The sequence below is a fragment of the Triticum urartu genome, chromosome 2A, assembly GCF_056163025.1.
Source record: "Triticum urartu cultivar PI428250 chromosome 2A, HENAU_Tu73, whole genome shotgun sequence".
Taxonomy (NCBI): domain Eukaryota; kingdom Viridiplantae; phylum Streptophyta; class Magnoliopsida; order Poales; family Poaceae; genus Triticum; species Triticum urartu.
In genome coordinates this window covers 501,361,952-501,433,486 of record NC_141874.1, presented here as the reverse complement: position 1 = coordinate 501,433,486, position 71,535 = coordinate 501,361,952, and the positions used below count along the sequence as shown (strand labels likewise).

The window sequence follows — 71,535 nt, the reverse complement described above, 5'->3', positions numbered from 1 at the left end:
GATGAATCCTGTATTTACAAGAAAGTGAGCGGGAGCACTACAGCATTTCTGATAAGTATATGTGAATGACATATTGTTGATCGGAAATAATGTAGAATTATTCTGCAAAGCATAAAGGAGTGTTTGAAAGGAGTTTTTCAAGGAAAGACCTCGGTGAAGCTGCTTACATATTGAGCATCAAGATCTATAGAGATAGATCAAGACGCTTGATAAGTTTTTTCAATGAGTACATACCTTGACAAGATTTTGAAGTAGTTCAAAATGGAACAGTCAAAGAAAGAGTTCTTGCCTGTGTTACAAGGTGTGAAATTGAGTAAGACTCAAAGCCCGACCACGGGAGAATATAGAAAGAGAATGAAAGTCATTCCCTATGCCTTGGCCATAGGTTCTATAAAGTATGCCATGCTGTGTACCAGATCTATTGTATACCCTACACTGGTTTTGGCAAGGGAGTACAATAGTGATCTAGGAGTAGATCACTGGACAGCGTCCTAAATTATCCTTAGTGGAATAAGGATATGTTTCTCGATTATGGAGGTGACAAAAAGGTTCGTCGTAAAGGGTTACGTCGATGCAAATTTTGACACTGACCCAGATGACTCTAAGTCTCAATCTGGATACATATTGAAAGTGGGAGCAATTAGCTAGAGTAGCTCCGTGCAGAGCATTGTTGACATAGAAATTTGCAAAATACATACGGATCTGAATGTGGCAGACCCGTTGACTAAACTTCTGTCATAAGCAAAACATGATCACACATTAGTACTCTTTGGGTGTTAATCACGTAGCGATGTGAACTATATTATTGACTCTAGTAAACCCTTTGGGTGTTGGTCACATGACGATGTGAACTATGGGTGTTAATCACATGGTGATGTGAACTATTGGTATTAAATCACATGGTGATGTGAACTAGATTATTGACTCTAGTGCAAGTGGGAGACTGAAGGAAATATGCCCTAGAGGCATGATACGTCTCCGTCGTATCTACTTTTCCAAACACTTTTGCCCTTGTTTTGGACTCTAACTTGTATGATTTGAATGGAACTAACCAGGACTGACGCTGTTTTCAGCAGAACTGCCATGATGTTGTTTTATGTGCAGAAAGCAAAAGTTCTCGGAATGACCTGAAACTCCACGGAATATCTTACAATAAATAATAAAAAATCCTCGCCAAATATGAAGACCAGGGGGCCCACACCCTGTCCACGAGGGTGGGGGCACGCCCTCGTGGGCCCCCTGGAGACCTCCCGACTCCAACTCCAACTCTATATATTTGCTTTCAGGGAGAAAAAATAGAAGAGAAGAATTCATCGCGTTTTACGATACAGAGCCGCCGCCAAGCCCTAAAACCTCTCGGGAGGGATGATCTGGAGTCCGTTTGGGGCTCCAGAGAGGGGGATTCGTCGCTGTTGTCATCATCAACCATCCTCCATCACCAATTTCATGATGCTCACCGCCGTGCGTGAGTAATTCCATCGTAGGCTTGCTGGATGGTGATGGGTTGGATGAGATTATCATGTAATCAAGTTAGTTTTGTTAGGGTTTGATCCCTAGTATCCACTATGTTCTGAGATTGATGTTGCTATGACTTTGCTATGCTTAATGCTTGTCACTAGGGCCCGAGTGCCATGATTACAGATCTGAACCTATTATGTTTTCATCAATATATGAGAGTTATTGATCCTATCTTGCAAGTCTATAGTCACCTATTATGTGTTATGATCCGTTAACCCCGAAGTGACAATAATCGGGATACTTACCGATGATGACCGTAGTTTGAGGAGTTCATGTATTCACTATGTGCTAATGCTTTGTTCCGGTTCTCTATTAAAAGGAGGCCTTAATATCCCTTAGTTTCCATTAGGACCCCGCTGCCACGGGAGGGTAGGACAAAAGATGCCATGCAAGTTCTTTTCCATAAGCACGTATGACTATATTTGGAATACATGCCTACATTACATTGATGAATTGGAGCTAGTTCTGTGTCACCCTATGTTATGACTATTACATGATGAAACCACATCCGGCATAATTATCCATCACTGATCCGATGCCTATGAGCTTTCCATATATTGGTTTACGCTTATTTACTTTCCCGTTGCTATTGTTACAATCACTACAAAATACCAAAAACATTGCTTTGCTTTCGTTACTCTTTTGTTACCGTTACCATCACTATCATATTACTTTGCTACTAAACACTTTGCTGCAGATACTAAGTTTCCAGGTGTGGTTGAATTGACAACTTAGCTGCTAATACTTGAGAATATTCTTTGGCTCCCCTTGTGTCGAATCAATAAATTTGGGTTGAATACTCTACCCTCGAAAGTTGTTGCGATCCCCTATACTTGTGGGTTATCAAGACTAATTTCTGGCGCCATTGCCGGGGACCATAGCTCTATTCTTTGAGTCACTTGGGATTTATATTTGCTGGACACTATGAAGAACATGAAAGACGCTAAGACAACAATTTATCTCTAAACTACGAGGGAAGGTAAGTAACTGCCATCTAGCTCTGCACTTGATTCACCTTCTGTTATGAGTAAGCTTGCAACACCTAAACCTGCTTCTGCTATTCGTTCTGATATGTCGGATGTTATTGATGATGCTACTTCTACTATACATGATACTTATGATGAAACTACTTCTATGCTTGATACTACTGTGCCACTTGGTGATTTTCTCGAGGAACGACTTGCTAGGGCTAGAGAGATTGAAAATATTGAATCTGATTATGATGATGAAAGTGATGATGAAGAATCACTTGTTATTCCTGAGGGTTATTTATTTGATCAAGAAGCTTCTTTAGCTATTTTAGCTTGCAAAGATAGATATGAACTCAAAAGGTTATTAGCTAAATGGAATAAGCAATCTCTAAATGCTAGGATGAAACCTGACCCTGCTTTTGCTACTTCACCTATCTGTGTTACTGATAAGGATTATGAATTCTCTGTTGATCCTGATATAATTACTTTAGTTGAATCTGATCCTTTTCATGGCTATGAATCTGAAACTGTTGTGGCACATCTTACTAAATTAAATGATACAACCACCCTGTTCACTAATGATGAGAGATCTCGCTACTTTTATATCCTTAAAATATTTCCGTTCTCATTAAAGGGTGATGCTAAGATATGGTTTAATTCTCTTGATCCTTGTTGTGTGCGTAGCCCCCAGGATATGATTTACTACTTCTCTGCTAAATATTTCTCTTCTCATAAGAAACAAGCTGCTTTAAAGGAAATATACAACTTTGTGCAAATTAAAGAAGAGAGTCTCCCACAAGCTTGGGGGAGGCTTCTCAAGTTACTTAATGCTTTGCCTGATCATCCTCTTAAGAAAAATGAAATAATTGATATCTATACCTACTAATAAAAGGACTAACGCTTCTTCCTTCCACTTTTTGGTCCGTTAGTGAAAATTTTCGTTCGTCCATTGTTGTAAATTTTCTAGTACGTGAGATCAGCCAGCAGCATGGGTCCCAGCCCAATCACGTGGTGGCCCAAGCAAAAAAAGTGGGCTTTTGGAGTCGAACCCACGACCTCCAGTTCAATTCTAGAGAACGTGACTACCTGACCAAGCCGACAGTAGTAATAAATGATTGTTCTTTTATTTTACATTATCCCATATCGCCCCCTTACACAAAATTTTATCGATTTATATACATCTACCAGTTAATATCAATAAGCCACCTGGAGAATTGGAAGGAGTGGATCCGTGAGAGAGAGATAGAGAGAGAGAAAGTCAATTAATAAATCGACGCATGCAGGCGGGATTAGCAGGAGGGATTAATGGGGAAGATTAAGGCGGGTGAGTTAATGCGAAGGAGATGATTAAGAAATCCGCGCATGCATGAAGGATTAACGGGGGAGATTAAAGGAAGGTCAAATTAGAGAGACACACGCACACACAATTAAGAAATCCGTGCATGCATGCAAAGAAAATATGTGTCGGCTTTTTTTTGGTGTTGGACGTTTTTAGTCGAATCGAAGTTGGATTCAGTACTTTGGTCTTTGATGGGCTAGTTCGGACTATCATAGTACCAAAACATTTCATAGCTCAATTAAGATTAGATAGAACTGATATACGGAGTACCATATACACAGGTTAGCACGCACGTCAAGCACATATCCTGGACATAATATGCATTGCATAATAAACCACCAGCATCAAACCACATACATTTAGAAGTCATGGTCATAGAGTCCGAAATCAATGAAGTTGTTGTTCTAGACCAGGAATAAGACGCCATGCTTTGTACGTACCTAGATAGGTGTGCATGTTAATTTTTTCCCGTTGTAACGCACGTGCATGTTTCCTAGTCTTTTATAATGGAATAACTGATGCTTCCAGAGATTACCTGGATAGTTGTGTTGGTTCTCTTTTCAGGGAAAGAACACCGGATGAAGCTGAAATCTTATTGAATAATATGTTGACAAATGAAAATAATTGGGCACCTCCTGAGCCAGCTCCTGCTCCAATTAATGATCCTATTCCTAAACCAACTCCGAAGAAGAGAGGTGTTCTATTTCTCAGTCCCGAAGATATGCAAGAGGCAAAGAAATCTATGAAAGAAAAAGGTATTAAAGCTGAAGATGTTAAGAATTTACCTCCTATTGAAGAAATACATGGTCTTAATTTACCGCCTGCCGAAGAAACATATGATCTTGATCCTTTACTTATTGAAGAACCTCTAGACCTCGATAACCCAACACAGGTAGTAAAGGTAAATTCTCTTTATAGATATGATAGAGTTGAAATCCCTCCTACTAAAATTGCTAGTCAATGCTTGGATGAGTTTGATAATTTTATGTTTAAGCAAGAAGACTTCAATGCTTATTTTGGTAGACAATTAAAACAAGATGCTGATATGATTAAATATTTGGGTGATTATATGGCTAATATTAGAGGTGAACTTAAACTTGTTAGCAAACATGCTTCTATGGTTACCACTCAAGTAGAACAAGTACTTAAAGCTCAAAAGGAATTGCTCAATGAGATGAATAGTAAGAAAAATAATTATGCTGTTAAACTGGCTACTAGAACTGGTAGAATGACTCAGGAACCTTTGTATCCTGAAGGCCACCCTAAGAGAATTGAGCAAGATTCTTAGAGAAATAATATTGATGCACCTAGTTCTTATAAAAGGAAGAAAAAGAAAAATGATAGAACTGTGCAAACTTCTAGTGAACCTATTGCTGAACCACATGATAATCTAAATGGTATATCTATGTCTGATGCCGAAACACAATCTGGCAATGAACATGAACCTAATGAAAATGTTAATGATGATGTTCATAATGATGCTCAACCTAGTAATGATAATGATGTAGAAATTGAACCTGCTGTTGATCTTGATAACCCACAATCAAAGAATCAACGTTATGATAAGAAAGACTTTGTTGCTAGGAAGAGCCTTGGGTTCAGAAACCCATGCCTTTTCCTCCCAAACCATCCAAGAAAAAGGATGATGGGGATTTTGAGCGCTTTGCTGAAATGATTAGACCTATCTTTTTGCGTATGCGATTGACTGATATGCTCAAAATGAATCCTTATGCTAAGTACATGAAAGATATTGTTACAAATAAAAGAAAGATACCAGAAGCTGAATTTCCACCATGCTTGCTAATTATACTTTTAAGGGTGGAATACCAAAGAAACTTGGAGATCCGGGAGTACCTACTATACCATGCTCCATTAAAAGAAACTATGTTAAAACTGCTTTATGTGATCTTGGAGCCGGTGTTAGTGTTATGCCTCTCTCTTTATATCGTAGACTTGACTTGAATAAGTTGACACCTACTGAAATATCTTTGCAAATGGCTGATAAATCAACTGCTATACCTGTCGGTATTTGTGAGGATGTGCCTGTTGTGGTTGCAAACGTTACTATTTTAACGGACTTTGTTATTCTTGATATTCCCGAGGACGATAGTATGTCTATTATTCTTGGAAGACCTTTTCTTAATACTGCAGGGCCAGTTATTGATTGCAACAAAGGCAATGTCACTTTTCATGTTAATGGTAATGAGCATACATTACACTTCCCGAGGAAACAACCTCAAGTTCATAGTATCAATTCTATCAGAAAAATTCCATCGATTATATTTGGAGGTTTTGAATTTCCTCTTCCTACTGTCAAGAAGAAATATGATATACTTATTATTGGGGATGTGCATATCCCCGTTGAGGTAACCTAGTGTTATTCGAAATTTCTCCGGTTTCATGTTAATCGGAATGAGTTTGTTAACAAGACCTGATCAACCTTGTTAGTGGATTTCTTTTGACGAGCATAAGATGCATGAAACTAGAAGAACAACCTTCTGTACCCTCTCTATATACTTTCTGTTATTTAGTTGAAATAAAGTAAAAATAGTATTTTTCTGTCTGTTTCCTGATTTATTCATGCAATATAAAAATGTCCCGAAAATAAAAGTCCTCAGAATGACATGCCAATTTAATATGATTTTTTCGGGAATATTTGAGGATTTATGGTGCAAAAATTACCGCGGGGGGAGCTGCCACCTGGTCACGAGGGTGAAGGGCGCGCCCTACCCCCCTGGGCATGCCCCCCAGCCTCGTGGGCCCATGGTGGCCCTCCTCCACTTATTCCTGCACCAATCCTCTTCTTCCTCCCACAAACACGAAAAACCAACTCAAGCACGAGTTCCAGCCCTCTTTGCTGCCATTTTCGATCTCCTTGCTCAAAGCACCTCTCACAAAACTGCTTGGGGAGATTGTTCCTTGGTATGTGACTCCTCCATTGGTCCAATTAGTTTTTGTTCTAGTGCTTTATTCATTGCAAATTTTTGCTGCTTAGGTGACCCTGTTCTTGAGCTTGCATGTCAAATTTATATGGTCAAAAGTATTTTTGATGCATGATATAGGCCCTAGGCACTTGTAGGAGTGGTTGCTATCAATATTATTGAGTTTGGTTTACTTTTATTTTGAAGTTACTAAAAATTTCAGAATTTTTCAGAAAATGATGAGGATACTTTTGAGGGGCTCATCGAGCCAAAGCTCGAAGGAGAAGGCACCGAAGCCTAAGTATAATTTACCTCGCACCGCGGAGGTTCGGGCGTGTGAATGGCCTTCCGAGGATTTCTTAAGAGCGCCCGGGATTTATGAAGGTTTTCATGAGTTGGCTCAGACTGCAGGCCTTACCGCTTTCCTCCACGACCAATGCGATCAGTATCTCTTGCTCACAAATACCTTTGTGCAAAAGTTTCATTTTCATTCTAGGAACTCACCACCTAAAGTGGAATTTCATTTATATGATGAGCATAAGGAGATGTCACTTTATGATTTCTGTCGGATTTGTTTAGTCCCTTTTGGGGGCAAGACAGAAGAACCACATTGTGATGATGTGGAGGGATTTATTGACACTATCACTGTAGGGGAAACAAGGAAGGTTTCTGATGCACGAATCACTAGCATACACTTTCCTGTTTTACGTTATTTTGCATTATTTGCTAGTTGTTGCTTAATTGGTCGCGGAAACTGTGGAAACCTGAGTATCCCTAATATTATCATTTTGCACCATGGCTTATACGGTGATAACTCTTTTAGTATGGGCGGCATTATTGCTAGACGGTTAAGTATGAACCGTACTAAGGGTCCCATCTTTGGAGGCATCTATGCTACACGCCTAGCTGCACATTTTAACATACCTATTAGGCATGCTGAGAAGGAAGAAAAAGTGTTGCCCCGTGTTTATCTAGATTATAAAAGTATGGTGGCACATGATTTTATTGTTAAGAATAGGGAAGGAGAGCTTAAATATCAATTTTTCTTTAATAAACATCATCCTGAGACTATTACCTTGCCTGCTCCTTCTTTGTTTGATTTGACTGTAGGCATGTACCTTGTTCCGTTGGCGGCTATTCACGCCTACCGGAACCCTACACCAGCCTCGGAACTAGAACCACAAGAGGAGCCTCCACGACAGTCTGTTTATTCTTGGGATCCGGAGATGGCTGTCAGCCAATGGCAGTCAGAGTCTTCTTCATCACAGTACGACCCCAACAACTATTATTATGGATATCAGCCAGGCCAGCCGTGGCCATAGACCAACTTAGGCCAAAAGCCTAAGCTTGGGGGAGTACATATTTCTCACCGACATTACATTTATGTTCACACACACTCATTGCTAGATGTCGGTGTTCATACTTTTTCATTGTATCATCCATGCTAGTTTATTTCCTTTTATGCTTTCTTCTTGTGTGTTTGATAAACCTTAAGAAAAACCAAAAAAATTAGTAGTAGTTTACTTTTCTTGCTGTAGTAATAATTAAAAAGAAAACCCAAAAATATTTCCCGTTCTTCTTTTGCTTGTTGGGAGCTTTCTGGTGTAAATAGTTTTATTTCTTTTCTTTTCTTTGGGGGGCAGTAGGAGAAGACCATGATTAAATTGTTGAAGTGGCTCTTATATGCTTTATTGTTGATTTAACCAAGAGCCCATATTGCTTTGTCTTCTCCTGTTTATTGAATGCTCGCAGATTCCAGCTTAGTCCAATGCACGTGCACTCTTATTATTATTCACATCGTTCGGTCGTGCAAGTGAAAGGCAATTATGATGATATATGATGGACTGACTGAGATGAGAAAAGCTGGTATGAACTCGACCTCTTTTGTTTTTGTAAATATGATGAGTTCATCGTTCTTGATTCAGCTTGTTATGAATAAACATGTTTGCAATGACAACTAGAGATCATAGTTGCTTGTGCCATGCTTGATTAGCTATGAGTTATAATGGTTTACCTTGCGTGCCAACATGCTATTGAGATGGTTATGATGTGGTATGATGGGGTGGTATCCTCCTTTGAATGATTTAAGTGACTTGACTTGGCACATGTTCACGCATGTAGTTGAAACAAATCAACATAGCCTTCACGATATTTATGTTCATGGTGGATTATATCCTACTCATGCTTGCATCCAATGTTTATTAATTTTAATGCATGCACATGGCTGTTGTCGCTCTCTGGTTGGTCGCTTCCCAGTCTTTTGCTAGCCTTCACTTGTACTAAGCGAGAATACTGCTTGTGCATCCAATCCCTTAAACCCCAAAGTTATTCCAGATGAGTCCACTATACCTTCCAATATGCGGTATCTACCTGCCGTTCCAAGTAAATTTGTATATGCCAAACTCTAAACCTTCAAATAATCATCCTGTTTTGTATGCTCGAATAGCTCATGTATCAACTAGGGTTGTCTGTATCTTCCACGCTAGGCGGGTTATTCTCAAGAGGAGTGGACTCCGCTCCTCACTCACGAGAAAATGGCTGGTCACCGTGATGCCCAGTCCCATGCTTTATGCAAACTAAATCAAAATAATTGCAAAACAAAACTCCCCCTGGGACAGTTGTTAGTTGGAGGCACTCGTTGTTTCGAGCAAGCCATGTATTGATGTTTGTTGGTGGAGGGGGAGTATAAACTTTACCATTCTGTTTGGGAACCGCTCATGTATTCGAAACCTACAGTATCTTGAAGTGGTGGTTTGTTTTCTTTTGCTAACGGAGCTCACAAAGATTTTCTTTTAAGTTTTGTGTTGTGAAGTTTTCAAGATTTGGGTAAAGATTTGATGGATTATGGAACAAGAATTGTCAAGAGCCTAAGCTTGGGGATGCCCATGGCACCCCAAGGTAAAATACAAGGACACCAAAAAGCCTAAGCTTGGAGATGCCCCGGAAGGCATCCCCTCTTTCGTCTTCGTCCATCGGTAACTTTACTTGGAGCTATATTTTTAGTCGCCACATGATATGTGTTTTGCTTGGAGCGTCTTGTATGATTTGAGTCTTTGCTTTTTAGTTTACCACAATCATCCTTGCTGCACACACCTTTTGAGAGAGACACACATGTATTGGAATTTATTAGAATACTTTATGTGCTTCACTTATATCTTTTGAGCTATATAGTTTTTGCTCTAGTGCTTCACTTATATATTTTAGAGCACGGTGGTGGTTTTATTTTATAGAAATAATTGATCTCTCATGCTTCACTTGTATTATTTTGAGAGTCCTATAGAACAACATGGCAATTTTCTTTTAGGCATAATAAAAACTTTCATATAAGTGTATTGAATACTAAGAGAAGTTTGATACGTGATGATTGTTTTGAGATATGGAGATAGTGATATCAAAGTTGTGCTAGTTAAGTAGTTGTGAATTTGAGGAATACTTGTGTTGAAGTTTGCAAGTCCCGTAGCATGCACGTATGGTAAACGTTGTGTAACAAATTTGAAACATGAGGTGTTATTTGATTATCTTCCTTATGATTGGCGGTCGGGGACGAGCGATGGTCTTTTCCTACCAATCTATCCCCCTAGGAGCATGCACGTAATACTTGGTTATTGATGACTTGTAGATTTTTGTAATAAGTATGTGAGTTCTTTATGACTAATGTTGAGTCCATGGATTATACACACTCTCACCCTTCCATCATTGCTAGCCTCTTCGGTACTGTGCATTGCCCTTTCTCACCTTGAGAGTTGGTGCAAACTTCGCCTGTGCATCCAAACCCCGTGATACGATACGCTCTATCACACATAAACCTCCTTATATCTTCCTCAAAACAGCCACCATACCAACCTATTATGGCATTTCCATAGCCATTCCGAGATATATTGCCATGCAACTTTCCACCGTTCCGTTTATTATGACACGCATCATCATTTTCATATTGCTTTGCATGATCATGTAGTTGACATCGTATTTGTGGCAAAGCCACCGTTCATAATTATTTCATACATATCACTCTTGATTCATCGCAATCCCGGTACACCGCCGGAGGCATTCATATAGAGTCATATCTTGTTCTAGTATCGAGTTGTAATCATTGAGTTGTAAATAAATAGAAGTGTGATGATCATCATTAATAGAGCATTGTCCCAAATAAAAAAAGAAAAAGGCCAAAGAAAAAAAAGGCCCAAAAAAGAAGAAAAGGGGGCAATGCTACTATCCTTTTTCCATATTTGTGCTTCAAAGTAGCACCATGATCTTAATGACAGAGAGTCTCTTGTTTTGTCATTTTCATATACTAGTGCGAATTTTTCATTATAGAACTTGGCTTGTATATTCCAAGAATGGGCCTCCTCAAGTGCCCTAGGTCTTCGTGAGCAAGCAAGTTGGATGCACACCCACTTAGTTTTTTTTGTTGAGCTTTCATACATTTATAGCTCTAGTGCATCCGCTGCATGGCAATCCCTACTCCTTGCATTGACATCAATTGATGGGCATCTCCCTAGCCCATTGATTAGCCGCGTCGATGTGAGACTTTCTCCTTTTTGTCTTCTCCACATAACCCCCTCTGAGGGAGTCCTGGATTAGGGGGTCTCCGGACAGCCAGATTATATCCTTTGGCCGGACTGTTGGACTATGAAGATACAAGATTGAAGACTTCGTCCCGTGTCTGGATGGGACTCTACTTGGCGTGGAAGGCAAGCTAGGCGATACGGATATGTATATCTCCTCCTTTGCAACCGACCTTGTGTAACCCTAGCCCCCTCCGGTGTCTATATAAACCGGAGGGTTTTAGTCCGTAGGACAACACACAATCATACCATAGGCTAGCTTTTAGGGTTTAGCCTCTCCGATCTCGTGGTAGATCAACTCTTGTACTACTCATATTATCAAGAATAATCAAGCAGGACGTAGGGTTTTACCTCCTTCAAGAGGGTCTGAACCTGGGTAAAACATCGTGTCCCCTGCCTACTGTTACCATCCGCCTTAGACGCACAGTTCGGGACCCCCTACCCGAGATCCGCCGGTTTTGACACCGACATTGGTGCTTTCATTGAGAGTTCCTCTGTGTCGTCGCCATTAGGCTTGATGGCTCCTTCGATCATTGATAGCGATGCAGTCCAAGGTGAGACTTTTCTCCCCGGACAGATCTTTGTGTTCGGCGGTTTCGCACTGTGGGCCAACTCGCTTCGCCATCTAGAGCAGATCAAGAGTTACGCCCCTGGCCACCAAGTCGGGTTTGGAAGCTTAAACTACACGGCCGATATCCGCGGAGACTTGATCTTCGACGGATTCGAGCCCCTGCCTTGTGCGCCACACGGTCACGATGAGTATGATTTAGCTCTACCATCAGACAGTGTTCAGGAGATCGCACCGGCAACCGCTCCGACCCTCAATTCGGAACCAGCTGCGCCATACATGGAAGGGTGGATAGACCCCGCCATGGAGGCCGCACTCTCATCGGCGATCGAGCTGAGTATCGACCTTACCCTTCACGAGAGCCGTGACGCCGAACTACCGGATTCCTCCCCGGTCATGGACTCCCAACCGCCCGCGCCCGTGCCTATCGAATCCGATTGGGCGCCGATCATGGAGTTTACCTCCGCGGATATCTTTCAGCACTCGCCCTTCGGTGACATACTGAACTCATTGAGGTCTCTCTCCTTGTCAGGAGAGTCCTGGCCGAACTATGTTCGGCAGGATTGGGATGCGGATGACGAAGAAATTCACCGTCCACCCACCACCCACTTAGTAGCCACTGTCGACGACTTAACCGACATGCTCGACTTCGACTCCGAAGACATCGACGGTATGGAAGACGATGCGGGAGGCGAAGAGGAACCACTTCCCACAAGGCACTGGACGCCCACTTCATCATACGATGTATACATGGTGGACACACCCAAAGAAAACGATGACGAGGAACGGAGGGACGCAGCGAAGGGTTGTTCCCTTGAGAAGCAGTCAAAGCGGCAGCGTAAGCGCTGCTCCAAATCCCACCTCGGCAGAAACAGCGGTCATATAGACCCAGCGATAAAGCATGGTGAACCACCACCCGACCAGGGCAACACGAAGAATCAAACCGAACAACCCGACTCCGTCGAAGATAACAGTCCGGACGACATCACACCGGACAGGCGCCCGGAGCAACATAATGCCCATCAAAGGCTCGCTGCCACTGCGAGGAGTCTGAAAAAGCAGAAGCAAAGGCTTAGGGCTGCGCAAGACACACTCAGAATTAGATGGAGTGAAGTACTCAACACGGAAGCGAAGTACGGCGGTAATCGCCACACCAAGAGCTACCCGAAGCGAAAATTGCTACCTGAATTCGACGAGGAGGCCTTAGATCCCCCGCAATTAGAAAACAAAACGGCCATCCGGTCGGATAGACGACCTCGTGGCCAATATAGAGCGGCAAACGACGCCGCACATAAGCCAGTATACGATCCACGCGAGGGCTCGCATCAAAAGGACGGCGCAACTAGATCCATATATGGGCCACGCAAGCGCGCTCCAGTATGCAATATAACACAACAAACATCCGAACACCACGGTACACCCAAATACAGGGGTGCCGCACACCCCCTATGTTTCACCGATGAGGTGTTGGACCATGAATTTCCAGAGGGATTCAAACCCGTAAACATAGAGGCGTACGACGGAACAACAGACCCTGGGGTCTGGATTGAGGACTATATCCTCCATATCCACATGGCTCGAGGAGACGATCTCCACGCCATCAAGTACTTACCCCTCAAGCTCAAAGGGCCAGCCCGGCACTGGCTTAAAAGCCTCCCCGAAAACTCCATTGGAAGCTGGGAAGAGGGCAAAGACGCCTTTCGGGCAAATTTTCAAGGGACCTATGTCCGACCACCGGATGCAGACGATTTAAGTCATATAACTCAACAGCCCGGAGAGTCAGCCCGAAAGCTTTGGAACGGGTTCCTCACTAAGAAAAACCAAATAGTCAACTGTCCGGATGCCGAAGCCTTAGCAGCTTTCAAGCATAGCGTTCGAGACGAATGGCTCGCTAGACACCTCGGCCAAGAAAAACCGAGAACAATGGCAGCATTAACAAGCCTCATGACCCGCTTTTGCGCGGGCGAGGACAGGTGGTTAGCCCGATGTAGCACCAGCGACCCAAGTAAATCCAAAGTCAGGGACGGAAACGGGAAATCACGACGCAGTAAAAACAAGCGCCGGAATAAAGAAGACAGCCCGAAGAGCGTGGCGGTAAACGTCGGATTCAGAAGCTCTCGTCCAGGTCAGCAAAAGCCGCCCTCCAAAGGCAACAGAGATGAACTGTCCAGCCTAAACAAGATTCTGGACCAAATATGTCAGATCCATAGTACTCCCGATAAACCTGCAAATCATACCCATAGAGAATGTTGGGTCTTCAAGCAGTCCGGCAAGCTCAACACCGAACATAAGGGGCAGGATACACCAAGCGAAGACGAGGACGAGCCTCGCAAGCAAAGCACTGGGGAACAGAAGAAATTCCCACCAGAAGTCAAAACAGTCAACGTGTTATATGTGATAAAGGGGAGAAACAAAGCGGCACTCCCAGAGACACATGCCCCAGGGCCTATCACCATGGAGTTCTGTCACTGTTTGTCCCAACCAATCACTTTTGACCATCGGGATTACTCAGCAAGTGTCCGGCGTGCAGGATGGGCTGCCTTGGTATTAGACCCAATAATTGACGGATACCACTTCACACGAGTCCTGATGGACGGCGGCAGCAGTCTAAACCTGATATATCAGGACACAGTCCGCAACATGGGGATAGACCCAACAAAAATTAGCCATAGCAATACTAACTTTAAAGGAGTAACGCCAGGCCCAGAAGCCCATTGCACGGGCTCCTTGCGACTAGAGGTTATATTCGGCTTTTCGGATAACTTCCGCAGCGAAAAGTTAACCTTCCACATCGCTCCGTTCCAAAGTGGCTATCAAGCTCTACTCGGACGCGAAGCTTTCACTCGCTTTAACGCAATACCGCATTATGCTTCTCTTATGCTTAAGATGCCCGGTCCACGCGGCATCATTACGGTAAATGGAAATATTGAGCACTCCTTGCGCGTGGAAGACCGCGCGGCTGCCTTGGCGCTAAACGGCCTCACCAACTGAAGCATCTGACAGGTCATTAAGACCACGGACGCGGTTAGACGAGTCCGGCGCAATTATATGTAATTGATACAAGTTTGATGGCTATACCCCTATTACAATACAAGGGGCTCAACGCGCATAAACAAGTGGCAATTAGGCTCAACTTTACTCATCTTGAATTGTACATATTTTCTTTAGTACAACCTACCTTTTTGCACGAAATTTTTTCAACTAAGTTCCTCTCTTTTACAGATGACCATCGTGCTACACTCGTCCAGGATACGGCACAACGGAGACACAGGCGCAGATGTGCAGCGGGGACCCGTTCCAAGGATTCTTTTTAGATTAAGACCCTGCGTAAACCTTTTTTACTGTCTCTTGTTGATACACATCCCCTGGATTCTCGATACAATTGAGAAGGATGCTGACGTATTGGTATGTGGCCACGTCAGAATATTGCACGTACCTGGACACCAGGGGCTTATTACAAAGGGCACTGTTTAGGCCCGGTTTACACCATAAAGACCGAATACCTTAGGGAGTGTTTGGCGTCGCGAGTTTGGCCTTATATGCATCAGCTCTGAATCATGTCTTTGGTCAAATGTTGGGTTTGTCCGGCTCCTGTGTTTTGCTGCCTTACGTTCCGCTCTATCGGCTAAGGCGGCGCCAGGAGAACTACTGCGATTGTACCCTGGTTCATCCGGACAAGCACCTCAGTAGAGAAAGCCGAAAACTGACTATCATGATATAGCGTGAGACTGGTCAACCACTTGATGACCTACCGGAATCTTCGGGATTCCTCCGCCTTAACGAAGGGCCGTTTCCCGGCCAGGCATGTACGCACCCCGAATTCGGAGGAGTGCGGAGCCACCAGGGGCTATATAGTAGCCCCACTGTCAAACTCCTCTAGCTAAGTGAAAGTGTTAAAGCATTATAGTCCGGTTGCCTAGTTCGCTGCGCTATCACCTCCTTAATGGACCAAGACGTTGGATCAAGTGTGAACATGCATCTTCTGCGAACACCCCCGCATTATATGCGTGGGGGCTGAAGCCGACGACTGCAATCTTTCAGGTTATATACATATATATATATATATATATAAACGGCCGCACAGGAGGCATCATAATACTTTCGGGCAAAAGTATAAATACATCCTTGATAAACTTAATAAAACATTGTTTTTACAATGGGAATACATGTCATTCAAACATAATATTCTTTGAGCACTGGGCCTCTATCGAACGAGCGCCTTCAAGAACTTCTTCAAAATAGTGCTCGACAGCCACTCGGCCTATGGCCGAACCCTACGCCGCGACAGTGGTGGCATCCATCTCCGCCCAGTATGTTTTGACACGGGCAAGGGCCATCCGCGAGCCTTCTATGCACGCCGACCTCTTCATCGCATTAATGCGGGGCACCGCACCAAGGAACTGCTGCATCAAACTAAAATAGTTGTTCGGCTTTGGCCTTTCCGGCCACAGATGATCCACAACAGACCTCATGGCGAGTCCGGACAATCTATTCAGCTTGGCCCATTCGGCAAGACGATCAGTCAATGGAAGCGGACGCTCTAGAACATTAAATTGTGACCAGAATAGCTTGTCCACTTCACGATCTGTTTGATCTCGGGAGTATTCGGCCGCATCGACAGCACTCGCCGCCAAGTCCAGATATGCGTCCGCCGAACTCCACAGCCAGTCCAGAGGGGCATACTAAGGATCTCCAAACTTCCTCCACAGCATGAAGGGTTTCCCAGCCACAATATCCCCGGCTTGACGCAGCTCCTCCTTCTTCGCTCTCATTGCAGAACGGGTGTCTTTGGTCGCCATCGTGGCCTTTTCCAGGTCCGTCACCTTCGCCCGGTTTTCTTCTTCAACAAGCTGGCAACGGTCGGGAGTGTCTTTTAACTTTACAGCCATCTTGGCCATTTTCTCTTTGCTCTCGCAATGCGCGGCCTTTTCGGCTCTTAACTCTTCGGTCACCTTTAAAGCGAACGCATTACTACTCCTTGCTTGCTCCTTGGCTCGGGCAAGCTCCACCCGAAGGGTCTCCATGGTGGCAGCTCCATCTGCAGTCACAACATGTTAAAGATACTGGCATCATGCTGCTCTTATTATGTGACGATCACCAGAAAAATCACTCACCCTGTGCCTCGTCAAGTCGCTTGTTGACAAGCACAATGTCGGCATCTGCCGCATCCAGTTGCTGCTTTAGTCCGGCAAACCCATCAGTCCGGCTATCCACCGGAGCTTCAACCACCTGCACATAAAGGCGGTCCGGTTATTACCTGGGACTATGATCCTCTGTTTTCCGCCATTCTCGACGACAACCAGAGTCTCAGGGGCTACTATGTACACAGGGCACACCTTAAAATGTGTGGTACTGTCAAAAATGTACATCATTTCACGTACCTCAAAACCCGTCAGTAGACTCATAAAGGCTTCATGCAACCCGCTTTCGGTAGACGAAATCCTTTCAATCACCATACCCATCAACGTACGGTGCTCTTCTGAGATAGTCGCTCGCTCTAGCAGATCCCTCGGTATGTCCGACCGCATACCAGACGGTGCCGGACTCTTTCGGTTGCTCTCTTCAAGAGCCGGATACTGGGGACTTCGGGTGGCCATAGGATTATCTTCTGGCCTCGCCGGATCCGGAGAGACCCTCCGCGACAACACTTCATGGTCGCCCGCTTCTTGAGCTGGGGAGTCCGGGGGAGGCGTTTCGCTCTCCATCATCTCCGGAAGAAGATCCCCTAAAGACGAGCTCTGCTGAGAAGGGCTAAGATCCGAACTGTAAGATAAATACTTCAGTTATTTTCCTCAGAAGTAAGGTAGGATATCTTCACTATTAAGTACTTTTTGATTACTTACAGCTCGTTAGAGGGTTGATCCCTGCGCGGACATTGTGCGGCAAGAGCACCCTCCGAGGCAGGACCCTGTGCTGGAGATTTCTTCTCCCGTTTGGAAACCTTGGTTTCCGGGCCTTCAGAGGTAGTCCTCTTCCTTCCCCGGGGCGAGAGAATGTCAGATTCTTCCCCTGGGTTGTCCTCCCTCACGGAGGCACTCATTCCCTCGGTTGGAATAGGTAGCGGTGGAGGCCCTCTTTCGCCCTCTTTATTCCCCCCTTCATCTTCCTTTGAGGGCACCAGGAAAGGTACTGGCTCGAGCATCTTTTCCAGCACCGGATCGTCCAAGCCTTCAGGAAGGGGGGCCGAACATCGGATCATCTTCGCATTTGTTATCCAGTCCTGGTCAAAGAGCGATTCTTCAGAATGATGTCATGATAAAAAAGGACAGTGTGTTCGGCAATGGGATTACTTACTTGGGCCGCGGTGCGGTTGCTGCTCAGGCCCACATCCTCGGTAGTGTCCGGACACTCTATTTGGGGTCTGAAGAACGATTTGTACATCTCCTCGTGCGTCAGGCCGAGGAAATTCTGAATAGTGCGTGGTCCTTCCGGGTTGAATTCCCACATGTGGAGGGGCCTGCGTTTGCAAGGCTGGACTCAACGAACCAGCATGACTTGCATTACCATAACCAGACTGAAATCTCCCTCGAAGAGATCTCGGATGCAGCTCTGCAGTATGGGCACGTCCTTGGCTGGGCCCCAGCTCAACCCCCTGCTGATCCATGACATCAGTTGTGGTGGAGGGCCCGAGCAGAAGGTGGGGGCGGCTACTCACTTGGCACTTCGGGGAGCTGTGACGTAAAACCACTCCCGTTGCCACAATCCGGACACTTCTGGAAAGGAGCCCTTCGGCCATGGAGCGCTAGCAATTTTGCTTATTAGAGCACCTCCGCACGCTGCGTATTGCCCCTCGACCATCTTCGGCTTCACATCAAAGGTCTTGAGCCACAGGCCGAAGTGAGGGGTAATGCGGAGGAAGGCCTCACAAACGACAATAAATGACGAGATGTTAAGGAGGGAATCCGGGGCTAGGTCGTGAAAATCCAGCCCGTAATAGAACATAAGACCCCTAACAAAGGGATCCAGAGCGAGGCCTAGTCCTCGGAGGAAGTGGGAGACGAACACAACGCTCTTGTTGGGTTCAGGAGTAGGGATGACTTGCCCTCGGGCGGGCAGCCTATGCGAAATTTCGGTGGTCAGGTATCTGGCCTCCCTCAACATCTTGATATCCTCCTCCGTGACGGAGGAAGGCATCAACCGGCCTTGAAGGCTGGATCCGGACATGATTGAAGGTCCGAAGCACCTGACCTGGGCTTTGGGTGTTAGAACTCGAGGCGGGGGAAGGATTCGATTGAGCACGGGAGGGAAGAAGTAAAAGCCTTGTCCCTTTATAAAGAGGGTGAACATCAAGCATCCTCCTCATGGCCGTTTGGAACTTGCCTAAAATCTAGGAGTCCTAGGCACGGTTGGGTTACCCACGTCCGTATTGATGAGAATCCCGTAATAAGGGGAACACGATCTCTGCTTTGACAAGACGTGTCAAGAAACCGCCTCGCGTTATGTGTGGGGCTGGTTAAGGAAAAAACGGTTCGAATAATTACTGGGCCATGGCATGATGTCATGCTGCCAAAACGTGTCAGCAGACTGGATTTATGGAAATATTATTCTCTCTACGGTGGTATGTGGGACTTATTTTGCAGGGTCGGACACTATCCTTGTATTCAAACTCTTCTGTGGTGTGTTCGAAGGAGGAACCCGCCTTGCAATGCCGAAGACAACACTGCGCGCCGGACTCATCGTCATTGAAGCCTGGTTCAGGGGCTACTGAGGGAGTCCTGGATTAGGGGGTCTCCGGACAGCCGGATTATATCCTTTGGTCGGACTGTTGGACTATGAAGATACAAGATTGAAGACTTCGTCCCGTGTCCGGATGGGACTCTACTTGGCGTGGAAGGCAAGCTAGGCGATGCGGATATGTATATCTCCTCCTTTGTAACTGACATTGTGTAACCCTAGCCCCCTCCAGTGTCTATATAAACCGGAGGGTTTTAGTCCGTAGGACAACCGACAATCATACCATAGGCTAGCTTTTAGGGTTTAGCCTCTCCGATCTCGTGGTAGATCAACTCTTGTACTACTCATATTATCAAGAAAAATCAAGCAGGACGTAGGGTTTTACCTCCTTCAAGAGGGCCCGAACCTGGGTAAAACATCGTGTCCCCTGCCTCCTGTTACCATCCGCCTTAGACGCACAGTTCGAGACCCCCTACCCGAGATCCGCCGATTTTGACACCGACACCCTCCATTATATTCTATTCCACCCATAGTGCTATATCCATGGCTCACGCTCATGTATTGCATGAAAGTTGAAAAAAGTTTGAGATTACTAAAGTATGAAACAATTGCTTGGCTTGTCATCGGGGTTGTGCATGATGAGAGCATTCTTGTATGACGAAAATGGAGCATGACCAAACTATATGATTTTTTCGGGATGAACTTTCTTTGGCCATGTTATTTTGAGAAGACATGATTGCTTAGTTAGTATGCTTGAAGTATTATTATTTTTATGTTATTATTAAAATTTTATTTTGAATCTTTCGGATCTGAACATTCATGCCACAATAAAGAAAATTACATTGAGAAATATGTTAGGAAGCATTCCACATCAAAAATTCTGTTTTTATCATTTACCTACTCGAGGACGAGCACAGATTAAGCTTGGGGATGCTTGATACGTCTCCAATGTATCTATAATTTTTTATTGTTCCATGCTATTATATTATCTGTTTTGGATGATAACGGGCTTTATTTTACACTTTTATATTATTTTTGGGACTGACCTATTAACCGGAGGCCCAGCCCAAATTGTTGTTTTTTGCCTATTTCAGTGTTTCATAGAAAAGGAATATCAAACGGAGTCCAAACGGAATAAAACCTTCGGGAATGTGATTTTTGGAACAAACGTGATCCATAGGACTTGGAGTGGACGTCAAGCGACCAACGAGGAGGCCACGATGCAGGGGGCGCGCCTACCCCCTGGGCGCGCCCTCCACCCTCGTGGGCCCCTCGTTGCTCCACCGACCTACTTCTTCCTCCTATATATATCCACGTACCCCGCAAACATCCAAGAGCACCACGAAACCCTATTTCCACCGCCGCAACCTTCTGTACCCAAGAGATCCCATCTTGGGGCCTTTTCGGGAGTTCCGCCGGAGGGGGCATTGATCACGGAGGGCCTCTACATCAACTCCATGGCCCCTCCGATGATGTGTGAGTAGTTTACTTCAGACCTTCGGGTCTATAGCTAGTAGCTAGATGGCTTCTTCTCTCTCTTTGGATCTCAATACAAAGTTCTCCTTGATTCTCTTGTAGATCTATTCGATGTAACTCTTCTTTTTGCGGTGTGTTTGTCGAGATCCTATGAATTGTGGGTTTATGATCAATTTTATCTATGAACAATATTTGAATCTTCTCTGAATTCTTTTATGTATGATTGGTTTATCTTTGCAAGTCTCTTCGAATTATTAGTTTGGTTTGGCCTACTAGATTGATCTTTCTTGCAATGGGATAAGTGCTTAGCTTTGGGTTCAATCTTGCGGTGCTCGACCCCAGTGACAGAAAGGGAAACGACACGTATTGTATTGTTTCCATCAAGGATACAAAGATGGGGTTTACATCATATTGCATGAGTTTATCCCTCTACATCATGTCATCTTGCTTAAGGCGTTACTCTGTTCTTATGAACTTAATACTCTAGATGCATGCTGGATAGCGGTCAATGTGTGGAGTAATAGTAGTAGATGCAGGCAGGAGTCGGTCTACTTGTCTCGGACGTGATGCCTATATACATGATCATGGCTAGATATTCTCATAATTATTCGCTTTTCTATCAATTTCTCGACAGTAATTTGTTCACCCACCGTAATACTTATGCTATCTTGAGAGAAGCCACTAGTGAAACCTATGGCCCCAGGTCTATTTTCCATCATACAAGTTCCAATCTATTTTATTTTGCAATCTTTTACTTTCAATCTATATCATAAAAATACCAAAAATATTTATCTTATTGTTATCATCTCTATTAGATCTCACTCTTGCAAGTGCCCGTGAAGGGATTGACAACCCCTTTATCGCGTTGGTTGCGAGGTTCTTATTTGTGTGTGTAGGTACGAGGTGACTCGCGCGTGGTCTCCTACTGGATTGATACCTTGGTTCTCAAAAACTGAGGGAAATACTTACGCTGCTTTACTGCACCACCCTTTCCTCTTCAAGGGAAAACCAACGCAATGCTCAAGAGGTAGCAATGGCGCACCGAACGCTTCCCCTTCTAAAGCACAGGATAGTGCGGTGGGTTAGGAGGAACGAGAAAACTCTTTTGGATAAGGTGTCTTCGGATTACTTACACATGAAGCAGGAAGGAGGCCGGGGTAATTGGCGATAATGGGTACATATGTACCGTCGTAGCTCATTGATAGAATATTCCCTCCTCAAGCTTCACAAATATGTCCGGATCTTCCTCATATCCGGGGTCGAGATCCCGGTTGCGATTCTCCGGCTGAGGGGCAGGGTCATAGATCCCCTCGATAGACTTTCGACATTCCTGTTATGAGCAAGATAAGATGCTGCTTGTCAAGAATGATTCAGGGACAAGAATAAAATAGTGGAGCTGAGCCTTACCCAGTTGGGAGGATTATACATGGAAAACCTATCTCAAATTTGGAGACGGGTGAACTCCTCCTTCTCCCCTTTATACAGCTTGGCCAGTATTTTGGCTAGGGCGTCAGGAGTCTTTGGGCCCTTTCGGCCATAGCGTGAGGTGTCGTCTTCCCCGTTATAATGCCACATGGGCAGCCCTCTGTATTGAAGTGGCTGGACCCCCTGTGTTATCGAAATCGCCATCACCTCGGCTATTGACAATCCGGACTGGGCAAGCATCTTAATCTTGCCCAGCAGCAGGCTGATCTCTGCACTATCCTCTTCCCCGAGGCTCTGAGGATGCTAGCTATGGCGTTTCTTCAGCGGAGCATTTGAAAACTCGGGGAGGCCCATGCGGACGGGGTCGGGTAGAGCGATGTCGTCGATGTAGAACCATTCGAAAGGCCACTCTTCGGGAGCTTTCTTCGGCATGCCGGACAAGTATCCGGCCCGGCGATGCGCCACACTTCGGCTCCTCCCACTTCAAAAATTGACCCACCTTGATTGCGAGGGACGAGGCAGAACAGTCTTCTCCACAAATCGAAATGGGCCTCACAACCCAGGAATAGTTCGCATAAAGCGACATAACCCGCGATGTGCAGGACGGAGGCCGGGGTAAAATTATGCAGCTGGAGGCCGTAGTACTCCAGAAGCCCTCGGAGGAATGGGTGAATTGGAAATCCCACGCCCCTCAGCAGATAGGGGACAAAGCACACTCGTTCTCCCGCAGACTAATTGGGGAAATCCTCCGCCTGGGTTTTGCCATTGAAGGAGGTCAGTCCTGCTCGAACAGGGACCAGATCTGCAGGAGGAAGAAATCCCTGCGTTTGTAGCTTCACCAATTGGCTGTGGGGCATGGAGCACCTCTTCCACTTGCCTCTCTCTAGGTTGGAACGGGAAGAGGAGATGGGAGTGTTGGCCATGTTGGAATGGTTTCGCCTGGCAGTATCTGAGGATTTTCTTCGCGTGATGCTGAAAGGATCTGAGATCCAATCCCTTTAAATAGACATTCTTTCTTGCAGGGCTAAGGTGTTATTTGCAAAAAATACCCTGACCACCCACATTCGCCCAACACGTGGAGGATGAAGTCATAAATGCACAGAAGCCGAGGGGTGCGACATTGAATTGAAAGTTGAACACATTACTTGGAAGACGTTGGAGGAGGAACCCACCTTGCAATGCCGAAGACAGTCTGCACGCCGAACACCTCGTCACTAAAGCCTGGTTCGGGGGCTACTGAGGGAGTCCTGGACAAAGGGGTCCTCGGGCGTCCGTCCTGTTAGCCATGGGCCAGACTGATGGGCTGTGAAGATACGAAGACCGAACACTGCACCAGTGTCCAGATGGGACTCTCCTTGGCGTGGAAGGCAAGCTTGGCGACCGGATATGTAGATTCCCTTCTTTGTAACCGACCTTGTGTAACCCTAGATCCTCCCGGTGCCTATATAAACCGGAGGACTTAGTCTGGATAGGAGACTCATTATCATAGCTATACAAGCTAGACCTCTAGGGTTTAGTCATTACGATCTTGAGGTAGATCAACTCTTGTAATACTCATATTCATCAATATCAATCAAGCAGGACATAGGGTATTACCTCCATAGAGAGGGCCCGAACCTGGGTAAACACCGTGTCCCTTGTCTCCTGTTGCCATCGACCTTAGACGCACAGTTCAGGACCCCCTACCCGAGATCCGCCAGTTGTGACACTGACAGGAGCCTCCCAATTCGGCCTCCCCCCTTCCATATTCATCTGGAGGGGGAAGTAAGGAGGAGGGATGAGGGAAGGAAGGGGGAGGCCGAATCCCTCTCCTTCCTTTCTCCCTTCTCCTCTTTCCTCCCCCCTTATTTCAGCCTACATGGAGCGCACCAGGGGCTGGTCTGTCCCCCTCTTGGCCCATTAAGGCCCATGTAGTTGGCGGGGGGATGCCCGGAACCCCTTCCGGTGACCCGATATGCACCCGGTACCCCCGGAACACTTTCGGTGTCCGAATACCATCGCCCAATATATGAATCTTTACCTCTTGAACATTTTGAGACTCCTTGTCATGTCCATGATCTCATCCGGGACTCTTAACAATATTCGGTCACCAAATCACATAACTCATATAATACAAAATCGTCATCAAACGTTAAGCGTGCGGACTCTACGGGTTCGAGAACTATGTAGACATGAGCGAGACACCTCTCCAGTCAATAACCAACAGCAGAACCTGGATACTTACATTGGTTCCCACATATTCTACGAAGATCTTTATTAGTCGTACCATAATGACAACATACGTTATTCCCTTTGTCATCGGTATGTTACTTGCCCGAGATTCGATCGTCGGTATCTTCATACCTAGTTCAATCTCGTTACCGGCAAGTCTCTTTACTCGTTTCGTAATACATCATCCCGCAACTAACTCATTAGTCACATTGCTTGCAAGGCTTATTATGGTGTGCATTACCGAGAGGGCCCAAAGATACCTCTCTGATACTCGGAGTGACAAATCCTAATCTCGATCTATGCCAACCCAACAAACACCTTTGGAGATACATGTAGAGCATCTTTATAATCACCCAGTTACGTTGTGACATTTGGTAGCACACAAGGTATTCCTCCGGTATCTGGGAGTTGCATAATCTCATAGTCGAAGGAATATGTATATGACATGAAGAAAGCTATAGCAATAAAACTGAACGATCAACATGCTAAGCTAACGGATGGGTCTTGTCCATCACATCATTCTCCTAATGATGTGATCCCGTTTATCAAATGACAACACATGTCTATGGTTAGGAAACTTTACCATCTTTGATTAACGAGCTAGTCTAGTAGAGGCTTACTAGGGACACAGTGTTTTGTCTATGTATCCACACATGTATCAAGTTTCCGGTTAATACAATTCTAGCATGAATAATAAACATTTATCATGATATAAGGAAATATAAATAACAACTTTATTATTGCCTCTAGGGCATATTTACTTCAAGGGGTTCTTCATCATCCTTGTTGCCCCTCCAATGATGCATGAGTAGTTTACCATAGACCTATGGGTCTGTAGTTAGTAGCTAGATGGCTTCTTCTCTCTTTTTGATCTTCAATACAATGTTCTCCTCGATGTTCTTGGGGATCTATTTGATGTAACTCTTTTTTGTGGTGTGTTTGTTAGGATCTGATGAATTGTGATTTTATGCTCAGTTCTATCCATGAATATTATTTGAGTCTTTGTTGAACTCTTTTATGCATGATTTTTATAGCCTCGTATTTATTCTCCGAAACTTTGGTTTGGTTTTGCCAACTAGATGGTTTATCTTGCCATGAGAAGAGGTGCTTTGTGATGGGTTCGATCTTGCGGTGCTCAATCTCAGTGACAGAAAGAGACATGCCACACATGTTGATACGTCTCCGTCGTATATATAATTTTTTATTGTTCCATGCCAATATTCTAAAACTTCCAGATACTTTTTGGAAACTTTTTATACTATTTTTGGGACTAACATATTGATCCAATGCCCACTGCTAGTTCCTGTCTGTTGCATGTTTTTGGTTTCGCAGAATATCCATATCAAACGGAATCCAAATGGGATAAAAACGGACGGAGAATTATTTTGGAATATTTGTGATTTTTGGGAAGAAAATTAACGCGAGATGGTGCCCGAGGTGGCCACGAGGGTGGGGCCCACGACCACTACAGGCAGGCGCGCCCCCACCCTCGTGGGCCCCTCGTAAGGCGGTTGATGCTCTACTTTGGCCGCAAGAAAGCTAATTTTTGGAAAAAGATCTAGGCGAAGGTTTCAACCCAATCGGATTTACGGATCCCCGGATATAAAAGAAACGGTGAAAGGGCGGCAGAACAGAACACAGAAACAGAGAGAGACAAAGAGACAGATTCAATCTCGGAGGGGCTCTCGCCCTTCCCATGCCATGGAGGCCAAGGACTAGAGGGGAAACCCTTCTCCCATCTAGGGAGGAGGTCAAGTAAGAAGAAGACGAAGGGTCCCCCTCTCCCCTTCTCTTCCGGTGGCGCCGGAACGCTGTTGTGGCCATCATCATGATCACCGCGATCTACACCAACACCTCCGCCATCTTCACCAACATCTCCATCACCTTCCCCCCTCTATCTACAACGGTCCACTCTCCCGCAACCCGTTGTACCCTCTACTTGAACATGGTGCTTTATGCTTCATATTATTATCCAATGATGTGTTGCCATCCTATGATGTCTGAGTAGATTTTCGTTGTCCTATTGGTGGTTGATGAATTGCTATGATTGATTTAATTTGCTTGTGGTTATGTTGCTGTACTTTGGTGCCCATCATATGAGCGCGCGCGTGGATCACACCATAGGGTTAGTTGTATGTTGATAGGACTATGTATTGGAGGGCAAGAGTGACAGAAACTTCAGCCTAGCATAGAAATTGATGCATACGGGATTGAAGGGGGACCAATTTATCTTAATGCTATGGTTGGGTTTTACCTTAATGAACATTAGTAGTTGCGGATGCTTGCTAATAGTTCCAATCATAAGTGCATAGAATTCCAAGTCAGGGATGTCATGCTAGCAGTGGCCTCTCCCACATAATACTTGCTATCGGTCTAGTAAAGTAGTCAATTGCCTTGGGGCAATTTCACAACTCCTACCACCACTTTTCCACACTCGCTATATTTACTTTATTGCTTCTTTACTTACAATAGCCCCTACTTTTTATTTACTTGCTCTTTATTATCTTGCAAACCTATCCAACAACACCTACAAGGTACTTCTAGTTTCATACTTGTTCTAGGTAAAGCGAACATCAAGCGTGCGTAGAGTTGTATCGGTGGTCGATAGAACTTGAGGGAATATTTGTTCTGCCTTTAGCTCCTCGTTGGGTTCGACACTCTTACTTATCGAAAACTGTTGCGATCCCCTATACTTGTGGGTTATCACATGTATCATTGCTATTAAGGGTAACAATATGGGGTTTATTCATACGTGAGTTTATATTGTCTACATCATGTTATCGTTCTTATTGCATTACTCCATTTTTCCATGAACTTAATACACTAGATGCATGCTGGATAGCGATCGATGTGTGGAGTAATAGTTGTAGATGCAAGCAGGAGTCAGTCTACTAATCTTGGACGTGATGCCTATATACATGATCATTGCCTTGGATATCGTCATGATTATTTGCTTTTCTATCAGTTGCCCAGCAGTAATTCGTTTACTCACCGTATGCTATTTTCTCGAGAGAAGCCTCTAGTGAAAACTATGGCCCCTGGGTCTATTTCCTATCATATTACTTTGCTGCAATTTTTATTTATTTATTTATTTTTGTATTTTTGTTAGATCTATTTATCAAAACCTATACAATTTAATCTATCTCAATACCGTTGAGGGATTGACAACCCCTCTTACGCGTTGGGTTGCAAGTATTTGTTGTTTGTGTGCAGGTGCTATTTACATAGTGTTGCTTGGTTCTCCTACTGGATTGATAACCTTGCTTTCATAACTGAGGGAAATACTTACCTCTGTTGTGCTGCATCATCCTCTCCTCTTCGGAGAAATACCAACACAGAATACAAGCATAAGTGGGTTGCATGTGACCTCCTATAGATGAGCCACGTTCGAACTGGTCATGGGGCAATGATGATGAGGCGTCTGGAGGGGGATGGCCGATGCAGAGCTCCTCACACGCGAAGGGGAGCTTTGCAGTTGACACGATAGGGGGATGCAAACATGAAATGTGGTGGGTGTCGCGTCATGGGTGACTGTAGCCGATCCGCCATTGTTGAAGCAAGCAATAAATGATCGATTCTTGGAAGCCATTAATGCATTAATGGCAGCTGAATGCTGTGAACAAATGGAGGTATGTTACTCTTCGCTGCCTACACATTCACACGCCTATATATGATTTGTGGGTCCACATAATGGACTTCTGATGTCACTGCTGCTACTATCTCGGTCTCCTCTTCCCCGGGTAAGTATGATTCTCCGCCACACGCTATTCTTGGTCACCTTCTCTTCACCACGCCTCGCTGGTGTCGCCCTTGTCTACCACCAACCGCCTTCCATGTCACTGCTTTTTGCCGTGGGAATGGTAGCAGTGGTGGCAATTGGCTCGAGGTTAAGTCCACCTTCCGTCCCGCACGAACACAGACCGTGGGAGCGCACGAGTCTTTACTTGGCGGTGCCATGTATCCCCTCTCAGGCAAGCGTCAGAGTCATTCCACCGCGAGCATCACCATGAGGAACATGCGATGTTGTCGTTGCTTTCACTCTCTATCCACGAAAATGTCGAGCAACCACCTTCTCCCCTAATTACGCATAGTTATTACATGTTGAGCGTCACATCTGTAAGGAGCGGAGAGGATGAGCTACGTGCTTTCATGCATATCATGTTTAGATATTGCTTTTCATGTCATCTATCTTAACTTTGATTGAAAGTAGACATGCTCTAACGTGGATGACTCATTTTCATGACGTTTATACATACTTCAACCTTTTTATATGGCATGTTAGATATCGCCTCACTAATTCCCAAATACCTCTTGTCCTATTATATGCATGTACTCAATATGGCTGAGTAGTGCAATGGTTTTCAAATTTGTACAATCTTTTTTTTTTCTGCGGTAGAAATTGTACAATCTAAAGTTTAGCAAAAAAGATATACTATGTTTCGACTCTTTATTTACATACATTACTTATGAAAGAAATCTACTATACTCGTAAAAATGAACGGACAGGGCAATGTGTGGCATCAACGGTTTAGCTCTTCACTATCACTTACCATGAACTCATGTATATCAAGCAAAATTCTCCCAATTTTAGTTGAATTCCATAAACATGCTTGGTAACTTCAACAAATGTGGGACCCTCTAGTTGCAATTATAGCTCAAAACGCTTTAATTTTCTGACAGAAGCGTGTGGCGGCGAGACATGACAACTCACTATACTACAGACTACATCGAATAAAGTTGGCTCAGGGCACCCCCAGAGCCTTAAAGGTGTGGGTCGGTGTCTCCTTGTGTCATGTGGGTGAGAATTCTCCAGTGACCATGAGCATGTGTTTTTTGAGTCGATCGAGAATGCCCAAAGCAAAAAACAATAAGGTAGAGAGACATATGGCAAGGGAAAAAGATAATAGGAATAACATGAAACAAATTGAGTATTGTTCATGCAAGCATGTTACTTAGAATATCAACATTTCTGTGATACCAGTCACATATGCTAATATCTATATGTTTGAGCCAACGTCACATAGTAATAGTGCGCACTACTAGGGGGGATGGAGTGGGCGCGGGGCTGCAGCCTGCAGCAGGGATGCACGTAGCTCAGCCAGTGATGCTTATATACCTGGTAAGTGTCAAACCAATATCTAATGCAACTTTGCTTCAACAAAATTTCTCTCGTCTTAGCACATTTTTGCATCTCAACTCGTAGTTTGCACTATGGGGTGCTAGAACTATTATAGTACAAATCATATTATTACAAGCGACCCACTAATAATTTGTTGAAAACATATTAATTCTAAAAGTATGAACATCGGCGAACCAACATGTGGTTAGATGGTTAGAGAGATAGTGATATCTCTAGCCAACCAATGTCCAAGTCCTGATGCTCGCATTTATTTCTGAATTTCCGGCGATGCGTTTTCAGTAAGAGGAGATTTTCCCATCGACGACGAGGCGCATACGGTGACTTTGTAAATCTCAAGATGATATGCCGGCTCAATCTCTCAGAAATGTTTATAGGGGTAGGATGTGTGTATCTGAGTGTATGAGCGCTTACGTCTGTTGTTCAAAGAAAAAAAATATAAACATAGAAAACCTGAAATGGAACTCGTGAAACTTGGTCGTAAGAAGCACAAGAATGTGTCTATTTCAAAATAAAAAGAACAACAATTAAATGTTGTGGGATACATAGAATTCCGTGAGATTATCAAGAAAATTCTTCCATCGGAGGGCCGAAAGAGAGCTGCTACACAGCCGACGGGTTCTGAACGATCTTGAGACGATGCAGCACATCTCGCCATCGATGCGTAAAGCAAAAATGAACAGGACCATTCAATTCTTCAATCGTCCGGAGTTCGGCCAGCAACTGTCGTGTGTACAGTAATTCCGGGGCCGAAAACGCATTCAACTTGAGCGTAGACCAATGATGAAGGCGGATCTCAGGCCGCACTGTCCAAACTCCAAAGCAGGGGAAGCCAAAGCTACCGTACCGTCCAACCAGTCACCAGGAGTCATCTGCCACTAGTCCATGACAACTGGGCCACGATGTACCTCGGGCCCACAAGTCATTGACTGTTCATCCAAACCACGCTCCCGAGCCGCGGGTGTGCAGCGCACCGAACAGCCACCGGGAGAACACTTCCGTTTCTGACACACCCCCACCACCCCCCGTCGCATCGCCGTCGCGACGGCGCTCCTACAAATTCACCGACCATGTCGGCCTCCTGACCCGCCGCCATCCCGGATCCCGATGCCCCAGGCCCGAATTCCAACAACCACCGCCCGCTCCACTTCGTCCCTAGCTCGAAGCCTACGACCGGGGGCGCAGGGCCAAACCCTGTCCTAGGGTTTGGGTTTCGAGCCGGATCGATCCGGCCAGGGTTCGGCGGAGCGGCTTTCAATGGGGGATCGGGACGAGGAGGAGGAGCTCCAGATGGCGCTCCGCATGAGCCTCCACGGCTCGCCGCCGGCGCAGCCCGAGCCCAAGCGCAGCAAGCCCCCATCGCCCGCCGGGGAGTCGCCTGAGGCGGAGGCGCGCCGCAAGCAGCGCGAGCTCATGGCGGCCGCCGCCGAGAAGCGCCTCCGCGCCGTGGCCCCGCCTGCCGCCGTCGCCCCGCCCGTCGCCGTCGCCCCGCTTTCCGCCGTCGTGGTGCCGCCGCCGTCCCAGCCGATGGCCGTGGTGGCGGAGCAAACTTCCGCCCCGGAGGACGTGAAGGTGGAGTCGGAATCAACCGTGGTACCTATGGAGGATGTGAAGGAGGCGGAGGTGGAGTTGGAGGTTGATGTGGGAGAGGAGGAGAAAGGGGAGGAGTTGCATCCGGAGCTCGCCGAGAAGCTCTGGCTCATGGTGTTTGGGAGCGGGGTTTCAAAGGCAGTGCTGGCGCAGTGGAGCAATCAGGGTATCAGGTGAGCTTTTGTTTGGTACTTCAGTCTCATTAATATATGTACATGGGTGAAAAACAGATGCATACTTTGATTTCTGGAGCACTTACCGATTCACCGAAATAGAAATCTGGCATTAACGTGTGATTCCTGAATAGGATATGGGATGTGTGATATAGGATGAGTGATATCCGGTTTTGTAACTCAACTATTCGGATAATATAATCTATGATATCCGGGACAAACTAACTTGCTCAGCCTATAGATCTTAGCCCACCGCTCATATCCCGCCTTTTTGAAGGCCTGACCCATTGCTTGTGTGGCTATCAACCTTGCTGATGCTGTACTTTACCTATTTTTCTTGGAAAGGCGCCTTTGGTAGGTTAATTTCACATTGTCTTGCACGGTACATGTCATCCAGTGTCATTGTACAACAAGTGGAAACCATATATTTACGAGTTAATTTGCCTTGTTGAATTATTGATGCAGTTGCATTTTGGAAATGGTATGGTTGATTGATCTTTATATTGCCATATAAATGGTTTATGTTTTATACAGTTCTTATTTGATTAACTTTCGTGCCCGGCAATATTTGCATTTGTACTCATATCGGGCACGACACGTGTCCAACTCTGACTCCCACGGAAAAATGTGGTTTAGGGTACGAAATGAGCGATATCTGTCCATATCCGCTCTGGTTTCACCTCCCATATCTGTAAGATGATGGCCTTTCGTGACTTCGTTGCTTTCATTGTCTAAGTAGACACGTGTTGCTTTCATTGTCTAAGTTTCTGTTCTGATGGGCATGGTGATGGGCACCTAGAAATTAGCGTTAGACACGTGTTTATGAGATTAGGGTTTAGTGTCCCACTGTCCCTGAATACTGGAGGATTGGGTGTCAATCAATGGTTCAATGTTCCATGAAGACAGACTGATGTGGACATACATTGTGTATTTTAGTTGTTTCTGCGAGCGTATGATAGTCATGATTCAAAGTGATCGTACATGGTTATGTGTATCTTTGAGGATCGAATCATGGTAGGAGACTAAGAGAACAAGAGGTTGTCCTTGAGGTTACTCAGGTTGGCATCTGGGCATGCTTAACTGTACTCATTTATACTACCTCCATCCGGGTTTAAAGGGCCGGCCGACCGATTCTCCAGGACCAAGGCAGCACAGCGGTACACAAAGCAACGCGCCATAATTTGCTCCAATTATTAATGCGTTATCGTTAGCCTTCCTCCAAATTCGCCAATCAGCAAGTCTCGCGCGCAGCCGCACGGCCAGCCAACCAGCGCGCTCGCATTCCTGCTCTTTCACCCGTTCCCACGTATCCCAGAACTAATGCTTGTTAATCCACGTGAATTAGCACAGCGCAATAAACACCCGGCCTAAAAATCCGGACTGTGCGCCGTGCCCCTCCGGCACTTTAAACCCGGACGGAGGTAGTAGTATACATATGAAACATTGGCATAGAATATATGGAGAACACAAATTTGGTAGTTAATAAATACTCCATGCATGGCAAAATGTAAGTTCCATAATTTTTTCTTTTCTCGTGGCAGAATAGATGTGCATGGAGATGTGTTCTCTGACTTACATTTACGTTTTGTTTCTTGTCGGTATTGTTAAGTTAAACATTGGTAGTACCTCTCCATTTTCCAACCCAATTATGAGAAACGTTCTATATATCGTGGCAGTTTCAATCGCAGAAACCAGAAATTAAAGATGACACTGGTTGTGCTCTATAATTTAATATTCATGCCATACATGATACATGAGCTTCCAGTACAGTGATCTGGTGGAAGCATATTCAAGTTGGACGCGAGAAATATTGGGTTAGAGCCGGCACCGCAGCGCTGGCTGCTTGCTGGCCAGAGGGTTGGGATGTTTCACTGATTCCCTGAGGACCTTGTTTTTCTGCCTTTTTAACTTGCCTCTGCCCGCCTGGTTGTGTGATTAGCTTTATTCCACCATTTAAATACAACGAGATGTCGCGTTTTCTTGAAAAATGGTTCACTTTCCTGTGCTCTTCCTGCTTCCTGCCAGGGTCTGGAATCCAGTTTTTACCGGTTACCAGCGGGGTTTGGTCAAATTCTGATGATTTTGGATTTCAGAATTTGAAATAAACAAAACAAAAGGTCTCATCAACCTCAATTTTTAAGTAGTTATGTTAATTCATCCTTCTTCGTATATATTATAGCTTCTTGCCGTATCCATTCTGGATGTGATCATATCAGCTACAAAATACTGCATACTTTTAATAAAGGAATTTAAATTCAAAATAAACCATCCGATTTATATTACCTTGGCACTGTCCCATTCCTGGCAGTAACTGGCCAGTACTGCCAGGAAATGGAACCCACCCTGGATAAGAACTTGTGTCAGGTTGGCATTACAAAAGATGGGCGTTTGTCATGGGTAGCTAATACCATGTCTGATGTCATCAAAGGTAACTTTGTTAGGGGTATTTGTGAAAATAAGTGCTGCTGGAGTTGCAAATATCTTCATAATTATGCGTTGGTAGTTGAGAAAAATAGTTTTGTAGTGATCAAAGGGCCTACGTGCAACAATTATAAGCCACTGCTATTTTTTTTTTGCCTGGGAACAGTATGGGAGAACCGTACAGCACAGAGCATCAAGCATTTCAGGTGAAACGCTGTCCTTCATGAGCTACAGTTCTGAAATGGACTTTTTTTTCTTCTAAGCTTTCTATGATTGACTTGATCAATTTTATTTTGTTTCTCTGAATCCAACTTGGATCCCATGTCTTCACTCTCCTCACATCAAAGGGGCATTTTAGTTTGAATAAGTTTTTGTGCAACTGACTTAACACGAAGTTTTAAGTATGCGTTTGGTATGTTGGTGCTCCGAGTCTGAGTTAAAAGTGTGATTATTTTGAATTATGACTCTGATTGCTGGCAAGTTCTAGCCATGAAGTAGGAAAATTTCCAGATTTGACAGTTAACAGGAATTTGCATGCCTGTGCCATTAGAAATTAACGCACACAGTTTCTTGGAAATATCATAGCATTGATCCTACCGTACCTTTCATTGCAGTCACACAATTGAATGCTATTTTTCTAATTATTGTTAAAATGTATGCAGGTTCAGCTCTGACCCAGAAACAGCTATGGGACTGGTACAACATGAAGGTGGCCCTTGTGGTGTCTTAGCTACAGTGCAGGTACATCATTGTTGCTTTAGCTAATTGTGTTTGATTGAGTGTTATTGTGGGCATTTTTGGTGTCTAGAATTGCCCTACATGTTTCCTTGCCTTAACTGGGTGTCACTTCAGTTGGACTGCCTAAACTTGGTCAATACTATGAACCGCCAACTCAACACAGAGCTAAACTGAGGAGGGGTCAACACTGATTGGTGTATGATTAAGTAGTCATTTCAATTCACAGTTAGCCAAAAAAAGTTCCACATAGTGCTACTTAACCAAGGGAGTATACAATTGCAGGAGGGGCCAAGGCCCAGGTTGGTCTCAACCAAGCTCTGCCCCCACGCCTAAGCATCCTGTGTAGTGACCCTGATGAATTGAACAGACATGTAAGAGATAGGTTGGAGCATTCTGCCGTTACTTAAATTTCTTTCCTACTTACAAAGATTTGAGTTGGTGTTTAGTTCATTCACTCTCCATTCTACTCACACCTGGGACTAACAATCTTGCAAAAGTCACAAGTATAAATGCACTCCATACTCGCACGTGGGAGCATCGCCCTGGGAAATGGCACAAATAAATAGTTGCACACTTACTCGTATAAGTAAACAAGTATGCTCTTACTCATGTGGGACCAGCGTTCTTGTAAAAGGCACAGATTAACACACAGGATGAACCTCAAACTCCTGATGAATAGAACAGACGAGTAAGAGATAGGTTGTAGCATTCTGCCGTTACTTAAATTTCTTTCTTACTTGCAAAGATTTGAGTTGGTGGTTGAGTTCACTCCTCACTCTCCATTCTACTCACACCTGGGACTAACAATCTTGCAAAAGTCACAAGTAATAAATGCACCCCATACTCGCAAGTGGGAGAGTCGCCCTGGGAAAAGGCACAAATAAATAATTGCACACTTGTATAATTAAGCAAGTATGCTTTTACTCACGTGGGACCAGCGTTTTTGTAAAAGGCACAAATTAATACATACAGGACGAACCTCAAACTCAAAACATTGCTATGGGTTTTACCTTCAGCACTCTAACCAACCAACTCTTCACATGCTATACAGTAGCATATAGAGCAAACGATTTGACTTATTCAAACGGGATGAAAGATGCCATTGCGCTACCATCTTTCTTCCTCAATCACCTCCCATGTGTCGCCTCTCTTCCCTATGCGTATCCTTTCCCAATCTTGCAACCCTCCCATGGTTGTTTCAGTTGCTTCAGGGCATCACTGCCTGCAACTCTTCCCTGCCATTTCGCTCTCTTTTTTCTAGCTGGATCTCGTGCAGCGATCAAATCACACGTACGCCTTCCCATTAATCTTCCATGTCGGGTGGCTAACTCAGATTTTTTGGTTTTGTAATAATGCAGAGGCACTGAGCTAGTTATGCCAAAAAACATTTAAAGCTGAGTAGCTCTACCGGTCGACCTTTTTTCTTCTTCTAGAGTTCACCTTGGTCCAATTTAAAATCCCATTTCCTGATTTTTTTACACTAATTTATCCTGATGAACAAACCCTGTTGTTGGTGGTCACAAATCTGCGCTTTTCTTAGTAAGGTCTGGTAGGACCGCTGGGGCATTCTGCTGTCACATTAAATCAGTAGAGAAGTTTGGTCACAGCTGAGCAGCTTATCTGACTTATACCTTTTGCTTGTATATAAGCCATATGATTTTTTTTTTCTAATTTGTCACAGTAATGTGTTTATATACAAGATCTAACTATTTATTTTGCTATCTGTGCAATTGTTTCTGCTCTCAGCAAGCTCAACATTTCTGATGGCAACTTTCTTATGTTCTCTTTTTGCAGGCATATGTCCTTAAATATCTTCTGTTTTTCTCTGATAATTTGGGTAACCCAGAGGTCAGTGACCCGTCATTTGCTCTGGGACAAAGACGATTTTATCAGAGTTCTTTTGCTGCAAGGGATGATTTTTCTTCTCTTACCGAGGATGGAAAGACGAGGTGGTTTCTTTTGCTCCTTGAAAACCACACTGATGCCAGTGTTGTCTTTTAGCTAATTATCTATTCAGTAATTCTTCTGAACCACCGTTCTTGATTATGAAAATAAAAACATAGCAGACTGACGTGGGAGATTAACAATTTTTTAATTTAAGCCCATGACCTTTCTTAGTTAGTTCTCTATTCATGTGTTTGTGACAGATCCCTTGATTTACCAAACTAAAAGCCATATTTCAGTGAACTATTAAAAATCCATGCCATTTTATTACTTTATTGAAACAACAGAAATGCTCTAAACGTTTATTCCGTGGAGAACCTAAATGCTTCCATACCTATTATTTCCCCACGTCGTTAATATTTTAGAATTGATGATATTCTAAATGTACTATGAAACATTATATAGTTTGCAGAATTGTACTTATTATTCTTGATACTCAAACGGCTGTTTATTAATTGATTTTTTTTTACTAGAGCATTGGTTCATGCTATGGTGGAAATTCTATTTTTATGTGGAACTGGGAAAAGAGCTGTTGTTGCATTCATTGGAGGTGTCACTCGTGAGGTAAGTGGACTTGATAACAACCAGGTGCTTATAAGCTTTGAGATGCTTCAAAGTTGATTATACTTCCATATACAGCTTGCTGACAATCTCTTTTGGAACGTACAACAGAAAGTTGATGCTGCTTTGGAAGGCCTTTCTCTTGAATCGGCAATTGATTTCCAGAAAGTTCTTAGAATAAGTATGTTTACCTCAAGGAAGGATGCATTCAACATGCTTCTGGCAAACATTCCTCTGTTTCAAAGTCGACTGGGTGCCATGTTATTTCTTATCTCTTCTTTACTTTCGCGGGGACTGGTATGTCTATGTCTATGTTTTGTTGTGTGCATCATGTTTTTTTTTGCTTGCACAATTAAATAAATTGCAAATTCAGTGGTGTATTTGAACTTCAATCAATTTTGAACCAGGATTGTATCCAAGCAGATAGGGATGATCCAAGCCAACCATTGGTCACGGCTCCATTTGGGCATGCTTCTCAGGTACAGATAGCATTATCAACTCCAGTATTTTAGCACGAGTTGCTTACTGTAACACCCTGCCATTTAGTACCACACTGTCAGTTTAACTCGAGTTACACTTGCATATAAGTCTTGTTTGTGCAAGCGGTGTCTCTTCATGTTTAACCCTTTTATGTGAAGTGAGGACAAACGTATAAACGTATAAGTAGGGTGTTTACGGATGCATGCCCACTCCATGATGAACAGGGCTGTTGGCTTCTTTGGGTCGCAGTGTATCGCACCTGACATAGCAATTCAGTGCTTACTGTAGGAATACAGTGCTGGAGTCATTTGAAAGCTATAAATATTGAACAACTTTTTATGTACTAGTACTGCCCATTATTATCAGTAATATCTATACATTACATTACAACCTAGTGTGGTCTTTTTCAGGAAATTGTAAATTTATTGCTTTGTGGAGAGGCTGTCCCAAATGTATTTGATGGCAAGATGGACCTTGGTGGCGGCATGTCCCTGAAAGGCATTCCAAATGATGTTGAAGTTGGGTTCCTTACCCTTCTGGAATCGCTAAATTTGTGCAAGGTTGGTCAGTACCTAAAGTGCCCGAAATGGCCTATATGGGTGGTGGGAAGTGAAAGTCACTACACTGTCCTTTTTGCCCTAAATCCCAACGTCCAAGAGGAGAATGAGCTGGAAGAGCGGGAATCCAAAATTAGGAGGGCATTTGATGCGCAAGACCAAAGTGGAGGTGGAGGCTTTATTGCGGTGGAGGGATTCCAGCAAGTTCTGAGGGACACCGACATAACATTTCCTTCTGACAAGCTCGACGATCTCTGTAATGCGGGCGTTATAGTATGGAGTGAGTTCTGGCAGGCACTGCTTCAGTTGGATAAAAGGGCTGGAGGCATGAAAGATCCAACTGGCCTTATGGGCAAGAAGCAATTCACTATCTACCACTTCAATGGAATTGCCAAGTCAGTGCTTAATGGGAGTGGAAACACAGGAGGAGGCTCAACTCCAATACAAAGACCTAGGATATGCAAGTTAAATGTCAGCGTCCCACCTAGGTGGACGCAGGATGAATACCTAGCTGATGTTGTAAGCTCATCGGCCAGCGGCAGCAAGAATGACAGTGTTCTTTCTCTTGCTCCACCAGTTCAGACTGCTTGTCAGCATGCGCCATTAGTGGACTGCATTAGAACTCGATGGCCACGGGCAGCTTGCAGTTGGTCTGGAGATGTGCCGAGTATCGTCTGATGCTTGAGTTCCAGTCGTATCGTTTGTTGGGCTGATTTCGAGCAGACTGCTTGGACTCCCATAGTGTTGGCCATGCCATGCAAAGTTTTGGAAGGGGCTGCTGGTGTTGTAATTGTTTAGCCTGATGAATATATGTTTTCCCCCCTTGACATGAATCCTTTTTATCGCGTCATCTTATCAGGGACATGAGTTTTCTTTTTTCTTTTAATTGACATTAGATGTATACACCTTTTATGGATATGCTGTTAAGTCTCGAGGCACATTCTTTCCTGTACACAGATGATTTTGTTGTAGTTTATTTTATATCTGACACAGCTGATCGACTTGTTTGTTTTACATCTGACGGAGTTGTAAAAGTTCTATGATAGTGCTTACTTGTCCACCTTTTGATTTCTTATTTTCTTGCCTATAACCTTTCTTTCGTTGACCGAAAAAATGTTTCCCTTGCTTTTTTTTAACACAGACGCACATACACTCACTCGCTTGTTTCAGTTGAACGTGTCCGTGTAGTTGATTTATGTATATAGTACTTGTGTCCGCTCTTTTGACGTGTTTGGTTCACACAACGGTAACGACTACGAGGCTGTTATGAGATTATTACGGTGGTACATTGGCGTAATGGATCAATCTGCAGTTTTGTTTGGGTCCAGTCAGCAACGACAAGCTCAGAAAACTGCTAGAGGAGCATGCCATGGCCAGCTAAAACAGCCTTCAGCCCCTCAAGATTCGAGTGTTCTTGCTCCAAGGGCTATGTCGTCATCCACCTCTTCGTCCTCCATGGTGAGCTTGGTGGCGAGGTGTGTCATATGCAGGATAGATGAACGGGCGTGAGAATTTGTTCGGGAAGAGGAAACGAACGAGGTGGGATTTGAGAACGTGGTTGCCTATAAAAAGAAAAGAGGTTAGAATCAATTTCGTACGATATCATGGAATAAAAGCCAAATCATAAGGGTAGAAGTGAAAACAAAATGTACAACTCATTGGATGGTTATAGGAGGACAGTGGTACACCTAATCTATCGAGGATCAAACCCTAGATTTGACGTTTTTGTGTCTCATGTTATAGCGAGGTGCCAATCCCTACATCGATCATGTGTGAAGTTTTGAATTGAAATCGATGCACATGACTTTGCACCAAAAAAAAAACACTCGGCGACCGCTCATTTTGATGTTCGTTTAGTGAAAGAAGAGTCGATCATGAGATGCTTTTGACGATTGCATTGTGTTACAAAAATAGAAATTCAATCCATTTCGCACAAAATAGATAAATTATAATCAATCACACGACGTAACCTTAAAAAAAAAAAATCACACATCGGCGCACGTAGGGCGTCGTTCCAACCGTCCGATTTGATGTTGGTCCGACGGATGAAGTTTCTCCGAAAAAAATAGAAGCAGCACAAGCGATCTCTAAGGCTGGTCATAATGATAGTATCATAGTTAGTATCATGCATGTCAACTAGGCAATTTTGATGAGGTGTCATAGCATTAAATGAAGAAAGAGATGATGGAGTATCATATCATGACACCGTATTATAATAAATGATATGCTGCTTTGTGTCATGCATGACAATAAATAAAGTACTATATGATACTATTTTGAGCATCAGTACAGACACAAGCGCTCATATACACGCGCATACACTCACCCCTATGAACGCACACACGCACACCCTACCCCTATGAGCACCTTTAAGAGACTGAGCCGGCATATCATCTTGAGATTTACGAAGTCACCATAGTTGCCTTCGACGGGAACGTCTCCTCCCACTGAAAGCGCATCGCCGGAAATCCAGAAATAATGCGAGTATCAGGATTTGAACCTTGGTGGGTTGGGGATACCACTGTCCACCTAACCATCTCAACAACAGGTTGGTTCGCAAGTACTACATGATACTAATATATGATAGGAAATGTCTAGGGCACATCTAGATGTGCCCTACTTATTGCACATCTAAGTGAGTGAATCAAGTATGAAGAGGAAAAAAAAAAGAAAAAAATATCCACACGAATCTCAACGTAAGATCAATGATATAGGACCTAGATGTGCAATACTTATGGCACATCTAGATGTGCTTTAGCAAAACTGTATATGATACTATGCATTAGGGAGGTAGTATCATATACTAGTACCCCGTTACAACCAGCCTAACCTGCGGCTGCGGGCCCCTCTCTCCTCTCGCTACGCCGGCGATGAGCTGCTCGTCGGAACTCCCCTCCCCCTCGCCCAGACTCCGACCAACTCTCCACTCCCGCCCCTGAACCTCCTCCCCCCCCCCCCCCCCCCCCCCCCCCCCCACCTCCAAGCAGTCAGGCCTCCCGTCTCCACCCACCAATCATCGCCGCGCCATCTTGTCCAGCAACGCCTCTTCCGCCGTCGTGGCGCCACCCTGAAACCCCAAAGCCTCGGTGTCGTGATACCAAGGCCACGTTATCAGGGGCACACCACCACTACCCCGCCCCGAAATACCTGGGTGCCAGTGTCGCCACCATTGCGGCGGCGTCCCGAAACCCCTTGGTCTAAGGTAGTACAATTTCTGCCGCTCAGGGGTCACGGTCGTGGTGGTGGGATTGAACGCCCGGAAGGAGTGCGCTGACAGGAGCAGGAAGACCGGCGTGATCACCTACCGCAACTTCTCCTGTTTCCCGCGAGGCCTTCAGGCCAGTGTGAAGCCGGGAAGCCACACCACGGCTGATGGCGCCAATGCCGGACCCGGCGACGGGCCGCAGTGCCCACCTCCATCGCCGGGCTCAACAAATCTGGCCCCAAGCTTGAGGTATACGCCTTCTAGCTGCGGCACAACTATCCACTCTTCGCCGCATCCTGCCTGCATGCCTACTTTTTTCCACCTGACATTTGGTTGAATCGGGGATGAGCCCGGACCGCTGAATTAATTCTACCGAGGGACTCAGAGGCAGTAGTATACAAATCCACCTTCGGAATGAGGTTATGAGCAAGTGCCAATTATCTGTGAACACTTCGCCTGAAAATGGAGTTGCTGGTTTTCTGGTAAGTTTATGACAATCTTCATCTTTTGCTACTAAGAATTCCATAACCATGTTGATTCAACATGCCTCAACCACTGATTGTAGTTAAGACTAGTAATTTGCTACCAGAAGTTGTGGGCTAGCCTATTTAACTGCTACTAGTGTTCTGTCCTAGTCCAATCTGTCTTCTGTCAGTTTTCCTTTCGAGTATTTCATACCTTCTGCAGTCTTTACAGGGTTAACGCTCACTAATTAATTCTCTTTCTTCATCAAAATGGCAAAACTCCTGCCACTAATGGAAGAAAAAAAAGGTATCTGGATACAAAGCGGACAACGATCACTAGTCAAATCGTACTATATCCGTGCTTGCATCCATTTTGTAGAAGATCACGTAGACAACCAACCAATACTTTGATGAGAATCCAAATGATTGCTATGTATATTATACAACAATATATCCTGAAAAACCTTATCTCAGTTCATTTAGTTTCAGAAATGCTAACTTGCCACTGGTATTTCAGGGTTTAGACAATCACTGAAGGGAAGCTCTGCTCCATCATTGCAGCAACCTGTCTTCATGAAGCTCTGAGGTATGTTGCAGTTTGCCTGCCTCTTGTGAAGCTTGGTCCAGGTGCCCATCAACTACTTGAACATATACAAGATATTGCGGTCAGAAATGCTAGCAATGAATGGTGATGTTCCATAGGATTTATCGGTAATATAAAAAATGTACTTGTGACAAAACCTGAAGTGCTTAACATGTCTCTGTTTATTTTCTTGGATTCCAGGCTTCCAGCATGATAAATAATTGTTCTTGAATTAAGATGTTTGCGTAAATAAAGTCGTGCTTACATGTTGAATGTTGATTCCCTGCAATAGCTTGAAGTAGTCTTGGCATTGGGGGTATGTTGACTTCAAGAAGGCCTTCAAGACTTTGAACAACGTCACCCATTGTGGGTCGATCAAACTCGTCATCTTGAATACACCAGCATGCAATCTTCAAAGCTCTTTCCACCTGTTCCAAATGGGCATTGCCATGTAGATTGATGTCCACCAGACTCCCCACACCCCCCTCCAGTAGTTTGTTTGCAACTTGCACAGGGAAATAGACATAATCATCACCGGTTGTATACTGTCTACCTGAGTTCCTCTTCCCTGATACAATTTCCAACAAAACCATGCCATAGCTGTAGACATCAACTTTTGCTGTAATAACAGTTCCGCTAATCCATTCAGGTGCTAGATATCCAATTGTTCCTCTCATTGTAGTGAGAACTCGACTAAAATCCCTTCCGAGAAACTTTGCCATCCCGAAATCTGCTATTTTCGGAACAAATGACGCATCTAGAAGTATGTTCTCTGGCTTAATGTCGCAATGTATGATGCAATCCTGGCAACTATCATGCAAGTAGACCAGTCCTCTAGCAACTCCAAGAGCTATTTGATGCCTAATGCTCCATTTCAAAATTGTACCATTATTGTGAAATAAATGAGCATCAAGAGAACGATTTTGCATGTGTTCGTAGACAAGCAACCTACCGTCGCCCTCAGTACAAAAGCCAATTAGATTAACTAGATTGATATGCTGAATGAAGCCAATTGATCTCACTTCAGCTCTGAATTGCTTCTCTCCTTGGCAAGCACCATCAAGCCTTTTAACTGCTATGGCAGTGGAGTCATCTAGAAACCCCTTGAATACAGAACCAAAACCACCTGCCCCTAGCTTCTCGGAGAAGTTTTTTGTTGCACGTTGCAAATCAACATATCTAAATGCAATAATGCCCCCACCACCTTGAAGGTTTTCCATTCTATGAGCAGACAACCTCTTGTTCCTCTTAATCATCAGTAGCAAGAAGAGTGACAATAAACCGCAGAAAGCAACACTTGCACCAATTGCTGTGCCGATGATTATCCGTCTTCTGTTGCTTTCCAACCTTTGTACCTCTCTGTTGGCTAGGCGCATGTAAAGAGTGGCTTTGTTAGTATTTGTAGTATCATCACATTGTTGCTGCTTCACATTAATAATTTCACCATTCCAAATAAAACATCCATTGACACCATAGGAATATGCAGTGCAAGTGCAGCTGCCCATGCAAACTTCGGTACATTTATCTTCACTTGTAGCATCTTCTGTGCTGTGTCCGTTATTGGGCAATCCAACACATGTGATAGGGTAGAACCTGTCTTCCTCACTTATGCTTTTGTTGATACCGCAATCTAATGGAGTATTTCTCACACAGCCGCCTGTTCGATCATCTAGCTCCCAGTCACTAGGTGATCTTATGGAGAATCCTTTCATACAGTTGCAGAATGGAATTGTATTATCATTACAAATTGTGAATGGTCCACAAACAGCAAATACATCACATTGAACTCTGGGTTGGGCATAGGTCATCACCCAGTCTTGTGAGCTCTCAAGCCAAAGGAAAGATTTTGTTTGACCTGAGACATCCAACAGATGATGGAAAATGATTGTCTCGTCTAGTAAGTTATACGTGAAGTACTTCTCTTGGTCATTGTCGACAAATGTAAAATTTACAACAAAAGGGCCTGCCATCTCTGGTATTGACGGAAAGTATTGGCCGTTCCATACCCCACTCGACCAATATGGTATGGACGAGTTCAGCTGTGTAAAGATGTACTGATTGGCACCACTTGGGTCTAATTCTTCACCATATCTGCCAGGGGCTAAGTCAATCAAGTTCTTCCTAGAAACCAGACGGCGATTCAGACCCGTGACCTTGTTCCAACCTAGTTTTATACCAGGAAGGAAGGTATTTGTGGGGTAATCAAAGCTCTGCCACAACACATTTGATGAGTTCGAGGAGTTCTGTAGGATGAGGTTTCCGCTGTTCAATAGCGTAGCAATGGTATTGTTGCTTGTGGTATTCGTGTGGGTAGACCAGATGATGGACATAGTGACTTGGTTTAAGATGACGAGGTTGCCATCACTGGATATTATCAGCTCCGATGTGGTGGTGTCTGTAACTGGGTTATGATCGTTTGCTACCCATACCGGAGTTAGCTTGGGGACGTTGTTGTACCATATGCCTAGGTACCAGTTCAGGGTGTTGTGGGAGGACTTACTGCCTGTCTGGAAGAAGCCGAGAGCAAACTTGCCGTTATTGGAGATGATCCTGTCGTTGCCGACAAGTGCTTGCCTGGATGTAATGGCGTCCATGGCGGCAGAACATCCAGGGAAGTGTAGGGACAAGAAAAACCCGAAATAGATGAGGAAGAGATGCATGCTGAATGGCCTGTAGAGCTAGCCAAACATCAAAAAGTTTGGTTAGAATTGGATACTTAAAACACTGGGCAACACCAAACGTCATGGTAAAGTCAAGCCCTCCCCTCTATGACCGTGATAGATATCCCTAATTTACTAATCAAGTGGCATGCCATCTTTGCTAAATCCAACACTTGCAGAAAAAGGAATATGTGGAAAGTGGTAGTTGACCACATGTTGCACACTAGATTAAAAAAACAATGCCTGATTGTGACAAGATGGCTAACCAGTGCACTTTTTTCTGTTTCGTTGGCCTCATCCAACATTGTGTTCTCATCCTCTCAAATTCTTGCATTTGTGATTTTCTATGGGAACCAGGGAGGAAGGGACTGACCCTCACCTCTCATGTTTGCTACTATAAAAGCGTAAAGACGAACAAAGAATATAGAACAATGACTTAGAGGCACCACTGCATGTTTAAATGCACCACATGCATGTTTAAATGGCTCAATCAGCTCCAGAAACAATGGAGGTAACTAATGAATAATACGACAGCTAGGTCTTGGATGACCTCAGTAGAAATACCAAGTTATGGTGTCAAGTTATGGTGTAACCACGGGTGACACCATTGAATTGTGCTGACCTGTTCACCATAGGCCACTTTCATGTTTAGCTGGGTCAAGTCCGTGTGGCTTCCTTGTGACACCTGGAGCTTCCCTTGGGTCGACTGTTTCTCTGCATCGAAGATTTATGACATCTCCCTCCAACACGTTTGAGCTCCGATTTACTCTTCCTAGATATGGAAGTCGAACTGCTCATCCAAGCTCAAGGCGTTTGCTTGGCTCCTTTTGAATGATAGGCTCAATCCTAAGGACTTGCTCGAACGATGACACATCCAGATCAATGGAAGTTCTAGTTGCATTTTATGTAACGCGGGAGATGTTGAATCCTGCTACTACCTGTTCTGGAAATGCGGCTTCAGCACAGATTGCTGTGCGACTATTGATTCACCCCTCAACTCTTACCAGTGGAAGGCATGATTATCCAGGCTAGACAGAACTTCAGCTAGTCCTTCAATGTTGTTGCGTGGAACATATAGAAACAGAGGAATGCTAAGATCTTTGATAATATCAATCCAAGTTTAGCCTCCTAGTCTTTCCTTTTCAAGAGAGACATCTTCCTTCTTTCTTACTGAGTGAACGCTGAACTTGAGGCTCCTCTTAGGCCATGCCTTGTTCATCTTGCTACGCCTCTTCCCCTTCCTCTTGTATATTCCTCTCCCCACTCTCTGTATATACTAGATGACACCCCGCGTGTTTCTGCGGGAGTTGGTTGCAATATATTTCGATGATATTTGGTTGTATAGAACAGGAAATTGGGATTAATAATATGAGAACTGAAACTGAATATATATATGATTTTATTGTATTTGATTATCGTGTAGTTGTGAAACATTTATTGAATACAAGTAGAATAATAAAATAGAAATGGCTGATCCTTTTCCCATGCATGGTTGTATGTTGAGGTGTGCTTTTTCCCATGCATGGTTACACATCGAGGTGGCATGTTTGCATATGTTGACAGAAATAGGTTAGTGGGGATCACCTATTTACTCTCTCCGTTCCAAATTAATTGAAATTCTAGGTCTGTCCTAAGCCAAACTTGTTTAAGTTTGACCAAGTCAGAAAAATGTGCTAACATCTACAACACCAAATTAGATTTATAAAGTATATTTTGTACTATGTATATTTGATACTTTAAATCTTAGCATATTTTTCTTTAGACTTGGGACAAATCTAGAACTTCAATTAATTCGGAATGGAGGGAGTTGTTATATAGGATTTCCCTATTGTAAATATATCTGATCTTTAATTAACTATTACTTTTGGCTCTTTCCTACAGTTTTATTTCAAAAAGTATTGCATTGTTCACGATAGACACATGCTGTGATTAGCTGCAGTATCTTGAGGGCGACTAGCTAGTACCACAACCTGTATTAATTGTTCAGCATAGCCAGTATATTGAAATGTGTATATCCTTAGGCCAGCAGTTAGGCAGGCTGCTGTGGTTTTCTTTGTCAGGTAGCACGTCTACTCCATATAGAAACCCTGTTTGCAGCATACCTTGTTAAGTTTCATACATTATATTACTTTATATATAAACCATTGTGAATGGAAGTTTTGATTGATGTGAGCTGGGATAAGATTGGGAAACGGCTTAGGAAAACTGACGAGGTAGCAAGCTATTTTTGTACAACTAATGGGTGCAGAGAAACTTATATGCATGCTTGGTCATATACATGCCATGTTAGTTTCAGGCAAAGCAATTAACATCTTAACCAACAAGTAGAGGTCTCTCAGTGCAAAGAGATCATACATTTTACAAACGGTAAGTTCATTCACAAGATAAGGTCCCCTTCCTTTCCCTTAAAAAAAAAAGGTCCCCTTCCTTTGTACTTCATCATAGATTTTACATTTTGCTAACTTGTGCGCGACATTCTTCTCCACTTCTAAGCTGCTTCGTGTTTTGGACGTTTTCTGGCAACCTGATGTCCGCCATGCTATGTTTTTAAGGCGACGCTTTGCTTTAAGGCGCTGGGGGGGCGCCTCGACGCCTAGGCGCCTAAAGCGGACATATCTGCAAAGCGCTGGGGGGGCGCCTCGACGCCTAGGCATGGCATGAAACCTACCACTGAGATCTACTCCGTTTTGTTGCTACCATAACTTAGTGGAAGCCTAACTGGGACCAATAAACAGGTTCTGGTCAGTTACCCTATGCCTGGCCCTGGCAGTGGAAGTCATGAGTGAGTGAGAATGGACTCTCACTGCACCACTTTACAAGTGCGACTGCACATATCTATGGGCGTTGCCAGAGGATATGCAACCTTGCACTGGTAACTACTTCACACCTGCAAGTTCAGTTTTGTTATATGATGTGGTGATCTAGATGTCTAGCTATCAACCTATCACAGTGTTCCACAAGTGTCACTTGGGGTTTTGTTATCTAAGAGTGAAATGTGGGTCTCCATAGAAACTCTAACCCTAGGGTTTCGTTTCACTCGCTCGCGTACAGAAGGTTTGAAACTCTAACCCTGCTGGATCTTAATCTCCTGTCCATTGCTCTAGAAAAGCTAATTCTGGATTTCATCTGCGACTTAAACAATTGGATTTGAAATTCGATACCACATCCCGCCAAACCAAAAACTGCCAACGAATGTAGGGGATATGAGAATGGTGGCTTCTTGAACAAAGGCTCTTTGCTGCTCTGCAACTTCTCGATGACCGCAGTGCAATGCAACATCTTCATATGAGAGCACTGAACCAAAATGCAGTGTGGTCTATTGGAGGCCTCCACTCAATCTTAAATGTCATATTTAAGCCTTTCTATATTCTTACCTGCCATTCGGGATCCTTGTTTATGTACTGAATAGCAGCTAGATAGAATTCACTGTTAATGTGATTCATCTAGTCAATTCATAAACTTCCCTTCCAGACTTCGCAATATTAGCACCTTTTTTCCTTGTATTTTTATTAGGGCATGTACAACGCCATCTACTCAGCCATCTGTAAGGCATGACACGTAGGATTTTTATCTAGGTGGAGAGAGAGAGAGAGAGAGAGATGCAAGCTCCTTTTATCAGTTCATACAAATTAGTTATCAAAACACATGCTAAGTTGTCACTGTCATTTCATGATTTAGACAATCACTGAAGGGAAACTCTGCTCCATGACTGCAGCAACCTATGTTCATGTCATGGGTGAGCTGCCTGGTGTGGCTCACTGCCTCCATCATCTTTCTGTCCCCCCTCCTGTGAAGCTTGGTCCAGGTACCAATCGGCTGCGCGTACATAAAAAAAATGATGCAAGTTAGGCATGCTAGCACTGAATATTGACATACCATAGGCTTTTATCAGTATTATACCAAATGTAATCATGACACATCTCGCCGCTTATATTCTACAGTAGTATTTATAGTAAGCTATGCTTGGATTAGTATATTTGTGCAAGTACGTTCTTGCTTACATTTCGAGTGTGCATTCCCTGCAATAGCTTCAAGTAGTCTTGGCATTGGGGGTATGTTGACTTCAAGAACACCTTCAAGATATTGAACTACTTCACCCATTGTGGGTCGATCAAACTCATGATCTTGAATACACCAACACGCAACCTTCAAAGCTCTTTCCACCTGGTCCAAATGGACATCATCGTGCAGATTGCTGTCCATCAAACTTCCCGCACCCCCCTGCAGTAGTTTATTTGCGACTTGCACAGGGAAATAGACATCATCGTCATCGGTTGTACACTGTCTACCTGAGTTCCTCTTTCCTGATACAATTTCCAACAGAACCATGCCATAGCTGTATACATCAACTTTTGCTGTAATAAGAGTTCCACTAAGCCATTCAGGTGCAAGATATCCTATAGTTCCTCTCATTGTAGTGAGAACTCGACTAAAGTCCCTTCCAAGAAACTTTGCCATCCCAAAGTCTGCGATCTTTGGAGCAAATGATGCATCGAGGAGTATGTTCTCTGGCTTAATATCACAATGTATAATACAATCCCTGCAACTATCATGCAAGTAGGCCAGTCCTCTAGCAACTCCGATAGCAATTTGATACCTGATGCTCCATTTTAAGCCTGTAGCATTACTATGAAATAAATGGGCATCAAGAGAACGATTTTGCATGTGTTCATAGACAATCAGCCTCCTATCACCCTCGGTACAGAAACCAATTAGTTTAACTAAATTGATATGCTGAATGGTCCCAATTGATCTCACTTCAGCTCTGAATTGCTTCTCGCCTTGACGAGCACCATCAAGCCTTTTAACTGCTATTGCAGACGAGTCATTTAGAACCCCCTTGAATACAGAACCAAAACCACCTGTCCCTAGCTTCTCAGAGAAGTTTTTTGTTGCACGTTGCAAATCAGCATACCTGAACATGATAATGCCACCATCACCTTGAAGGTTTTTCATCCTGCGAGCACACATCCTCCTAGTCATCAGTAGAAAGAAGAGTGACAACAAACCAAATAGAGCAACACTTGCACCAACGGCACTGCCAATGATTATCCGTCGCCTGTTCCTTCCCAACCTTTTCACCTCTTTGTCGGCAAGGCGGAGGTAAAGAGTAGCTTGGTTATTGTTACCAATATCACCACATCGTTGCTGTTTCACATTGGTTAATTCATCATCCCAAACAAAACATCCGTTGTAACCATAGGAATATGCAGTGCAATTGCAGTTGCACAGACAAACTTGTGCACATCCAGCTACATTTGTAGCATCTCCTATCTTGCGGCCATTGTCGGGCAAACCGACACATGGCAGGGAGTAGAACCTGTCTTGCATACTTGTGTTTTCGTTGATTCTGCAATCTAATTGGGCATTTCTCATGCAGCCGCCTGTTCGATCTTCTAGCTCCCAGTCATCAGGGGATCTTATGGAGAAGCCCTCCATACAGCTGCAGTAAGGAAGCTTGTCCTCTTCGCAGATCGTGAAAGGCCCACAGATGCCATATACATCACAATGGTCGTTGGGGTTGGTGTAGGCTGGTACCCAATCCTGTGCACGCTCAACCCACAAGAGTATCTTGACCTGACCAGAGTTATTCAGCGCAAAACGCATGATGGTCGTGTCATCCAGCAAGGTATATGTGAAATACACCTCTTGTTCGTTGTTGACGAACGTAAAGTCAATCAACTGGCGGCCTGACATCTCTGGTATAGAACCAAAGTAGTGCCCGTTCCATTCTCCACTGGACCAGTATGGCATGGACGAGTTCAGTGCTGCAAGACTGAACCGGGCAGAACCGTTCTTCTCATGCAACTCGTAAACATACATCCCAGGAGCAGGGTCTATCATGTTCTTTCTGGAGACAAGACGGCGGTTCAGGCCGGTGACCTTGTCTCGGCCAAGCTTTGCGCCGGCGAGATGAGTATCCGTCGGGTAGTCAAAGCTTTGCCACAAGACATGAGAAGAGTTTGAGGTGCTTTGCAGGACGAGGTTACCGGTTTTCAGTAGCATGACTCTAGTGCTGTTTGCTGTGGTGTTGGCCTGGGTAGACCAGATGATGGACTTGGTGCTCTGGTCTATGATGACCAGGTTCCCGTCGCCGGAGATTGCGAGCTCCGGCGAAGTGGCAGGCTTATCTCCGTTGGCCACCCACGCCGGAGTGAACTTTGGGACTGTGTTGAACCATACGCCCAGGTACCAGTTGGAAGCATGGCGCGAGGACTTACTATTCGGTTGGAAGAAGCCCAGCGCGAACTTGCCGTTGCTGGAGACGAGCGTGTCCTTGCCGGCGAGCACCTGCCCGGCTGAGATGGTGTCCGTCGCGGCACGGCAGGCGGGATTGCGCAGGGGGAGGAGCAGGAGGAGGCCGTAGGCGACGACGATGATCGGGTTCGGCATGGTGGTGCGAAGAAACTAGAGTTGCTGCTCTATTTTTGAGACGAGGAAATGCTGCCTCGGCGGAAGGGAGCAAGCATGATAAGGAAGCCAGCCACACGACAGCAGCCGTTGGGGTACAGTAGAGTGCCGGCCGCCTAGTCGTCACGGCTTTAAAGGACCCGAGTACGACTGGCTTTAAAGGACCCGAATACGACTGAAATACTGTATATATGTCGGCGGTTGTCTGAAGGTCCGATAATGTCTGGATAGTGCCGCAGTCCTGGGGTGGAGAACGGGCCAAACCTGTGCTCAACGGCAGAGATTGCCTTCAGCCCTTCACCGGTGGGAGCTGGGACGTCATTACTCTATTAATTACTCCTAGGTACTACTCCCTCCGTATATAGACATACTTTAGTGCGTTTGTTCACTCATTTCAGTCCATATGTAGTTCATATTGAAGTATCCAAAACATCTTATATTCATGAACGGAGGCAGTACCCTCTGTTTTTATTTACTCCGCATATTAGAGTTGACTGAAGTCAAACTTTGTACAGTTTGACCAAATTTATAGAAAAGAATATAAATATTTAGCATAACAAATCTATATGATGTGGAAGTACATTCAACAACGAATCTAATGGTATTGATTTGTTATTGTATATGTTAATATTTTTGTCTATAAACTTTGTCAAAGTTTGTAAAGCTTGACTTTGACCAAAACTAATATGCGGAGTAAATAAAAACGGAGGGACTTATCAAGGAGTGTCCCAGTATCTTGAAACTAAAGGCTGGGTCGATTAGTTTGGTCAAAAAATTCTTGCCTAGGTGACGCCCACTGCAGCGAAATTAAGGCAATATCAGTTGTCTGTTTATGTGATGAAAATATTCTGAAGTGAACGCTCACATGTGCATTGCTGGAAGTTTATGTACAAGAATTCTCTAATCAGAAGCTTGACTTTGAGGTTTGACCGATGGTGATTTTGGATTAAGGCCTTGAATTTATCAAGATTTATCTTAGGCGCAAAAGTAGATCAATAATAAGACACCAAATTTGAATGTGGGAAAAATACACTCAAGGAACCTGAAGATTGACATCACTAGGGCTTTGGGGATGGTTAGATGGCACCTTCCCAATACCCAGGAACTTTTGGAACTTAAGTTTTGGAGATGTGTCTTTAGACACTAACTTTTGAGAATGGATTAAAGTTTCCCTAAGCTCATGTAGCATCCAAGCTATGGGAACACTGTGTATTCTTTCCCAATGCCACATATAGTTGTTTTATCGATCAAATCGATACACTTGTACTACTCACACAAACGGTCTATCATACGAGTATATTAAATATATTTTTAACAAATAGCAACTTCATTTCTGACACATGTGAATTACAATTTCATGGATTCCAGAATAGAAATACTCCCTTAAAAGTTAACATATTTATTAGCAGCATGTCGAATGCGAATTTCCCCTGCCGCTCATAGCTTGAAGCAGCCTTGGCATCGGGGGCACACTGATCTCAGACAGCCCCTCGAGAGTCTGAACTACTTCTCCCATTGTTGGTCGATCAAACTCATCATCTTGGATGCACCAGCACGCAACCTTGCAAGCCGTTGCAGCCTCATCCAGATTGACGTCGCCATGTAACATGTGATCCACCAAGCTCCCGACGTCGCCTCCTTCGAGAAGCTTCTGGGCAACGTTAACAGGGAAATAAACACCATGGTCGCCACTGCAAGAACACGGTGCCGAAGAATTTCTCCTCCCAGATATGATCTCCAGAAGCACCATCCCGTAGCTGTAAACATCGATTTTTGTTGTGACCGCAACGCCGCTGATCCATTCAGGCGCGAGATAACCCGCAGTCCCTCTCACCGTGGTCAGCACCCGGCTGAAATCCCTTCCCAGAAGCTTGGCCATCCCGAAGTCGGCGATCCTCGGAGCGAACGAAGCGTCAAGGAGGATGTTTTCTGGTTTGATGTCGCAGTGTATGATGCAGTCTTGGCAGCTGTCGTGCAGGTAGGCCAATCCTCTAGCAACTCCGAGGGCGATTTGGTACCTGTCATGCCATGGCATTGTGGCATTGCTCTGGAATAAATGGAGATCGAGAGAACGATTTGGCATGTGCTCATAGACAAGCAACCGCCTACTACCCTCGCAGCAAAAGCCAATTAACCTGACTAAATTGATATGGTGAATGATGCCGATGGAGCTCACCTCGGCCCTGAATTGCTTCTCTCCCTGGTTAGCATGGTCAAGCCTTTTCACCGCTATGGTTGTCGAGTCACCCAGAGACCCCTTGAACACACTACCAAAGCTGCCTCCTCCGAGCTTCTCAGAGAAACTTTTAGTTGCGCGTTGCAAATCAGCATACCGGAACGCGATGATACCATTGACACCTTTAGCAATTTTCAGTGTGCCACCAGATAACTTTGTTCTGTTCCTCCAAATAATGATTAGTAGCACCAGTGCTGCTAACAAGCCTAACGAAGCAACAGTTGCACTGATGATGAGTATAACATTGGTTTTTCCTCTTCTACTAGCCTGCTGACTGGGAAATTCGTTGGCGGCAAGGCGAAGGTAAAGAGTTTCTCCATTTGTGCTTGAACTGTCACTGCACTGATGCTGTCTCCAGTCAAGTAATTCGCCGTGCCAAACAGAGCATTCACCCTTCACAAAGGAGTATGCAGTGCAAGAACAGTTACCCAGGCAGATCTGTGCACACTCACCAGAATTAGCAGCAGCTGGCTTGCTATGATCATCATTTTGCGGCAGTCTAACACATGGCATGGGGTAGAACCTATCTGTCGAAATTGTGCTTCTGTTGCTGCAGTCTAATGGAGTGTTTCTCAAGCACCCACTGGTTCGATCATCTAGTTCCCAGTCCTTCGGTGATCTCACGGCGAAGCCCTTCATACAGTTACAGGATGGTAGCGCGTTGTCATTGCATATGGTGGAAGGTCCACAGACTGCATTGACATCACACTGAGCTTTGGGCTGGGCAAACATCGGCAGCCAATTCTGTGAGCTTTCTTGCCACATATTGGTCTTTGCCTGACCTGAGACATCCAGATAATTACGGATAACCGTGGTTTCATCATGCAAGGTATACATGAAGTACTTCTCTTGATCGTTGTCGACGAATGTGAAATTCATAAGATAGCCTTTTGACATCTCTGGCATCAAGGCAAAGTATTGGCCGTTCCAGACGCCGCTGTACCAATATGGCATGGAAGAGTTCAGTGGTGCAAGGAGGAACTGGTTGAGACCACTGGGGTCTAACTCCTCATGGTATGCTCCAGTGGCTGGGTCGATCAAGTTCTTCCAAGAAACAAGGCGGCGATTGAGGCCGGTGACCTTGTCATACCCAAGCTTCGCCCCGGGCAAAAATGTGTCCGTGGGGTAGTCAAAGCTCTGCCAGAAAACATCTGATGAGTCTGAAGAGCTGTTCTGCAGGACGAGATTCCCAGTGTTCAGGAGAACAGCAATGGTGTCGGTGGTTGTGACTCTTGCTTGAGAAGACCAGATTATGGAGCTGCTGGACCGGTTCAGGATGACAAGGTTGCCGTCCCCGGAGATCGTGAGCTGCAGCGAGGTGATGTTCTTGATTGGGTCGTCCCTGTTTGCGACCCACGCTGGAGTAAGCTTGGGGACTGTGTTGAACCATATGCCCATGTACCAGTTGGACTCGCTGCCGGTCTCGAAGAAGCCAAGAGCGTACCTGCCATTTTGGGAGACGAGCTTGTCGCCGCCGACGAGTGGTTGGGCGGAGGAGATGGTGTCCGTCGTGGCAGAATTTGCAGGGGCGGCGGCGTGTAAGGTGAAGACAGTGAACACAAAGAGGAGGAGAGGCATGGTGAACCAAGGGAGAGGGGGAGGGGTGGCTTGCAGTTGCAGAGACCGCAACTGTAGTAGTAGGGTGGGTGCTCTGCTCGGCCGCCATGGCAAGAAATAATTTAGCGTGGTGAACCAGCAGTCAAGCACAACCGCCAAACCAATGGAGTGAAAAATGTCGCTGTGAAGATGTGAGATTCAGGCTTAATTTACCGAGGAACTGCAACTATTGGGTTGGCAGTTTCGTCAAAAACTTTGACACTCCGCCTCACGTCTAGTCTTTCTTCACCAGATCTAAGGCGTGGGATGGATACATGTCGCAACTATTTTCCTTGATAGCGGAGTAAAAAATGTCAGTATGCGGTGATTGAAGATCTGCTTCAGGTTTAATTTAGCAATCAAGTGCAAAACATCCACATCACGGCAACGATGGTCTGGGTGTTATACTCTTGGTCAAGCTGAAACAGTCTTGTTAATTTAGCCATGTTTGTAGAATGCATGTGAGATAGTACTCCTATGTCTACAACTCTACATCGACAACCAAAAAAGATATCCATTCTTGTCTTTCTCAGACAAACAACAATACTTTGCCGGCCTGCTGATTTCTACAATAGGCGTAAATTAAGCAATTTTGGCTGTATACTGTTGGTGCAGATACATTTGTCAGCAGTCCAAGTGTCCAACTGCTCTTGCGTTAGGTTTGACTGGCTTGTTGCTGAGCAAAGCTTACCAACTGTTCCTCGAAGTCATCATTTGATTTTGACGCTTGATATAGCCTGCAGGTTGCGCACGTCATACACAATTCTTGGATGCTGTCCACATCTCTAAGGACAGTTTTATATAGCCAGTTTAAAAACAGTAAGTGAAAAAATGTTCACGTGTTGCAAAAAATAAAAAATCCACGGACATACAACATGTTAATGTGATTTTAATTTTTTATGTATTTTCCTTTAAAATGTTTGTGTATGTGGAAATGAAGTGTTCATTCATTGCAATAAAAAAAGTTCACGCATATGAAAATAAATGTCCATGTAACTTAGAAAATGCTTTTCTATTTGAAAATATATTTTTCGTTACTTCTCAAAGAGATGCTCATGTTTTAAAAAATGTTCGCATATACAAAAACAACATGTTCATGAATATTTTTTTATATTATTATATGTAAAAATTGTTCATGTATCTTTAAAAAGGTGTTCACATTTTTTAATTGTTCATGTTTCTCAAAACAAGCCTTTGTGCCAAATCCCGAAGAAAGCTCGAAGCGTTGTTAGATGAGGTAAAGACTGCTCAAGCTAATAATGCTTAGCTGGTCTTTTTTTGCTCGTTAAATAATATTCATGTGGTAGAGTAATAAAAGGAAAGATGAAAAGAAGAAAATAATAAGGAAAAAGGTAAATAAATAGAGAAATAAAAAGATATAACAAGAATTTTGGCTGTATTCTTTTGGTACATATTCATTTGTCAATCCAAGCGTCGAATTGCTCTTGGGTGAGTTTTGATCGACGAGAGTTGTGTATTGTGGGTGAGCAAAGCTTTCTAACTAAGTAATGGCTGGCAGTTGACACATGCTCGGCTGCGATTGCGATTACTATTTCGTTTGAGCTCCAGGGCAGATTCAACTTTGCTAGTGAAGTTGAATATGAAATCTGAAACAAACAACTATTTCGTTTGAGAACCAGGGATGAGATTTTGCTTTATCAGTGACGTTGAAACAAAACAACTAGTTTGAATCAGCTTTGCCGGTGAAGCTAAACCTGGATTTGAGCCATTTTCAGTGCAATTGCCTGAAGCACCTCAAAGTGTACTTCAGTTGTAAAACTGATTCCGCATGCCGCAAAATCAGCTTTGCCAGTGAAGTGAATCCACAGATGATTCGAATCCAATCAAAACTGAAAAAAACATGGCCTTAGAAATCAGAAACACAACAGGGTCGGTCATGTCAATGACAAATTTCAAAGTGCTCGAATCAAACATGTTGTCTGATTCACAGGGTACCAAAATGGTCAAGTGAGCTTGGTTTTAAAAAAGAAAAATAGAAGAAAACTGTTTGTTCTAAAAAAAATTGGCGAGAAAATAGAAGAAAATTATTATTTTGGATAAAGAATAGACTTGTTAGGTGCATGCTAAACTTCATCTTTCCGCGAGCCTCGACGTAAAATGGGTGATCAAAGCATCATCAGCTCGGGCTCTTTATCCTCCTTTGGGATCCTCGGCCCATGCACGGGCCTGTTTCACGGTGCCGGATCCTAATTCGAGCCAGATAGCAACCAAACGCGCACCCTGCATGTTAATGGGCTGGCCTAGTTTGGGCTTTTGTGTTGTTTGTTACCACCTGTTTTGTGAAGGCACTAGGGCCTACATCTTTTTTCTTGTTTTGTTGTGTTTCTTTTTACTTGTTTTATCGGTATTTTATTTTTAATTATTTTTAATACAATTACATTTGAGAAAAGATAACAAAACATGAACCTTTAAAAAAATCAAATTCATGAACATTTTCTGAAATTCATAAAATTTCTAAAAATCATGGACATATATTAAATAGTGAACATATTTCAAAATAGCTAACATTATTAAATCTCATCGTTTTTACAGTTGGTGAATATGTTTTGAAATTTGGAAACATTTTTCGAAATTCATTAAAATTTTGATTTTTAAAAATTCATGATCATTTTGTAATTCACTAAACAGATTTTAAAACTCTGTAACATTTTTTAAAATTTGGGATAATTTTTTAATTCATGATTTTTAAAGTCCCTTACATTACAAGATTCATAAAAAAGGATTTTTAAACATTTTTTAAAATTATTGAAAAAATACAATATTTTTACTTTTTTTAAAAAAAATTCATCAACTGATAGTAGTAACATGTCCACTCAAAAGACAATCAATAGCCTCCCTCCGTTAGTCTCAAAACTTGCCCATTTTCAGTTTGTTAAATTCAGGGAAGTACGTAATAAACTCTACATCTGTCTCTGCTGTTTTGGTGTTGCGCCAGCAGATCACTTGAGTTCTTGCGCCGTGCCCCACTGTCAACTTATTTTAGGTTCATTCAGGAAACTGTCAAACAAAAATTATTTTAGGTTCATGAACAGTAGTACTATATTCTAGGAAGACGAGACGACGTCGGTCGTTGTAATGCCCATTGGTCGTGCAGCTCATCACTAAGTTAAGCCTAACATCCGGTCTTAGATCGCCATTGAAACATATTTTCCCTCCACTAGTTAATTTGATGGTTGTACTTGAATAGCTACACATCTTTTACCCATCTTTGTTTTCACCGTGATCTTCCACCTACACATCGTTGTGACAAGCTCTGCTGCGACGGACACCATGTCAGCTCGCCAACCACTTGGCAGCGGCGACAAGCTCGGCTTCCGGAACGACAGGCACGACGCTTGGCTTCTTTGAGACTGGTACATGGACATATATGTTAGACCAGGTGAATGCAAGCCACGCTAACGGCCGTCCGCGGTTGCCAGGCTAGGTGCATGCTGAGTGTGATCTTCCGGCGATAGCTTCGAGTAGCTTAGGCATCGGAGGGGTGTCGACTTCAACAAGACCCTCAAGAATCTGGACTACCTTGCCCATCGTTGGCCGTTCAAACTCCCTGTCCTGAATGCACCAACAGGCAACCTTGCAAGCCCTTTCAACCTCGTCGACGATGACATCACCGTTTAACCTATCATCCACGAAGCTCATGACGTTTCCCTCGAGAAGCTTGCGCGCCATCTGGATGGGGAAATAAACAATGCCATCACCACTGCTGCCGCATTCTTCGTTCGCGTTCATCCTCCCGGATATGATCTCCAGTAGCACCATCCCATATCCATACACATCCACTTTGGGCGTGATGGCCACTCCACTGATCCATTCAGGGGCAAGGTACCCAATTGTGCCCCTGGTTGTGGTCATGACCCGGCTAAAATCCCTTGTGAGAAGCTTTGCCATCCCGAAGTCGGCGATCTTAGGAACGAACAACGCGTCGAGAAGTATGTTTTGCGGCTTTATATCGCAGTGTATGATGTAGTCCAGGCAGCTCTCGTGCAAGTATGCCAGCCCCCTGGCAACTCCAAGAGCTATCTGGTATCTGGTTCTCCAATTCAGAGCTTTGGCACTGCGCCTGAACAGATGGGCATCAAGGGAACTGTTTGGCATGTGTTCGTAGACAAGAAGCTTCTTGTCGCCCTCACAACAGAAACCAACCATTTTGACTAAATTTGTATGGTGGAGGATTCCAATTGAACTCACCTCAGCCCTGAACTGCTTCTCTTGTTGATAACAACCGTAAAGCCTTTTCACCGCTATAGTGGTCGAATCATTTAGCGACCCCTTGAACACAGAACCAAAACCACCTGCCCCAATCTTCTCTGAGAAATCTCTAGTTGCACGCCGCAAATCGCTGTATCTGAATGAAACAAGCCCACTGCCACCATGGATTTTGTCTAATGTTTCACTGTACCTTTTGTTCCTCCTGGTCCTGCGTAGCACTACGACGAGTACCAAGATAACCAAAGCGTTGAGGCCTGCACCAATGGCAACCAAAATGATAACTACACTGTTGTTTTTCCGGGTCCGGAACTCTTTCGCCGCGAGGCGGATGTGAAGAATTTCGCCATCACCGCTGGAAGAAGCACCATCAATCTGGCGTTGTTTTACGTTCAGCAATCCACCATGCCACATAGAACAGCCACCACTGCCAAAGGAATATGCAGTGCAAGAGCAGTTGCTCAGACAGACCTGCTCGCATTCGGCTGCGCTGGCGACATATCCCGCGGCGCCGTGGGGGTTATAGGGTAACCTGACGGCCGGCATGGCGTAGAACATGTCAGCCATGCCAACCATGGTGCCGTTGCTAATGCTAGCACAATTCAGCTGAGTGTTCCTTCTGCAACCGCTCGTGCTCCGATCGTCAAGGTCCCAATCCTCAGGCGAACCCACGGAGAACCCCTTCATGCAGCTGCACGGCGCCGGCGCGCTGTCGTCGCAGGCCGTGAATGGCCCGCAGACGGCGTGCACCTCGCACTGGGTGGTGGGGTGGACGTAGACCGTCACCCAGTCCCGCGTGGCATCCTGCCAGACCAGCATCTTCCTCTGCCCGGACACGTCCAGGAAGCTGTACATGGTGATGGTTTCGTCGAGCAGGTGGTAGGCGAAGGACACCTCCCGGTCGTCGTTGACGAAGGTGGAGCCTATCAGGTGGCGGGCGGTCATCTCCGGCACCGAGCTGAAGTAGTCGCCGTTCCACTCCCCGCTGGACCAGTAGGGCACGGACGCGTCCCACAGCATCTGGACGACGCCGCTCCGGCCCAGCTCCATGGAGTAGGCGCCCGGAGCCTGGTCGATCCGGTTCTTCCTGGAGACGAGGCGGCGGCTCCGGCCGGTGACCTTGTCCAGCCCGATGGTGGCGCCGGGGAGCAGAGTGTCCGTGGGGTGGTCGAAGCTCTGCCACATCACGTCGGAGGCGTTGGAGGCGCTGCGCAGCACGAGGTTCCCGGTGTCCAGGAGAAGGAGGACCGCCCTGTTGTTGTTGTTGTTGTTGGCTGTGACGTCGGCTCGGGTGGACCAGGCGACTTTGCCGCGGTCCACGATGACGAGGTTGCCGTCGCCGGAGATCGTGAGCTCCGGGGACGCGGCGCCGGCCACCGGGCTGCCTCCCCTGTTGGCCACCCACACCAGTGTCAGCTTGGGAACACGGTTGAGGCTGAACCATATGCCCAGCTGAGTGCTGTTGCCGCCGGAGCCGGAGGGGTTGCTGTCGCTGCCTGGGATCTGGATGAAGCCGAGCGCGAACTTGCCGCCGCTGGAGACGAGCTTGTCGTCGCCGGCGAGCGACTGGCCTGGCGAGAGGGAGTAGGTCGCCGTGGACGCGGAGCTCGCGGGGGCGTGTAGGGCGCAGAGCAGGGCGAGCAGGACCGGGAGAGGCATGGCGAGGCGAGAGCTGTTGAGGTGAGGACGGTGCGTGGGTTGGTCAATGGGACGCGGGACAGACATCCTTGGTGAAAACGAGTCTTTGAATAATCGATGGTTGGAACGAGTGTAAATCATCATTTGAGGATTGACTTCATGGGTGAAAACGAGGGTTGGCAACTTGTGCTGCCCATTCGGGCTGTTCGCGGAACGCTCCTTCTGTGCGTGTGATAATGTAGGTGTGTGTGCAGTGAACATCTGCGTTTATACCGTGTTAAAAAACACTACATTTGTATCAAATTGTAACATGTTTTTATATATTTAGTATAGGGCATAAAAAATGCCTTATATTTAGTTACGGAGGGAGTAGAATGGAACTTTTCTCCGATGGTGATTGCGCTGCTATTTTTTTTCTTCCAAAAAACGTGTCTTGCAATGAATCTCGACGTCATGGAATCGATAAGAATTTCACGGCTTGTCCATCTCTTGGCGGAGCTCGACGGGAGCATAGAAGGAGAGGCATGGCGAGTGAACGAGGTGTTCAGGTCAAAGCGGTGTCTGGGACACGAAACATCGGGGAGCTCACGTTGAAATATTATATAATTGTTTGCGTGTTTTTTTGGATGAATTCAGCTTAGCCACAAGAATAGGGTGAAAACCCTCAAGAAAGGTCAAGGAAGTGAAGTGGCATTACTAAGTTGCCAAGATGGCTACATGAATATGGTAAAAACCTTGAACAATGGTCAAAGGGGAGAATATGACAGAAAAGAAAGAAAAAAGGTAATTGTATACTAACCCCAATAATGCAATTAATATGATAACCGAGGCTACTAATAATAATATGATAACCAAGTCTATTTAGGCCTCTTTTGGTTCATAGGATAGGATTATCGTAGGAATAGGAATTTTATAGGAAATGATATGACATGTATCTCAAATCCTATGAGTAGGAATAAGAAACGAGATGTCATTTGGTTGACACTAAAGGAATTTTTTCATTGAGTCTAGGCTTATTTTTATTTTCCTATAAAATGTGAAAGATAGGAACCAATTCTATGTAGGAATAGGAATCTATTCCTATGAACCAAAGGGTTCTAAAGGAAAAAAATCCTACAAGAATCCTATCCTCTAAATTTTTTATGAAATTTCTTCAAACCAAAGAAGGCCTTAAAGTTGTAACAACCAAAAAAGCTAGTGGAAGACGATCTGATCGAGCATCATTAGCAAGTGGACATGGCGGAGAAGCACATTTTTTGACCAGACTCGCAAGTGGGCTGCTCCTCCTGAAGGGTGGATAAAGTTAAATACTGATGGATCTGGGTCGTCGAATGATGGTGTTGGAGCTGGAATGCTCCTTCGTGACAACACAGGCAACATAAGTTATTCATCGTGCAAGGAACTTTTTTCTTGCAGAGATGCAATGGAGGCTGAGTTGCCAAAATGTATGGAGCCTTAGCAATTCAACTTTCTAATTTGCTGGAGGTAGACTAAGTCTCTGTGGTGAACATTCTCAAGAATGAAGATGTGAATAGGCAGTGCTTGCTTTCTAGTAGCAAAGATTAAATACTTGTTTTCCCTTCGTACTTGTATCGCTCATGTTAACCGTTGCCAAAATGTTGTAGTGATTTTTTGACAAACTTTGCTAGAACGGAGAAAAGAAATGTGGTTTGGTTGGGCTTAGGACCGCCAGAGGCAGTAGACCTTTGCAAAGTTGATTGTAATATGACCGGTAATTGAACATGGCACCTAAGGAGTGTATCTGTTTGTCTGGTATTTGTCTATTTTACTCTCTTTGTTTTCATATAATAAGGTCACTTCATATCATTAATTTTATCAACAAAACGTAGGTTATATGTCACAAGAAATATGTTATTGGATGCGCACTTCAAAGAACTTTCTAATGATGTACTCTCTCCATTTCATAATATAATAATAACGTTTTTGACACTCTCTTATATTATGGGACGGAGAGAGTATTTTTTATGAAATATAACCCATATTCATTGAGAAAAATTACAAGTCAAAGTTTGATATGAAAAATAAAATAGTCTTGTATACAAAAATGAAGAGAGTATTTTTTTAATAAATTTTATTCTTTAAATAGCTAGGGGATTGACATACATAGCTATAATCGACACACTTCGTAGCTAAAACACGTACTAGAACCCTCTAGACATTGAAGTGCATAAAATATAGATGAGCAATGCTACACCTACGGGCAACTTATGAAAATCTTATGTACTGGCTGTCGGGACACCTTATTGAATTCGGGGCGAGGGGGGTTAATTAGGAGGCTCGGTTAATTAGACGAGTAAAAACAGGACTTGTCAGGACGTGACTTCAATACGTAGGAATTAATCTGTATGTAAGTCCAGCATTTTTGAATATAGATAATGAGAACTAGAAAAAACTTGTTTATGGTAGAGAGGGCATAATGCCTTGTTGAGAGCTAGAGTGTCCGCCGCCCACCACTTCGATTACAGTGGCAACGCGGCCACCCCCCTCGCAAGCGACCACTCCGATCTCGGCATCCTCCTCAGTGCTCCGGCCGTCCCTTAGGCCAGTCTCTCTGCCTTTTGTGTCCTTACTGGACGTCAGGGTGTGTTTGGTTTGAGCCCCAGCTAGCCCCACTAAAATATTGGCATGACCAAAGCAAAGGCATGACCAAAATTTTGATAAGATGGTGTTGTTTGGTTTATAGCCATTGTACATGCCAAAATTTTGATAAAGTTGTTGGACTTCTGTTTGGTTTGGAGCAACAGAGTTTACGTATGGCATATGTGTTAGTGCTTGATTTGATCCTAGTTTAATGTTAATGTTAAGCTGCTAAAAGAGTACCCGCAAAATAGGAAAACTGCTAAAAGAGAGACGCAATCAATAGCCAAGGAATTATAAGTTTAGTGGGACTAAAATCCACGGCACTGAAAACGCAATTAGGAAACATATCGCCGCAATCAAAATAGGTGAGGCTGCTTTGGATTACGGAGGCAGTACCGGCATATGCATGCCATGCGTGGAGCGAGTCTCACACAGAAAAAAGAGGCTACGGTTAATTAGGGACACAAACAACCAATTTAATCAGGTAGTTGTGCGATAGCGCGTGGAGCTTTAGATTCTGTTAGCATTAATTTGGCCGGATAATCCGCCTGTTATTGTACATACACAGTGTATCGTACAGAAAAGCGGGTGTCTGTCGATGTTCTGGGAACCGAGTCCCCAGACTTGCCTGCCTGTGACCCACAGCGTGGCTCTACGAGCGGGTCCATACGGCCCATCTTCACCAACAAGCATACAAGACCCTCGCGAGAGGGACGACACAAGACCTCCTCGGGAGCGACCTTACCAGGCTGGCTCGCAAGGGACGAAGAGATCAAAGCGAGGCAAACCTCGCGAGGTTCTAGTGACGTGAGCCATGACGACCACGGCTAGGCAGGTGCCAGGCGGGCGCCAGCGCGCACAGTGTTCTTATTTTCACTTTGGTGCTAAGGAGGCAAATGCAGACGAAGAGTTCTGAGACATCAGGTAAAGATTTTCATATCGGTGCAATGAGACCAAGACCAGCAGGACGGCAAGACGGAGGTCATCGTGGAGCCCAAGACGGCGTCACCACCAGAGCCTTTGGCAGGCGAAGACTACTTTTGACAGGATAAGCTGTACTAGCTGTCCCCTTTCGAATTTACCGTTGTGGCATCCCTTCCCGCTCAATATTTGGGAAGAGGACCAGGACCTCTATAAATAGGATTAGCCACCACAGTAGGGAGGGAGAGCCTCAGCCATCTTAATTTGGACTAGATCCAACCCATCCTCACAACCACAAGTTCACCAAGTACAAGAACACCTCACCTCAGGAGGCTGTTCTTCCCCTTGTACTGTTCATCCTCAGTCCAAGAGACAATCCACCACCACCACACTGGAGTAGGGTATTACACCGCAGCGGTGGCCCGAACCAGTATAAATCTCGTGTTTCGTGTGTTGTGAGTTAGTGTGCCTAGCCTAGAGATCGTGAAGTGTTTGAGGACGTGATCAGTGAGGGAGAGATCTTCGCGCGCACCCAGTGTTCAAACCTTAAGGGTTTTGCCGGAACCTGAAATTCGACATTTGGCGCGCCAGGTAGGGGTGCGCCGAAGCTTTCCTTCCGTCACTCCGCGTTCCACCGCTTCGTCGCAACCATGTGGGAAGCTCGTCGCGCCCGAGTTGAGCGCCGGGCCGCCCTCTCCGCCCGCGTCGCCCAGACGGCTCCTGTCTGCGGGCCTCCCCGTCGTTCTCCGTCACCCGCCACCAACGCCGTCACCGGTCCAGCGGGGAACGAGCAGCAAGCATTCTCGTTGCACCCCTCGGTGCGACGGGACGGCCGCACTGCCACTCCACCGCTGACCCCCGCCGGTTCATCGTCTCACGCTGGTCACACTCCCATGGACGCACGTGCCGCGCTACTCATGGCGCGCGAGCTCCTACGTTACCGCCCAATCGACGATCTCTACGAGGGCTGACTGGACCGCATCGTCGAACTCGTCAGCACCGCAGGGGGCTCCCCTACACCGTCCCTCTCGCTGCCTCGTCCACCGCCAGCTACGGACAACGTAGCTCACGCAGCACCTCCACCACCCCTGCACCAAGACGGTGCCCTGGAGCCAAGGCGCGCGGCTCCGCGGCGCGACCGCCGCGCCAAGCGCCCGTGCGTGAAGAAAGAAGCTGTCAAGAAGTTCCTCGACCGCAAGAGAACGCTCGACCGCTCTCCGCACCGCCGCGTTAGGATCGCTTGCCGCGGCAGGGCCATGTGCTGCTTGCCATGGTAGTGCACGGGCGCCAAGACCAGGCTCCACCTCCACGGCAGGCCCCGGTGACTACGGCCGGCTGCCGCGCCTTCACCCCCGAGCCGCGTAGCGTCGCCTGGCCGGGCAAGTTCAAGCCGGATCTGCCTCCTCGCTACGACGGCACCCCCGACCCCGCAGAGTTCTTGCAGCTCTACGAGCTAAGCATCGAGGCGGTCAACGGCGACGAGAAAGTCACGACGAACTGGTTCCACATGGCTCTCAAGGATGGCGCGCGCTCGTGGCTCCTGAACCTGCCTCCAGGCTCGATCTCTTCCTGGAACGAGATGCGCGACCGCTTCGTCGCCAACTTCCAGGGCACGCGCGACCGGCCCCTCCCCCGGCCGCGGGTGACCTGCGCCGCGTCAAGCAACAACCGGGGGAGACCCTCCAAAAGTACATCCAGCGCTTCAACAACGTCCGCCTCAAGATCCCCAAGGTGACGAACGAGGCCATCATCTCTGCATTCTCCCTTGGCGACGTCAAGATGAAGGAGGAGCTCGCCATCCACGAGGAGCTGTGCACATCCCTGGAGCTGTTCAACCTGGCAACCAACTGTGCAAGGGCTGAGGAAGGGCGCCTTTCCCTCCTCGAGCTCCCAGCTGCCGACCCGGAGGAGAAGAAATCCAAGGCCAAGGACGTGAAGCGCAAGGGATTCGCCGTGCTCGCGGCGGAGCCGGACACGAAGTGCGGCAGGGACCAGCCTGAGTCATTCAAGGGCAGCCGACCGTTCCGCGCCTTCAACAACATGCACAACCACAACACCAACAATTGTCAAGAGCTCAGGGCGATTCGCGACGGACGCTTCGGTCGAAGCCCCGAGCGCAACGACTGAGACTACGGCCGAGGAGGAGGACGTCGCGGAGGATGCTGGGACGACCATGGCCCATGCCAGGAGTGGCGCAACCGACCTCGTGAGGACCGTTGGCAAGATCAGCCTCACGAGGGCGCCTGGAGGGATCAACCTCGCGAGGATCGCCCTCAGGGCAACCCCGGTTATCCTCCGCTGCCGCCACCACCAAGAAGGAACGACGACCACCATCAAGATGAGGGGGCTGGGGGCTTCCAGGAGCCGCGTGCTATCGCCTGCATCTTGGGCGTAGCTCAAGCCCCAGCCCCATAGCATATCTTCAAGAAGTATGCTCGCAAGGTGAACGCGGTCCTCCCCAAGCTCGAGGCCACTCGCCCGCTCAGGTGGTCCAAGTGTGCCATCACTTTCAGTTCGGCAGATCAGCTCAAGTGCGCAGCTACCGCTGGCGCTCTCCCAATGCTTTGTTCACCCGTCATCAGCAACGTGCAAGTCACCAAGACTCTCATCGACGGCGGCGCAGGGCTCAACGTCCTGTCCATCGAGACGTTTGACAACCTTCAAGTGCCATACGACCAGCTTCAGCCCACTAAGCCCTTATCGGGCATGAATGATGGCTCCACCATGCCGATAGGGCAGGTCCTCCTTCCCGTCACCTTCGGAGAATGCAACAACTACCGCACCGAGCTCATCGACTTCGACGTCGCCCACATCCGTCTGCCGTACAATGCCATCCTCGGGTATCCAGCCCTGGCCAAGTTCATGGCAGTGACGCACCACGGCTACAACGCCCTCAAGATGCCAGGGAGCGACGGGATCATCACAGTTCCCTGCGAAGAAAGAGATGCGGTGTGCTCCCTCGAGCGCGCCTTCCAAGCAGCGTCGATCGAAGACCCCGACAACAATGCAGCTCGGTACCCTCCTAAGGCCTCCCCTAAGAAGAAGAAGCAGCTACTCTGTGCCGGACCTCGGGAGGGTGGCGCCGCAAGTGGTACCTCGTCAGGATCAGTGCCCGCACCTAGGGCGCCTCCCTCTATCGCATAGGAAGGCGCGCTCGGTGCCCTCCTCGGGCAGGGCTCAGGGGCTCTCTTCTGGAGGGCCTCAGACCTTGCCAACGTCGCGAGGGAGGCGCTCGGCACCACTTGGAGGCGTGCTTCGCGGCATGTCTCCCTCAGGAGGATACTGTGCAAGGAGCACCCGACGCTCAGGAGTTCATCACCAAGGTATCTCAGGAGCTTCAGGAAGCAAGAGCAATATGCGGCGACTGCCGCCCACCTGGCGTTGCTCCCCACCCGGGTGAGGGTGGTGAGCTGCGCGTCTGCATCGACATACCAGGGCTCAACCGAGCTGCATCTCAGGAGCGCTTCTGGCCTTCGCGTGTTGGGCGCTGCGAAGGTCCACCTCGCAGCTACGTTCGCATGTCGTTCGGCCTGCCGAGCGTGGCTACTGCCTTCCACCGCAACCTGCGGAGCGTCATGGCGGGTCAGGAGGCTAGGCACCACACGGTCCTGGCGGAGATGGCGACGGTCCTCGAGGAACTGCCTGGACCCCTAGAGCCTCCCGAGGCTCAGGGCCCTGGTGGCTCGCGAGGAGCAACCCCTTCGCCGCGTACCTTCAGTTGCCTCAACACCCCTTCATCAACGGAACCAGGTGACACTTTCCAAGTTTATTTAGCTGGGAGCGCCCCCAGGGCTGCATCATTCCCAGGCCGCGTGGGTCCGTCCTTGTGGCATGTATCCCTTCTTTTTTATGTCTTTAGCTTACCTTGCTGGGGGCGCCCCTCGGGCTGCATCATCCCCAAGCCGCTCGGGCCGGACCAAGTGGCACGTATCGTTCATGCATTTACCTGAGCTAGTTTACCTTCCATGCTTAATCTATCTATAACTATCACCTGCTTGATTGTCGCCCACCGCGGGATCCGCGCGCCGGTCGTCTTTCTTCAGGACCCTTCGCGTGAGAGGGTTAGGCACGGCGTCTGTGCTCGGGCCCATCCCTGCAGCATCGATAAATCCAATGGCTGAGCTCTGTCTGGCGGGCCGGCCCCGTTCACATCACCTCCTAGGGCCGTTGGTGCATGGCTTTCTCACGTGATAACCTCAGGAGATACGTTCGACGCAGGTTGTCTGACCACCTCACAGGACAACCACAGCGAACAAGAATCAAGGCCAGGCGCAACCCGCCTTGAGGTAGGGCCTCGTGAGTCCCGCGCTGGCTCACGAGTGCCCAGACACACCTCGTCTAGTCCTGCCGTGCAAGCCACGTGTTAGGGCAGGGCTGTACATGCCCGGGGGCTCTCTGCGGTAGGGAGTCCCCTCCCACGTACCAGTGGAAGCACCATGCTCCGCGCTGGCAGTCGACACTGCTGATGAGCGGCTATGCCTATTCAAGTGCGGAAGCACCATGGTCCATCCTGGTGATAAACAACTGAGGGCGGCCTCATGACCGTATCAACCTCAAGGAGCCTCCGGGCTCGGTGTCTGGCCTCATCGCAACGCCTCCCCTCGGGAGAGCCGCGTGAGGGGGCTGGGCACGGGGGTTGCGCTCGGGTCACGCCCAAGCATACGCCACCCCGCCAGGTCCCTCAGACCTGGTCGTCGCGCGCCCCTCCCGAGCCGAACCTCGGCGAGGTGCTACCTCTTGAGCACTGCGTTGGTTTTCCCCGAAGAGGAAGGGATGATGCAGCAAAGTAGCGTAAGTATTTCCCTCAGTTTTTGAGAACCAAGGTATCAATTTAGTAGGAGGCTACGCGCGAGTCCCTCGTACCTGCACAAAACAAATAAATCCTCGCAACCAACGCAAATAGGGGTTGTCAATCCCTACAAGGCCACTTACGAGAGTGAGATCTGATATATATGATAAGATACTATTTTTGGTATTTTTTATGATAAAGATGCAAAGTAAAATAAAGGCAAAGTAAATAGCAAAGGAAATAACTAAGTAGTAGGAGATTAATATGATGAAGATAGACCCGGGGGCCATAGGTTTCACTAGTGGCTTCTCTCGAGAGCATAAGTATTCTACGGTGGGTGAACAAATTACTGTTGAGCAATTGACAGAATTGAGCATAGTTATGAGAATATCTAGGTATGATCATGTATATAGGCATCACGTCCGAGACAAGTAGACCGACTCCTGCCTGCATCTACTACTATTACTCCACTCATCGATCGCTATCCAGCATGCATCTAGAGTATTAAGTTAAAAATAGAGTAATGCCTTAAGCAAGATGACATGATGTAGAGGGATAGACTCATGCAATATGAAGAAAACCCAATCTTGTTATCCTCGATGGCAACAATACAATACGTGCCTTGCTGCCCCTACTGTCACTGGGAAAGGACACTGCAAGATTGAACCCAAAGCTAAGCACTTCTCCCATTGCAAGAAAGATCAATCTAGTAGGCCAAACCAAACTGATAATTCGAAGAGACTTGCAAAGATAACCAATCATACATAAAAGAATTCAGAGAAGATTCAAATATTGTTCATAGATAGACTTGATCATAAACCCACAATTCATCGGTCTCAACAAACACACCGCAAAAAGAAGATTACATCGAATATTTCTCCACAAGAGAGGGGGAGAACATTGTATTGAGATCCAAAAAGAGAGGAGAAGCCATCTAGCTACTAACTATGGACCCGTAGGTCTGAGGTAAACTACTCACACTTCATCGGAGGGGCTATGGTGTTGATGTAGAAGCCCTCCGTGATCGATGCCCCTCCGGCGGAGCTCCGAAACAGGCCCCAAGATGGGATCTCGTGGATACAGAAAGTTACGGCGGTGGAATTAGGGTTTTGGATCCGTATCTGATCGTTTGGGGGTACGTAGGTATATATAGGAGGAAGGAGTACGTCGATGGAGCAACAGGGGGCCCACGAGGGTGGAGGGCGTGCCTGGGGGGGGGGGGGGTAGGCGCGCCCCCCTACCTCGTGGCCTCCTCTTTTCTTTCTTGACGTAGGGTCCAAGTCTCCCGGGTCTTGTTCGTTAAGAAAATCACGTTCCCGAAGGTTTCATTCCGTTGGACTCCGTTTGATATTCCTTTTCTTCAAAACCCTAAAATAGGCAAAAAATAGCAATTCTGGGCTGGGCGTCCGGTTAATAGGTTAGTCCCAAAAATAATATAAAAGTGGATAATAAAGCCCAATAATGTCCAAAACAGTAGATAATATAGCATGGAGCAATCAAAAATTATAGATACATTGGAGACGTATCAAGCATCCCCAAGCTTAATTCCTGCTCGTCCTCGAGTAGGTAAATGATAAAAACAGAATTTTTGATGCGGAGTGCTACTTGGAATAATTTTAATGTAATTCTTCTCAATTGTGGTATGAATATTCAGATCCGAAAGATTCAAGACAAAAGTTCATATTGACATAAAAATAATAATACTTCAAGCATACTAACTAAGCAATTATGTCTTCTCAAAATAACATGGCCAAAGAAAGTTCATCCGTACAAAATCATATAGTTTAGTCATGTTTCATTTTCACCACACAAGAATGCTCCCATCATGCACAACCCCGATGACAAGCCAAGCAATTGTTTCATACTTTAGTAATCTCAAACCTATAAACTTTCACGCAATATATGAGCGCGAGCCATGGACATACACTACAAAAA

The 71,535-nt window shown here is 45.6% G+C and overlaps 4 protein-coding genes, 1 long non-coding RNA gene and 1 pseudogene across 6 annotated transcripts; 2 read left to right on the top strand and 4 right to left on the bottom strand.

Annotated features, from left to right (window-relative positions):
- The first annotated feature begins 30,776 nt into the window (after window positions 1-30,776).
- On the top strand, window positions 30,777-39,283 carry LOC125538207 (ubiquitin interaction motif-containing protein). Its single transcript, XM_048701486.2, has 7 exons — window positions 30,777-31,568; window positions 34,652-34,730; window positions 36,522-36,676; window positions 37,145-37,235; window positions 37,344-37,529; window positions 37,640-37,711; window positions 38,123-39,283. The coding sequence occupies exons 1-7, from the start codon at window positions 31,063-31,065 to the stop codon at window positions 38,945-38,947; spliced, it is 1,914 nt and encodes a 637-aa protein (XP_048557443.1). The 5' UTR covers window positions 30,777-31,062; the 3' UTR covers window positions 38,948-39,283.
- Window positions 39,284-40,743: 1,460 nt separating this feature from the next.
- On the top strand, window positions 40,744-51,190 carry LOC125538206 (uncharacterized). Its single transcript, XR_007296272.2, has 3 exons — window positions 40,744-41,956; window positions 42,456-42,524; window positions 50,562-51,190. It is a non-coding gene; the product is annotated as an uncharacterized LOC125538206 (long non-coding RNA).
- Window positions 42,327-46,952, bottom strand: LOC125538204 (G-type lectin S-receptor-like serine/threonine-protein kinase At2g19130). 2 transcript variants are annotated; one of them, XM_087544171.1, is made up of 2 exons: window positions 42,787-46,952; window positions 42,327-42,579 (listed from the first exon to the last, which is right to left on the bottom strand). In XM_087544171.1, exons 1-2 carry the CDS (start codon window positions 45,179-45,181, stop codon window positions 42,491-42,493), a joined length of 2,484 nt encoding a protein of 827 aa, XP_087400297.1. In that variant the 5' UTR covers window positions 45,182-46,952; the 3' UTR covers window positions 42,327-42,490. The 2 variants fall into 2 exon arrangements, with proteins under 2 accessions (XP_087400297.1, XP_048557440.2); XM_048701483.2 differs by having other exon boundaries at window positions 42,327-42,576.
- Window positions 48,652-51,574, bottom strand: LOC125538205 (G-type lectin S-receptor-like serine/threonine-protein kinase At2g19130). The gene is made up of 2 exons (XM_048701485.2): window positions 49,183-51,574; window positions 48,652-48,997 (listed from the first exon to the last, which is right to left on the bottom strand). Exons 1-2 carry the CDS (start codon window positions 51,572-51,574, stop codon window positions 48,912-48,914), a joined length of 2,478 nt encoding a protein of 825 aa, XP_048557442.2. The 3' UTR covers window positions 48,652-48,911.
- Window positions 51,575-52,186: 612 nt separating this feature from the next.
- LOC125526861 (G-type lectin S-receptor-like serine/threonine-protein kinase At2g19130 pseudogene) lies at window positions 52,187-55,421 on the bottom strand (annotated as a pseudogene).
- Window positions 55,422-58,423: 3,002 nt separating this feature from the next.
- LOC125538202 (G-type lectin S-receptor-like serine/threonine-protein kinase At2g19130) lies at window positions 58,424-61,406 on the bottom strand. Its single transcript, XM_048701482.2, has one exon. It carries the CDS (start codon window positions 61,374-61,376, stop codon window positions 58,866-58,868), a length of 2,511 nt encoding a protein of 836 aa, XP_048557439.2. The 5' UTR covers window positions 61,377-61,406; the 3' UTR covers window positions 58,424-58,865.
- Between the last annotated feature and the right edge of the window lie 10,129 nt (window positions 61,407-71,535).

Excerpts from the sequence above, each read along its gene's own strand:
- LOC125538204 (XM_087544171.1), bottom strand. The coding sequence starts at position 45,181 with ATGCATCTCTTCCTCATCTATTTCGGGTTTTTCTTGTCCCTACACTTC. Across the intron at positions 42,580-42,786 it reads AGGGAATCAACATTCAACAT|TAGTTGATGGGCACCTGGAC; the intron begins GTAAGCACGACT and ends TATATGTTCAAG.
- LOC125538207 (XM_048701486.2), top strand. The coding sequence starts at position 31,063 with ATGGGGGATCGGGACGAGGAGGAGGAGCTCCAGATGGCGCTCCGCATG. Across the intron at positions 34,731-36,521 it reads GTGTCTTAGCTACAGTGCAG|GCATATGTCCTTAAATATCT; the intron begins GTACATCATTGT and ends CTCTTTTTGCAG. Across the intron at positions 37,236-37,343 it reads TTGGAGGTGTCACTCGTGAG|AAAGTTGATGCTGCTTTGGA; the intron begins GTAAGTGGACTT and ends AACGTACAACAG.
- LOC125538202 (XM_048701482.2), bottom strand. The coding sequence starts at position 61,376 with ATGTCTGTCCCGCGTCCCATTGACCAACCCACGCACCGTCCTCACCTC.
- LOC125538205 (XM_048701485.2), bottom strand. The coding sequence starts at position 51,574 with ATGCCGAACCCGATCATCGTCGTCGCCTACGGCCTCCTCCTGCTCCTC. Across the intron at positions 48,998-49,182 it reads AGGGAATGCACACTCGAAAT|CCGATTGGTACCTGGACCAA; the intron begins GTAAGCAAGAAC and ends ATGTACGCGCAG.